Source organism: Salmo salar, chromosome 06, assembly GCF_965601325.2.
Source record: "Salmo salar chromosome 06, fSalSal1, whole genome shotgun sequence".
In the NCBI taxonomy this organism is placed as follows: domain Eukaryota; kingdom Metazoa; phylum Chordata; class Actinopteri; order Salmoniformes; family Salmonidae; genus Salmo; species Salmo salar.
Genome location: NC_138296.1, coordinates 43,741,608 through 43,797,887, shown reverse-complemented (window position 1 = coordinate 43,797,887; position 56,280 = coordinate 43,741,608). Strand labels below are relative to the sequence as shown.

Sequence of the window (56,280 nt, the reverse complement as noted above, 5' to 3'; positions counted from 1 at the left end):
CAGACCATAGAACCAGCGGCTGCTACTGCAGCAACCAGCAGCTCTGTGGATGCGTTCCCTTCCCTCAGGCTCAGTAGAGAAGAAGCCTTACCGTACATTTACTGTACACAGTATTACTATGAGCATCCCTGGTAATAGTAGTATGACCTATGTAGGTCTAGTCAGTTCTCTCACACAGCACAGTAAGCCAGTAAACTACAGCGCAATATGTCAACCCGACGACAGTAAGTCTTGTGTTCCAGTCTTGTGAAGCAGTGTACTGCACTGGCACCAACAAATACACTAGATGTTTGTCCATCATCGTTCTTGAAACTGTTCACTGAACTGTTGATACCTTTACTGATAGTTACTTATTAATACCTAGGTTAATGCCTCTGCATCCCTCTCACACACAGAGCATTTGTGTTTCACTGCCCTGATTTCAAGTACCATTACGCAGTGATACTGTAGTAGATCATTCACTCAATATCACTCTGCTCCCCCTCACTTTCCATCCCTGCTCCAGCCCTCCCGAATTCCACATCATTAACCACACAGAACGACTGCCGTGTTCAAGGTCTGTGATGAGACGGGCTGTTTGTGTTTCTGTAGAATCTGGGATAAGAATTATCAAAGCAAATACATTAGAGAGAGCTAAACATTGCGAGGAGGTGTTGTTTAGCTACCATGTTGTGATATAAGTACATTCTTGCTAGATTACACTTTGACAACCTAAGACGAATTGGAATTACACCGCTTGCAATGCATGTCATATTGCAACAACCCGCTGGTTCAGTAACTGAAATAAAGCAGAGACTATAGACTAGATGTAACATAGTAAATGAAAATCCGGGACACTAAAATTAGTATGATTTGTTACGCTTGGTGTGGCTAAATAAGACAGAAGGTTACTTAAGGAAAAAACGAAAGAAGGGTGGTTGGTAGGGGTGGATGGATTGGCATATAACGCTAACGTCTAGTAACCCAACGATTGCGTGTTTGAATCTCATCACGGACATTAGTATTTTAGCTAATTAGCAACTTTGCAACTACTAACTAGTTTATAGCTACTTTGCAACTACTTAGCATGTTAGCTAACCCTTCCCCTAACCCTAACTTTTAACCTAACTCCTAACCTTAACCCTAAACCCTAGCCTAGCTACCATTAGCGTAAGCCACCTACCCACCTAGCTAACGTTAGCCACAACAAATTGGAATTCGTAACATATACCTATTGCAAATTCTAAACATATTGTATGAATTGCAATTCATAGCATATCATACAAATTGCAATTCGCAACATATCACACAAATTGTAATTCGTAACATATAATATGATTTGTATTTCATAACATACCATACGAAATGGATGATGGACATCCACAAATGAATACGTACCATACCAAATGTAACATATCATATTAATTTGAGTGTCCCGGATTTTCATTTACTATGTTACGTCTACACCTGAGTCCAGATTGCGGGCAGATTCCAGAATGTGTCTCAACCAGGTAATAGGGGCTCTTTGATAAAGCCATAAGATAACCTCATGCCTAAACCTATTACCTCGTCCAACAACAACACAGCTACAACACACTCAGTATGAGGCCACACACACACACACACACACACACACACACACACACCACACACACACACACACACACACACACACACACAGAGAGTAGACCGTGCACACATCCACACGTCTAATTTGGCATCCGAAAAAGACGCTAGAGCGAGAAGTGCTCCATTTTGCTAATACACAGGACCATTCATATAGGCCCTATTATGCAGGACAGAATCCAAACAAAAAAAAACTATTTGTACTCCCTAACAAAATTTGGCTTCCAAACAAAAGCCTGCACAGGAGTTTGAATCAGAGCAGTGTTGACAGACAGACAGCATACAGTACAGAGTTGGATAAACATTTGGCAAGTCATGCTGGAAGCAGCTCGTTATGAGGAAAGAGGATGATAATTCTTCATTCATCAGCGGGAGCCTCTAACGACAGACAGGACAGAGAGGCTCCTGGGTAATTCACGGGAGGAGCCACATCCATACAGACAGTATAACCTTTACAGCACCAATGACACCAATTGACTTAATGACTTTTAAATGGTTTACATTTGTTGTGTCAGTCCTTAGTGAGGCCTACTCTCTCTCACCCACCTGGCACACGGGGTCTTAACGTTCCCTCTATCTAAATGTAGGGTTCCAGTGATACGTCAAAATGGCCTTTATATCTCCCCTGGGGTGGCTGAGTGTGACTCCTCTGTCTAAACATCACCTAGATGTGGCTAGAGATAAACACGCAGCTGGGGCTGCTTTCAGTCACTTTGAAAGGAACGTCTCTAAAGAGAGATGCCAGATATGCAGCTGAGGTTAAGAATCTGGTCAGAGCCTTCATGTCATTTTCACATTTTTTGGAAATGTGTACCTGATATACGTTGTCGCCAAAATGAGCTAACTAAATAGGTACAGAGAGAGAGAACTGAGAACTGAAAATGAGAGAAACAGAATAATACTAAAGATCTGAAACCTTCCTGCATTCTGAGATACAGAATGTAATAATGAAAGCTGAGAAAGGACCGATGAATAGGCGGATGCCCGACACAATGCTGCTGTTGCTTGGACTTCACCTTTGATTAGTGAACAACACATCAATATAAGTTTCCTCTGTGGAAATAACATCTGGTGAGGATAAGGAAGTGGTTTCAGAAGCCAACAGCCTGGCGTGATCATCATTGACAACATTAAGATCATGTTACAAACATGATATTGACAGATCTGACATCAGGAGTTTGAAGCGTAACATTTTAAAGAGCTTTGAGGACTACTACTACAGTATATTATTACTTCACATCAACAGTAATAAACTACTATACTAAAGGGTAGATTCATTAGACCATAAAATGTATATCTTCTTTATAACAAGACAGAGACAAATTAAAGTCATTATCAAGTCAATGAGGAAGTGAAGCGACTGAACCAGACAATAAGGGCTGATACACTGGCACCACCTTTTGGTAAACCATCTGAAGAGGCGGTCTCAGTCAAACAACAATAATCCTTTAGGAACCAGTCAAAGGCACTAGGGGGCCCTCTCTCTTTCCCCATGACATCCAGAGAAACAGACACAGGCCAGCCTTACCTAGTTTAACATTTCCAAACAATGATAGATTTGTTTGGAGAAAAAGGTGGTGAGATTCCCAGGCAGGACCATTGTCCTACTATCCAATTAGCTGAGAAAATATTGAGCCCAAACTGTTGTATTTGCCATAATAGCGCTTATCTGGTCTCAGCATACAGTAAACAGAAGAGAGGAAAAGGAAACTGCTGAAGCTAAAGCATCTGGTCTACAGGATGACAGGGGCCATCAGGCCAAGTATGCTTAGTCTGAGTAAACAGTGTCACTGCTAATTTGTGATATCGCCAAATGCACAGACACATGCAAGCACAACAGCTTTAACAACAGAGCTCCCTGTTTCACTGTGGTTTATTTTATTACCGTCATCTTTTTAATGGGAGCCAGGCGGAGGGCTAATGTACTCTGCGTCTGTGCGTGTGTCTCAGGCATGTCTGGTTAACATCAGACTGAGACTGTTCATAAAGAATGGGTCAGACCAGCACTGATCCCTTCCTCAACTGGGCCTGATATCAGGGTCCTCAACCCTATCAGGACCTGGACCAGTCAGGGACTTAATCAGCAGACTATAGTGTAACCCAACCAGCTGGAGAAGGCCAAGGGGATGAGTAGTTCTGGCTCTCCTCCTAGGCTCCATGACTTGGCCTTGTAGGACCCTTAGATTTATTCATAGACCCCATCAACCCCAGATCCCTCCCTACCTATCCCTCCTCCTCCTCACTTTTGCACGGTGCAGTTTTAAAACAAACCAGTGACACTCGTTTGACTCATTCTGCTATTTTTTCAGAGATGATGGGTTTATTTCTGCTGAGCAGGGAGAGACTGCATATCCTCTCCTCCATTCCCCCCTCATGGGCCTCAGGGGCGGGATAATATAAGTTAGGCCCTGGGCAACAGATCAGCTAGGGGGCCAGTCCTGTTTGTACACATAGCATGGGGGGATGTTGCACTCATAACTACAGCCGCTCTGGTCGAAGTCTGGGACTGGGATCAGGAGGGGTGGGGGAGTAGAGACTGTGGTCAGAGGAAGTGGGGGGTGGGATCTTTGTGGTTAAAGTAATTGATCGTATCAGTTTTGTTATGATTGCTATTGGTGTTATTCCTCTTTTCTACAGTGTACTGCTCTTCCTGTCAGTGGGGGTTGCCGCCGGGGTCTTCTCTTTTTAGCCTCCCTGATTGGACGAGGCACGCCGCTTCCTGGCGATGGGCTCCAGTGGTTGGCTATATGGGGGCGTAGGGTGGACCTACAGGGAGCGTCCAGGTCTCCAGTCTCCATCATGTTGCGACAGCCGCTCCAGGACCAGGAGTAGGTGGTGAAGGTTTTGGGGAAGTCCTTCCGGCTGTGGAGGACACAGTAACACTGAAGGGAGCCCCAGGAGTTCCACATGTCCCTGCGCTTCAGCTGGGTCAGGTCCTTCAGGTACTCCTTCAGACTTGATTTAGACTGGACAGACAGAGACAGAGAGAACTTCAATGTGGGACTGACTGCATCAATATTGTCATACATTCAGTTCAAATCCCGTCTTACCTTCTGTTTTATCTGGTTGATCTCATTGTAAGTGAGGTGGTCCCTCTCCTTCATGGACATGTTCACCTTCATCTTCACAGGCGTGATCATCTCCATTTTCTCCATCCCAGGGTGCTTGATTGACAGCTGGTACAAATACAAGAAGATTAGCAACATATTTTCGCTGCCTTTCTATATTTCTCACATAATTCAATATGTGAAAATGTTTTTATATTACTTGTCTGATGCGATCCTCGATCTCAACGGTCTTCCAGGCCGTGACAGACTTCATGCGGCCCATTTTGGCCCTCTGTGCAGGGTTCAGGGACATGCGCCGGGGGTCCCAGGAGGTGTAGGCCACGTTCAGGCTGGGACGCCTCAAGTACGGGCTATCCTTCTCCTTCTGGCTCTGGGCAATTGTCTCTGCACATCAAAACAACAACAGTCCCTCATCACTCCTCTGCCAATCAATATAAATTTGACTAGGAGAGTATGAAAGCTGAAGCAGTTCAATATGAATATAGGGAGAAAGGAGTACTGTATGTGCTGGTGTTATATTGTGTTAGCTCACCCGCTGGCTGGAGCTGCTTGCTCTTCAGGCCTATGAGATGAGCTCCCTTGGTGTAGTAGGCGAGAACATGGTCCCCGTCCTCCTTGTCTGGTCGCACGGCCCGCCGGATCAGCCTCGGAGTCTTTTTATGGTAGTACCTGGTCAGAGGTAGAGGACAGTCAAATACGGCTGACACAGCTGACCACCAGAATGTATTATTTCTGTGTAAACAGATAAAGTTTATTGAAAATTCAGAAGATACTGCAATGAAAAGTTGTTTCTTTGTTTTATCCCTGAAAATGTCTTGTTAACCTTACATAATCTTTGATGACATCCAGTTAGTACACACTCATGTATAGCGTCGCATGACGTCGGTCGGCTATTCATATACAAAAAGAAAGTAGCATGACTTAGAATGGCTTACTGTACTATCTCTCTTGTAGTACCACTGGACAGGATACCGGCAGCCAGCATCTTGGTCAGGGTCTTGTAAAACACTGTCTCACACACCTCAACAGACTGGGATGGGTCCGCTCCTTTAGCTCAGAAAGGAGTGAGAGAGAGAGGAAAAAGCGATGTAGTGAGAGAGAGGAAAGTAAGCACCATCTTAATACAGTCTCGCAAACACTATGGCAGCTCTATGAGTCGTATGTTCATATTTCCATGTGACTCCAGATATGTTTAGTGAAGGCAACATCTTAGTCGGGGATCTTCACCTTTCACACACTTGGAGAAGCGCTGGCTGTCCGCCATCACATGCAGGAAATCTTGAAACCCCACCTCTCCATCCTCTGAAGCCAAGAAACAAAAACAGCCAGTCAGCCAGCCTGCCAACTCACATCAACTAAGGGAATGTGTATGGCTGCACCCCAAACGGCAATCTATAGTGCACTACTTTTGACCAGAGCCCTATATGGGTACAAATGTCACGCACTATATAGGGAACAGGGGGCCATTTGGGACACAAACTATTTTTATGTATTCCGTTCCGACGTGTTTATAATGGAAAAGCGCGTTATTATATTTTTGGGGTAATTCCAGATACTGAGGCAGAAACATACTGTCGTAGTCAGCCTTCTGCAGGGCTTTCTTCACCTCCTCTGGGCTGATACTGATCCCCACTCTGTCCAGCGTGGACGCCAGGCCCTCCTCATTGATAGAGCCATCGCTGTTCTTTGCAAACTGCTCAAAGACTTCTTTGAAGGCTACATGGGTAGAAAAGCCAATAGATATGATTGTTTCCCATAACATAGGGACATCACTTCAAAATACATGTACAATAGAAGATCATCATTAATTAATTAATAAAAAAAATAGATTTTGTAGTGGTAGGTAATATTAGTTGACAATATAAGACAGGCTAACAGTACGCATGCTTCTTACCATCAGACTGGGTATTGATCAGGGGATCGTCAGGCACCATAGTTGTCAGGTCTTCAATACGAGTAACGCCCCTACAGGCAAACAGGCACAAGCAGATAGTTGTGTTAGGGAATAACAGTGACAGTTGTGGGGAATAGAATAGGTATGAATGGTATGGAGCAGAGGGTAGGTACTGACAGTGAGTTTAGGAACTCCTCCGGGTCATCTGTGTTGATGGTGCTGTCTGGCATCTTCTGGTTCAGCTTCTGGTACTCCTCATATGAGATGGAGCCCCTCCACCGTGGAATCGCCGGGAGTTTAACCAGGGCAGCTTTATCTGGCTTTGGCATTGGCTGATTGGGCCTTTGCTGCAGCTCATCACATGGAATGATGCCCCTCCTCTTGGTGATATCCCTGGGTTTGAATCGCTCCAACTCTGGCATCTGTCGGTTGGGCCTTTGCTGGAGATTTTCACAGCGGATGGTTCCGCTTCTCTTGGAGACCTCTCTAGCTTTGAGTCTGTCTGAATCTGTCATGGCTTGGTTGAGTCTGAGCTGGATGTCGTAGGAGAGAGGCGCCTTCCTACTGCTATAGTCCCTGCCTCTGCCTTGTTCTGCTCCATGGAAGGACCCTTTTCTCCGGGGTTCTTTGGCTATTGGCGGGATGTTATCTTCTTTCTGTTTACCTAGTTTGGTCTTGCACAAGTCTTTGACTTTGCCCTGGACTTTGTCATCTTCTTCACTTGGACTGGGCCGTGACCAGCTGAACTTGGGTATGGCCGGTAAGGTCTTCTGCATGACCTTAGCTCCAACACCAATCTCCTCTGGGATACCGGCCACCCTCACATTCTTATGTACCTTTTCTGCCTTGGCAGAAAGCTCCACACTGGGCCGGTCATTCTGAGTAAGAAAGGGGTTGGTGGTGGTCCCAGCCACGGCTGTCTTGGTGAAGAGGAGTGGGAACTTGATCTTCTTCCTGTCGCTGTCAATGTTATCTGGGGACGTAGATCCCTCTGCCCCTCTGCAACTCTTATTAGTGCCAGTGGGTGGGGAGTGCTGCGGTGAGTTATTATGGATAGTTCCTTGCGAGCTGTGGAGAGCTTTGCCCTCTACCGAAGACTGCATGACTGCCCCCTGGCGGACTTCAGCGTTAGCTCGCTCTGACTCCGAACTGGACCTGTCATCAGAGCTCCGAGAAGTACTCTTCAGCCTCAGCTTCACTAGGAACCTTGACACCTTCTTCTGGGCCTCCTGAGAGAAGAAAACCCTCCAATAAATGTCGCTAGCAAAGTAAACCTCAGTGGTGTAAAGTACTGAAGTAAAAATACTTGAACATACTATGGTGTTTTTTGAGGTAGATGTACTTTATACTTTTGACAACTTTTACTTCACTACATTCCTAAAGACAATAATGTGCTTTTTACTCCATACATTTTCCCTAACACCCAAAAGTACTCGTTACATTTTGAATGCTTAGCAGGACAGGAAAATTGTCTAATTCACACACGTATCAAGAGAACATCCCTGGTCATCCCTAATGCTTCTGATCTGATGGACTCATTAAACACATGCTTTGTTTGTAAATGATGTCTGAGTGTTGGAGAGTGCGCCTTGCTATCCGTACATTAAAAAAATACAAACAGAAATGGTGCCGTCTGGTTTGCTTACTATAAGGAATTTAAACAATTTATATTTTTTATTTTGAAACGTAAGTATATTTGAGCAATTACATTTACTTTTGATACTTAAGTATATTTAAAACCAAATACTTTTAGACTTTTACTCAAGTAGTATTTTACTGGGTGAATTTCACTTTTACTTGAGTCATTTTCTATTAAATTTATCTTTAGTTTTACTCAAGTATGACAATTTAGTACTTCTTCCACCATGTACCCAAACACAACACTCATTGATATATCAATATAGCCGAGGGTGATGGGTGATAGAGGTAAATGTAAAAACCATACCAGAATAAGGTATTGAAATATTACGTAGAAAACATAATATGACTGTAACCTTATTATATAGCTTTGTGATTTATAATGCCCTACAGGTGTATGTGACTTGACTTGCCTCTTTCCAGCTCCAATCTTCCTCCATTGTTTGATGATATGACTGCTTGGCAGAAAAAAAGTCAAGCTGCACCTGCCTCTGAGGGCTGGACTAAAAAGTGATAGGCCTATACTAAACTGGAAGGCTTCAGGTGGTGCCCTCAGAGAATAGGTATGAAGCAAGAAGGCATCAAGAAGTGAGTTGGTAACCCAGACAGTGATGGTGGATCCAGCCAGATGGATGTAAAAAAGAGGAGGGAAGATCTAATTTAAAATCTCACATAACCCAATATCACTACCAAACAAATTCCTGAATTTACCTAAATAATACTTCGAAGACATGTTTGGAATTGGTAAACGAATATGTTATTGTGGAACAAGGGGGATTATTGTTATACAATAAATAGCTTTAACCAACCTCTTAAAAGAGCATGATCACCAATAGGCCATAGGCCAGAGATGGAAAAAGAGCCAAGCCTCAGGCACCAGAGGTGGCAGGGCCTCTGATCCCGAATTCCACCATGTACCAAATGGACAAAGGATGGAATTTCCAAGTGAAAATGTAACCAATAGTACTGATCCATGTGTGGGGGAATATGACGCACAACAACTGTGACCCAAGTAGCAACAATGACGCACCCACCCTCTTACGGCTACTTTCTGCCGTTTTGCGTCCGATTTACTGCCTGGTGAAACTGTTTAAAAGCTCTTTGCATCGCTCAGTAGGCTACATGGCTGGTGTAGGATCAACAACTTCCCCTTCCCCAATCCTAACATTAACCATTAGTAGGGGAAATGCGAAACTGGCCCAATAGCAACGTCTAGGGGCAACTTTACCCGGCCTAAACGGTTTGTTTCGATAGGACGTCATGGACTGTTGACAAAAACAAGTCCGTCATAAATAACAGTCCGAGATCAAACGAGAGAGATGGGAACCCTGAATACCTATCCTAGCTCCCGTTTGCTTCTATTTCTATTCAATTCAATTAGATCGACGTCTCGAGACTCAGAGCTCTCTCTGACATGTAACAGTGTTACAGTATCCCAACAACTGTGTAAACTCATGAAACTACACCCATCATATCCAGTTTGTTTTACAGTTCATTGTAGTGATGATGTCAACCGAATCATTTCAAGGATAGGACTAGCTGATGCGGTCCACTTGCGTTATCCAAATCGTGTTGCTGATAACTTATTGTAAGTTATTGTAACTTATTGTAAGTCGCTCTGGATAAGAGCGTCTGCTAAATGACAAATGTAAATGTAAATGTACATTTTGCTTCTCTCTCTCTCTCCGACAAGTAATATAGACATTTGGAGCTATAGAAATGCTGTTAATTGAGCTGCCTATTCAAGAATTCCAGGTGTTTGTACAGGTCAGGTGAGTCTCGTAGTTTTGGTGTTAGATCTATACTGCTATGCATATTGGTCAAAACGCTCAATGAAGTCCAAAATGTTCCCGTGTACCTACCCTAACTGATAGAGTACAGAAAAAAATGTAGGTATAGGCAAAGTTGTACAAGTAATACAAATATCGAGAAGTGACTATAAAATGAGAAATATTGAACGTGGACTTCAGAATTCCTGTATACTTTTCAGTTTGGAAGAAAATATTTCTGTAGAATGGTTAAGTTCTTCTTTATCCTCCTAAACACTCTATTCTGGGTAAGTCATACATTCACCTCTTACATGCACAATGTCCTCAAATATACACCACTACCTGTCCTGATCACTCCAGGGGCACTTTCGTAGAACACATTTGGGCAGGTGCTCTGGTATTTAAACCACTGACCCATATGTGCCTGACTGACTCCAATTGCTCTAGAGTGAACCATTAAAAAGGTTTAAAGGTTATATTGAGAAAACTACAGTTGTTTGACTAACCTGTGATTTATATGGCCTGTGTTAATGTTCTACCAGGTGTCTGGCTTGGCCTTGGTCTTGGTTGGGGCGATGTCTCGGCCCACCTACACAGAAATGGAGTCTTTCACCCACACATCCCAGGGCCTGTCTCACACCTCCATCCTCCTCATAGTGGTGGGCATCATCGTCTCTCCATATCGCACAGTGTGCGATATGGTAACTTGGGGCTTTATGTTTTGGAGAACAGTTAATATGCCGTGTTCCATCTTCACATACTAAATCATAACCTGTCCGAGCTCTGCCACGTTTGCATTTTGCTTTTGGAGAGTAACATCTTGGTTGTTTGTACTCTGTAGTTCACACACTTCCTAATGCTGATCCTCAGCCTGCAGATAGTGTCTGGGATTCTCTTCTGTCTTCAGAAACAAGGTAAACATGACTCTGCCCAGCTGTCTCAATCTACTGCAGTCTTGGATGATCACTGTATGTTTTCCAGGGAATTCAACGGGTATTGCTTGATTGACAAGGGTGAGAATGCTTTTTGTGTCCTCTGCACCCTCTGCAGGTGGAGAGAAGGGATAAGGTTGCCATCGATGACCTACAGCATGCAGTGAGTAGCGTGCTATTCACTCCTTACCATGGGAATGGTCTCTGTGAGATACACTGTCAAAGTTTGTTTATGTGCGTTTCAGTTCCGTCATTGTGGTGCAGAGAACTACACCGACTGGCTCCTGCAGGGCTCTCATGGGAATATTAGTTTTGTGCCACACTCCTGTTGCCATGTGGATTCTGTGGCCTGTGTGAAAGTCGTCACCACAGACAACATCTACCAGAGAGTCAATGTTAACCAGCACAGGGAAGGGCGAGGGGTTTACAAAGGCCTCAGATGAGGTTAACAAAAAGGTGATCATGATTCCCTACATGGGAATTGCTGTGACAATGATGAGAGGTTTTAAGGGCCCTAAAGAGTAATGAGGCTTTATCTCAAATGCCCTGAGTCTTTTCACTAAAACCTATAATAACAAGCTTTTAGTCATGCTTAGCTCAGATCCTGGAGGTCTGCAATTCAGCAAGTAAGACAAGCAGGGACTTGGAGGGATAAAGTTAAACACGGTCAATATATATCAGCTGGTTCTTTGAGTGACTGACTGCAGACACTGTGGCCCCTGGAGGACAGACAGTTAATTAACAGCTCATTTAGTCACAGGAAGAGAGGTTTCACAACACTCTGTGCTAGTGTGTGTGTGAGTGTGCGTGCGTGCGTGTGCGTGTCGTCCCTCCAGGGCTTTGTGCAGGTGATCAAAGAGTCCCTGAAGAGGACCTGATGTGGCTGGGTGCCGCCTGCATCGTACTGGGTCTCATAGAGGTTAAACAACATATCAGGTGTCCTACTTAGGTCACATCTCGCATCATTGTACTTACTGTGTTATTATCATTTTTATCAGTTAGTGGGATGCATCATGGGAATTAAGCTCTTTCGGGATGTCAAGAAGAGAGAGGTGTATGAGAATTTGGGTTAAGGAGGGAGGGAACGGCTTCGGTCAAGACAATGCCCATACCATTCTATCGTAAATCGGGGGAGAATGCTGTGACTCACATCATAATGCAGTTTAGATCCTGTGTATTGTCTTTCCAAATATTGAATTGTTATCAGTGATTGGTTGTTTTGCTGTTGGTTTTTTTTCTGGAATGTTCTGATTTTTTATGGTGGTGGAGGCAAGGGTGTAGGAATAACAGTGCAGCTTGAATTCACACATTGTTGAGTTGATCTGTTTTTGTTGTGGTTTTGAATATCTGCATTCTGTGTCTGCCATGTTTCACCAGGCCATTTGGTCCAGGAGGTGAGGCGGTCACCTGTCACAGTCATTGTCCCATGTTATTTAGGCTGTTGTTCCTGGGTGGTTCACTAGGAACATTTGCTCCCGTCACCTCCAAGCGACAAGGGTGTGGTGGTGCTAATGAGAGTTTCTTCAGACAGCTGGGATCAGCTAAGGCTGCAGCTCCACCACCTCCATCGCTCTCCATCCAAGCACATCCTCCCCCATCTGAACAACAAGCCTTAATGATAAACTCACGTTTTATGCCCGGTGTTTTACGATCCCTCTTACTGCACCCCACCCGGCCTGTTAGTGGATCCAAGTGTATCCGAGGCGCCGGGAAAAATGGAACACGTCAGCCGGACGCTGGACCCATGGCGGCGGGCTGGGCTGAAGGCTGGTCTCCCTGGCCTACAGTGAAACAGGCTCACTGGGCCTCTGGCTGGCTTCGATGGAGACAGGAGACTGCTGCCTGTCTGCTGTGGGGCCTGCCTGCTGCTCTACCTGGCCCGGCCCCTGTAATGTCAGTAACTAGGTCAGTAGTAGTACTCAACATCCCCAGGAAATTGGATGGACTCCCAGCAAGTCTTCTGTTATTGAGGATTGTGTTGTCAATCCCTAATTCAGCCAACACCCAGGCCAGCAACCCTAATTTGTAGGATTTCAGGACCCTTATTAGTTATTAGACATATTGACCCAGCAGAAGAAAACAAATATTTAGCACGCGCAGACATTTGTAACTGTACTAAAATCATGACGGAGTTGCTGCCCCCTGTGTCACCCAGGATAACAGGATATGTAGAAGTGTGCTAACCCAGTGTGAGTGACTGGGGATGGAAGAGCAGCAGAGGATGTTGCTCACTAGAGATAGAAGAACTCTTAGGTAAAGTCATGCACCTCCTCTCCTCTTCTCCTCAGAATGTTTAATACTGTAATGCCAAGGGAGCATGGTGTAATTTAGGATACTTTTTCTGGTGATTCAGAGGAAATGTTCAAACCAGCAGCACTGGCAGGCAGCAGACACCACTAAATCCAAGCCTTCGGGCCTCTATTCACTGTCTGTATGTAGCCTGCAGTCGCTTCAGGAATGTTCTCTCTCTCTCTCTGTCTCTGTCTGATAAGATCACACGGCATCTCTCCTTTCACCTTTTATTTTTCTCTTTTTACTTTCATCTTCTCATTCAGCCTCTCGTCTGAAGGATGGTAAAGGACGACATAGAACTGATAAGACCTCATTCGGCATTAGGATTGGCCTACTTTAGTTGTCCCTGTGGTCAGCGGTTGTCACGTCCTGGCCAGTATATAAGGTTAATTGTTTTGTAGTTTGGTCAGGGCGTGGCAGGGGGTATTTGTTTTATGTGGTTCGGGGTGGTGTGTTTGTGTAAAGGGTGTTTGATTTAGTAATTCCGGGTTTTGGTTTATGTTTAGTTAATTCTATGGTTAGTCTAGGTTGTGTGTTTCTATGTTTGGTTGATTGGGGTTGGGACTCTCAGTTGAAGGCAGGTGTTGTCTATCTGCCTTTGATTGAGAGTCCCATATATTAGGGTGTGTTTGTATGTGTGATTTGTGGGTGATTATGCTGTGTATAGCCTTGTGCCTTACCAGACTGTTTATTTGTCGAGTGTTCGTTTTTTGTGTTTTGTTATTTTGTATGTTCATTTTTGAGATTAATTAAAAATCAAGATGAGCATTCACGTACCTGCTGCGTTTTGGTCCACATTTTCTGATGACGATTTCGCATTATCGTCAGAAGACGAAGACAACAATTGTGACAGCGGTACAGCTGAGATCTATCTGAGCGGTCCGCTTGGCAGAGGGTTTGCTGTGCAGAAGGGCCTGTTTATTTTCTTTTATTATTATTAGTTACGCTGCACGTTGACCATGAACGTCTGGTCTGGAGAGCCTGTCTGTCTCTCCCCAAGGCCTTCCAACATACAGCTCAACATGTGCAGCAGCACAGATGGAACCACCCCCAACAAAAAGAGGAAGAAAAACCTCAGGATTGAAGGAAGGAAATTAGAAAATGCGGTCTTATGCCCTTACCATAACCACACAATGCTAAGAGTTGCTCAATCAATTTCTATTGATAGTGTGGGCTAAAGTTTTCAATGAGATGAAATGTATTTTTCTAGTTCTGATATGACTGGTTTAGAGGGTTAGTAGTAGCAAATGTAATAATGTCCCAGAAGGATTTGATGAGTGGTGCGAGACAGGACATGACTGTTAGGGTGTTCTTGCTTGTCTGAAAGCTTTGTAGAAAGTGACTCTTCTACTCTTAGTAACTCTTATGCTGAGTGTTTTTGGAATGAGAATATGTAGACTGGATGTGTATATTAGTGGGTGTTGTGTGTCTGCTAGAATATGGGTTATTTATGAGTGTGTGCATATGATATGGGTGTGTGTGTTTAACTCGCACCTCCTTGACGAGGCCCCTCCACCATTTCTCTCTCTCTCTCTCTCTCTCTCTCTTTGGGCAGGGCTCAGATGGAAGTGATTACGCTGCACAGGGAGAGAGAAATTACAGGGAGAACCTACAGAGCTCCAGCCCTTCTCCTTTATCCACTCACTCATTCACTCACTTACACATACAGGCACGCAATCACATGCACAGGAACACATGCCCTGCCACCAGTCCCACCACATTGCTTCTGGTGGTACATTTCCACTCTTGGCTGTGTCAGGACAATGCGCCAGTGTGCTCCCCTCCTTCTCCTGCCTCCCCTCTCGTGGGCCGAGTGATTGAGCGAGCGGTGAGGGCCAGGGCTGTAAATTCCTCTGAAAGAGCAGTTAAGAAGGCTCACATTAAAACGGGGATCGACGCTCGCCATAAAGGAGCCGAAGAAATGAGTCATCACCTGGAGCCTGAAGGGTTCCAGAGCCTGCAGAACCACAGAGGAGAGGAACTGTAGAAATAGAACGGATAGAATATACTGTATCTTTCATTTCAGATGTACACAACTTACTCCAACTAAGTTGAGATGCCAAGGAAGCATTGTGATTAGATGACATGAGCATTATAATTGTGACATTTAACTACAATGTCACATTTCAATGTTTTCTAATTAAATTATTTGGATATATTCTAAAAAAATATGTCTTCTCTTTGCTCCATTTCATATGTTTTGGAACCCTATGGCTAGTGCGCTAGTTTCCTATGTTGTAGAACTGTAAGCCTAAACCTACCCTCTAACTAACCACAAAATCTTAACATCAGTCGTGGAGGTCTATTCTAGCCCGTGAACCCCACCCTCTCTCTGTTTCAGGTCTGCAGGTCAGTTGAGTTGCCATAGCAGCTCTCTGTGCTGTACCACACAGCTACTATACAGACAGGCTGATTCAGAAGGCCAGGCAGCGGGCTCTAACCAGTAAACACAGCTACTATACAGACGGGCTGATTCAGAAGACCATGCAGCGAGCTCTAACCAGTAAACACAGCTACTATACAGACGGGCTGATTCAGAAGGCCAGGCAGCGAGCTCTAACCAGTAAACACAGCTACTATACAGACAGGCTGATTCAGAAGGCCATGCAGCGAGCTCTAACCAGTAAACACAGCTACTATACAGACAGGCTGATTCAGAAGGCCAGGCAGCGAGCTCTAACCAGTAAACACAGCTACTATACAGACGGGCTGATTCACAAGACCATGCAGCGAGCTCTAACCAGTAAACACAGCTACTATACAGACGGGCTGATTCAGAAGACCATGCAGCGAGCTCTAACCAGTAAACACAGCTACTATACAGACGGGCTGATTCAGAAGACCATGCAGCGAGCTCTAACCAGTAAACACAGCTACTACACAGACGGGCTGATTCAGAAGACCAGGCAGCGAGCTCTAACCAGTAAACACAGCTACTACACAGACGGGCTGATTCAGAAAGCCAGGCAACGAGCCTGGCTACTACACACACCAAGACTTTCTCTCTCTCTCTCGCTCTCGCTCTCTCTCTCGCTCTCTCTACCACACACACCAAGACTTCCTCTCTCTCTCTCTCTCTCTCTCTCTCTCTCTCTACCAGTAAACACAGCTACTATACAGACGGGCTGATTCAGAAGGCCAGGCAGCGAGCTCAGTTACGTCAGACAGGGGGCTTCCTGTACATTGAGGTGGGACAGTAAGTGCTTTCACCCCAATCCTTCAACCCAACTGACCACCGGTGTTTGTGTTTGTCTTAGCAAGGGCTCTGTGCCACGGGAGTCAGGACAACAATAGCTGGAAACCAAGTCAAACAGAACTGGCTGGGTCGTATACAGGTTGGATTAGAGTTGTTTCATGTACTGCCTGGAGCACAACAGTTGCTGGAGTTTCTTATTATAGATCATTCACAGTCATTTGCACTAACACAATAGAAGATGATGACATTGACTAGAAGAATTCCCCCCCATTGCTCTGTTTGTATTCTCATCACCAGATTGTTAACCTATACTTGTGCCATGGCCCGAGGAGTGGTATGGTTGTGTACATAGTGTGGTGTCTGGCTATGTATCAACCCCCCTCTCTCCTCCAAATCAAGCCCATTATTATCCCAGGCGAACTCCAGGCTCCCAAAATATCCGTAATGCAGCTGTCAGCACCACTCTGGGCAACAGCTGGAGCAGCTCAGGGGCACTCCCTCTCTCTTGACCCTCTCTACCACACACCCAGACTCCCTCTCTCTCTCGACCCTCTCTACCACACACCCAGACACTCTCTCTCTCTCTCTCTCTCTCTCGACCCTCTCTACCACACACCCAGACTCCCTCTCTCTCTCTCTCTCTCTCGACCCTCTCTACCACACACCCCCAGACTCCCTCTCTCTCTACCACACACCCCCAGACTCCCTCTCTCTCTGCCACACATCACCAGACTCCCTCTCTTTCTTTACCACACACCCCAAGACTCCCTCTCTCTCTCTACCACACACCCTCATACTGCCTCTCTCTCTCTCTCTCTCTCTCTCTCTACCACACACCCCCAGACTCTCTTTACCACACACACCCAGACCCCTTCTCGCTCTCCCTCTCTCTACCACACACACCCAGACGCCCTCTCGCTCTCCCTCTCTCTCGCTCTCTCTCTACCACAAACACCCAGACTCCCTCTCTCTTTACCACACACCCATAGGTTTTCTACGACAGGGCCTGGGACCTGAGCGGCTTACTCCAAGCACACACAGAGAAATAGTTAGCCCCTTTAAAATACTCTGTATACACACTGTGTGTGTGTGTGTGTGTGTGTCTGTGTGTGTGTCTGTGTGTGTGTGTGCCTGTGCCTGCCTAGCCTCGGCCCCACCCTTCTATCTCACTGAAGCCACCTCTGAATGGCCTGTGGGTCATAAAACCCCAGACAAATGGTGTGTGTGGGGCGTGAGAGTGAGCCAAGGAGGGGGTGGAGGAAGTGAGGCTGGCTGTAACAGAGGCTCTGCCACCACAGTTATTGTCTGCTTCTGTTCCGTTCCCTACTGCTGTAGTTAACTTACAAATCCTCTGAGCCGCAGAACAGACCATGGTCTATCTTGACTGAGTGGCTAGTTGGTAAGATCATCCAAAGTCGAGGAGTTGAGAGTAGGCTTTCCAAATATCAATTCCCTTCACTTTCTGTGGATCTTTTCCCCTGATAGTGTCCAGCCAAGGAATCTGTGAACTTTTCAACTGCTGCCTAATAAATCTAGAACTATGTCCACAAGACTCTCACAGCATACTGATAAAACCAGGACAGGACATTAAAAACAGTCATTATGTTGAAATGCATTTCATGGCCATTTGCAATGGCTCTGCCCAAAGAGAAGCACTGTGACCGAGCAGGATATCACCATATTAAAGTGGAGGACCTCTGTAACATAGAAACTGAAAATTCCCATTTTAACCTCCTTTCTTCTGCCAACTCTCTGATTTCCCCCTCCCCCAAATCTATACGGTGGCCTCAGGAAGCAATCCATGCAGGGAATAGGAGGAGAGGGAACATATTGGACTTCCTGTTTTGATTTCAAGGGGGAAACGAGATCCAGAGATATGGAGGGAGCACTGGAAAATCAAAACTGCCCTCATTTAGCAGGGCTAATGTCTGACTATAACTAACTGAGCATAAGCTCTCAGAGCATTATACTCTCTGGGATCAGAGAAAGACTTGATTAGTAACAGACCGAAGTCTAGGTCTTTTTTTTTTGGAACCTTTTCTCCATCTTTTTTTCATGCTAACTTTCACAGAGAGCAACTTTTTTTCACTCCCCTTATTTGTCTCTTTTTTTTTTCAGACCAACAACATGATCCATCTTTGTTAACAGCCTCTTGAGGGCTTCTTTCAATCAGAGGGGTATGAGATCACATTATTAACATTCTCTGGAAGAGCATTCTTTCTCTCTTTCTGCCCAATCCTCTGCTTGTCCCTTCTTGCCCTCGAGGAGAGACTATGGCAGATCTCAGACCAACAAAGAGAGAGAGCTAATCCACAGCATAGACAAGCTTAGCTGAGACCACCTAGAAGAGACTTGGTCAATAGCGCGCAGAAAACAGACAATATCTGGTCTACATAGATAACAACTTTTCCCCCACTGTAATACATTTAGCTTGATAGATGTGTCTCTATGTAATAAATGTGAGCCCTGTGTACAGGGTGATAGTCATCATACCTCTACATATAGTACAAAAGGACAAATGTGCAATAGCTATCAGGTATAAACCATGTAAAGGTCTACAGTCTCCCTGCTGGGTCATGCTATCAGACTTCAGGTTTCCTGACTGAGAATATCAAGTGAACAGAGCTTTGCTGGCGAAACTCAAACATTCTGAAAAGTGAATCTGGGCATCTGTTTCTGTTTAGTTTTCAGGTTCCGAAAAGACACTTTTTTTTTTCTTCCACAGATTTACAATATGGCAGCAACATCTTTCCCTATCCTGATACTCCTTTTATTCCCTTCTTTTTTTTACCTCCAGAGAAAGAAGAAAAACACCCCTATTAAAGTGAATTTTTCAAAATACCTTCCAATCCCCCTCCCCGCCCACCCCTTGTAACAATCTTAGACGCTACCTACCACCCCCCCACCTCCCCCCTTCTCTTTTCTCTCTCTCCTCATTCGTCTCTCTCTGCTTCAGCGAAAAGCCAAACAAGCCAGCCATTAAGTTGAGTTAAGCGCAGGAAGCGGTGCCTTCAGGCCAGGCAGCCCTGTTTACAAGGAGCTAGTCGGGTTTCAGCGGCCCTTTGAAGTGAGGCAGCTCACAGGAGACTGTCACTGGGCCAAAGCCCGGCGCTGCTCCACTGACTCACTGCATTCCCCCCATTCATCTGAGTGAAGGGGGGCAGGGAGGAGAAAGACAGGGGGAACTAGGGCTGAGGCACAAAGAGGCGTGGAGGAGCAGAACATAAGTGGGACAGGTAGATTTATGTATTTTTCCCCCAACAAGGCGTGGGCTCTTTTGCTGTCCTAAATCACACATACTGTACCTGTCAGTTGTTACAACCCTGGTACTTATACTGTACCATGCCATACACTGCCCCCTCTTTCTGTACAAGACAGACAAACGATAGATTTTATCTGACAAGGGGAAATATTCAGTGGTCTTCAGCGAGTACAAACTGTTCAAGCCCTGCATATCGCCCTGCATTTGTTGTTGTAGATTAGGTGAGAAAATGGTAATCCAATTCTACCTCTTTCTTACATGCAGGAGCTGTTCAGAAAGTATTCACACCACGTGACTTTTTCCACATTTTGTTGTTACAAAGTGGGATTCAAATGTCTTTTTTTGTCAACTATCTTAACAAAATACTCGATAATGTCAAAGTGGAATAAAAAATATAAAATTAATTAATGGAAAATAAAACACTATGTATTGATTTAGATAAGTTTTCATTTATTTAACTAGGCAAGACAGTTAAGAACAAATTCTTATTTTCAATGACAGCCTAGGACCAGTGGGTTAACTGCCTTGTTCAGGGGCAGAACGACAGATTTGTACCTTGTCAGCTCGGGGATTCGGACTTGCAACCTTTCGGTTATTAGTCCAACGCTCTAACCACTAGGCTACGCTGCCTCCCTCTGAGTCAATACATGTTATAATCACCTTTGGCAGCGATTACAGCTGTGAGTCTTTCTGGGTAAGTCTCTAAGGGCTTTGCACACCTGGATTGTACAATATTTGCCCATTATTCTTTAAGAAATTCTTCAAGCTCTGTCAAGTTGGTTGTTGATCATTGCTAGACAGCCATTTTCACATATTGCCATAGATTTTCAAGATGATTTAAGTCAAAATTGTAACAAGGCCACTCAGGAACATTCAATGTCGTCTTGGTAAGCAACTCCAGTATATATTTTGCCTTGTGTTTTAGGTAATTCTCCTGCTGAATGTGAATTTGTCTCCCAGTGTCTGTTGGAAAGCAGACTGAACCAAGTTGCCCTCTAGGATTTTGCCTGTGCTTAGCTCTATTACATTTATTTTTATCCTAAAAAAAACTCCCCAGTCCTTTTCGATGACAAGCATACCCATAACATGATGCAGCCACCACCATTCTTGAAAATATGAAGAGTGGTACTCAGTGATGTGTTCGATTTTCCCCAAACATAAAGCTTTGTTTTCAGAACAAAAAGTTAATTTCTTTGCCACACATTTACATTTTACATTTACGTCATTTAGCAGACGCTCTTATCCAGAGCGACTTACAAATTGGTGCATTCACCATCCAAAGTGTAATTAATAATTTCACCATGCACAAAGGGCTTTCAATGTATGCTTCTTTTTGCACCCGCTGCCCTTCTTTGTGAACCATTGAAAAACCTCCCTGGTCTTTGTGGTTGAATCCGTGCTTGAAATTCACTGCTCTACTGAGGGACCTTACAGATCATTGTTTGTGTGGGGTACAGAGATGGGGTAGTCATTTAAAAATCATGTCAAACACTATTATTGCACAGAGTGAGTCCGTGCTAAGTTATTATGTGACTTGTTAAGCGCATTTTTACTCCTGAACTTATTTAGCCTTGCCATAAGAAAAGGGTTGAATACTTATTGACTGAAGACATTTCAGCTTTACATTTTTATATAATTTGTAAACATTTCTAAAAACACAATTTCACTTTGACATTATGGGGTATTGTGTGTAACCCAAAATTGTGTGACCCAAAATTTCAATTACATTTTTTTTAAATTAAGGCTGTAACACAATACAATGTGGAAAAAGTCAAGGGCTGGGAATACTTTCTGAAGGCACTGTATGCTTACAGTATGTTTTGGAAGTATTCCTCATAGCCTCAGTGCTGGAGGTGTTGGGGATCCGGGGAGTATCCACTTTCTCCAGCCAGCACTACATGTATTTCATTACATCACCACAGACGAGGTTCAGTTTCAGCCATGCATCACGGGGGATTCCAGCTCAATATTAAGTGTTTACTTTAAAAAGGTTCTTGAAAGATAAAGTACTCTGTGAAGCCAAGCACCATTATTTTCCTTTGTTTCACTCGCATGTAGAGATGAATGCCATGTTCACAAAGAAATACACACAAAGTAGCATACTCAAATTCTTATTGGCATAGAAGCTAATATTCCATCTAAGGGTATGTCATTCCAGGTATCCAATGTTACCTTACCCCTGTACCTTGGCGAGCCGCGTCAGGGTAATGCATCCCCGTGGCAGTCGCCACTCAGTCTGAAAGCTAACAGATGTTGAGGTATGACTCAACTGTCAACACATTGGCGAGGGCAGCATGATGAAGACTTCTCTTGAGTAGGCCTAGTTTAGCCACACATCATGAGAGAGCAAGAGAGAGATAGCTGAGAGAGAGATGCGGACAGACAGGCAAGTCTACCGACAGACAAGGCTCACATACATATGGCCACGCGTTGTGCACACAAGGGCACGTTAAAGTAGGGCTTCTTACAGCACCACACATCATCGTAACTGAACGACTTTGGAGTGAAGGAGGCCATTGTATTGGGTCCAGCCCGTAAAACTGCGTGGCCTCAGAACATACATTAGAGCCCAAATATGATCCCCCTCTTCAACAGAGGCACAGTGATGTTTATAATGCCCAGCATTTGGATTGTTTCCAAAGTGGGCATTGTTAGTTTGACCCTGGAACATCCACCTTGCTACAGCTAAGCCCCCTCCAACCAAAGCCAGGCCATAAGACATACAGGTTTCAACCCTATTACATTTTTGTTGAACCATAACTTTATAACATGATGTAGAAATCCTTTTTATGGTCCTTTTAATTAGGGAACTGGGAATTTATGATGAACCTGGTGAAGTTGGGCAGAGACCACCATTTTGTAACTACACTTACATCTTTGTGCATTAACATGTTACCACTCAGTTATAAGAAATAACGGTAGCTCTTGAAATGACATCACACAGTTTGTGCTGTAGTATAGAACAATATAGCAACAGAGACCCCCTTTTCCAACCCTCATCGACAAACCCTTACTTTCAGACAGTGACCATATTTGTACTGTTAACATTTCCATACTATAACTATGTTATTAGCCCATTCTGAGCTGTAATGTAGTGGTAACTAAATCACATTTCAATTCAAAGCCAAACGAAATAGACAAGATCAAGAAAATAATCCTGCTAGTCAAGATAACACAGGACACACACACACACACAGCAATACAAAAAATGTATAAAATCATGTGGCTTTTATTTTGTCGTCACCTTCCCATCCCCTTCCCTCCCAGCAAGTCACGTGAGATACATTTGTGGTTGCCAGATTCACACCACTTTTCACGTCACAACATTAAAATACCACATTCTTCTTTGATTCCATTTTTTCAAAATACTTTTTTGTTTTCCTAGATAATTATTTGAACAGTTTGAGCAACAGTCTCCAGAGGAGTGACTTTTTGGTAATGGAGTGTAGTGCTGACAAGGACTAGCTCCTCCCCCCCCCCTCCCCCCCTGGAGGCATGACCAGTGTCCTTGCAGTCTTGTCTTCACCCCTACCACCCAGCTTCTCTTGCGGCTCAGCTCAGCTCCAAGGGATTTAATTGGTGTGGGGAGACGAGAGGAAGGAGAAGGGCTAAGCTAGGGAAAGTGCACAGCCAAAGACTGCCTTTACTACAACCCAGCTTCCCTGATCTGATACATCAGAAGGAAAATGATTACAGATCTGGGTTTGACAGGAGAAACTTCAAATGTGTATGTGTCATACTGCCAGTGAAAACAGCACTTAGAGACAGTGTGTCTATGGCTCCTTTCAGAAGAGACAGTGTGTCTATGGCTCCTTTCAGAAGAGGTGCTAGAGTTAACCAGGCACTACGGCTGTCGGAAGACAAAACAAAACATGTCCTTTCTTTAAATACAAATATATAATTTTATATTTTACAATTCCTATTTACAGTTGCATTTAATTACATCTCACACGTTCACAGAGTGAAAATAAAGTCTTAAAATGGCCGCCTGTCCTTTCAGGCCTCCCTCCTTCCCCCGTTCACTGTATATTCCCAGCTGGATTCTCACTCACACTGGAGAGTTTTTATGGCTGGTAACTTAAAAAAAGGAGTAGGAACAGAGTGGGGGAGGAGAGAGAGCACTTCAGCACATGGCATCCACTGAACACCTTTGTTGTTTGTTCATTCTGAGGTATTGGCCATTCTTCTGGTCAGCAACAGTTTGTCCTTTGGTCAAGACCCCCACCCCCTTAAATTTGACTTCTTAAAAATTGTGTCGATGTTCCATAAAAATACTAAAAATACTGACAGTATCTGATGATCAATGTATAAAAAGTACCACTGAGTCTCTGACAGTGAGTAAGCAAATAGGAGGGAGAAAAACACACTATAAAACATCCAAATGAATGTCCAAAAACAAGTTCCATGTTTTGACCTCCCTCCCTAGACAGTGGTCTCTCCATGCCTACCGTTTGAGAGTCTGGTATAGAACTTGCGCCAGGAGTGGAGTGTCTTGCCAGACCAGATCCAGAACCCGGAGGTGATGCCCACTATGAGGGTCATCAGGTACTTGATCATGTAGACGGTGAAGTCGGGGGTCATGCGGGGGGTGTACTGCATGGGGCAGGGGATGGCTAAGCCTTTACAGTTACGGCTGACCCAGCTTCTCTCCCAGTGGTGGCGGAAGGCCTGCTCGTAGAAGAAGCAGGCGATGACGATGGTGGCGGGGACAGTGTAGAGCACGCTGAACACCCCGATGCGCACCATCAGGCGCTCCAGCTTCTCCGTCTTGGTGCCGTCGTGCTTCATGATGGTGCGGATGCGGAACAGGGACACGAAGCCGGCCAGGAGGAAGGAGGTACCGATGAAGAGGTAGATGAAGAGGGGGGCCAGGACAAAGCCCCGTATGGGGTTCAGGCTGTTGAGGCCCACAAAGCACACCCCACTGAGCACGTCCCCCTCGATCTGCCCCATGGCCAGGATGCTGATGGTCTTCACGGCGGGCACAGCCCAGGCTGCCAGGTGGAAGTACTGGGAGTTGGCCTCAATAGCCTCATGCCCCCACTTCATCCCAGCTGCCAGGAACCAGGTGAGGGAGAGGATGACCCACCAGATGGAGCTGGCCATGCTGAAGAAATACAGCATCATGAAGAGGATGGTGCAGCCCTCCTTCTTGGTCCCCTGGACTATGGTCTTGTATCCGTCTGGGGTGAAGCTGTCATTGCACACCACCTTGTCCCCCAGGAAGTAGCCAGCGATATAGGCTATGGAGACCATGGTGTAGCAGCCAGAAAGGAAGATGATGGGCCTCTCCGGGTACTTGAAGCGCTGCATGTCCACTAGGTAGGTGGTGACGGTGAATAGGGTGGAGGCACAGCACAGAGAAGACCAGATGAGGATCCATATGCGTGCAAAATAAATCTCTTTATCATTGAAGAACATGTAGCCTCCACTGCTCCTGGAGTGTTCACATGGTGCTCCACAATCCAGCTCCCCCAGAAACGAATAATTCAGATAAGTGGGGACTTTGAGCACAGATGGACAGCGGAAAGGCCTGTCTGAAGTGGAGTAGACATGGACGCCTGGGGTTCCAGGGACTGGCATGTGGACGGGCGGGGCAGTGGCAGTAGATTCATTCTGACCCACGCAAATGTGCCCGTCTCCAAGCACGGGGAAATTCTCGCACCGGAGGCGTTCTGGCCACTGGAACCCGAATTTATTCATGAGTGCCTCGCAGCCGTGCTTTGCCCTCTCGCAAATTGAGCGACAGGGTGGAATGGCCTTTTCCAAAACTGTACAAACAGGCGCATACATTGAACATAGGAAGAATTTAAGTTCCGGCGAGCACTGTACCTTTACCAAGGGGTAAAACTGGTGCACCTCCAGTCCAGCGTCCTCTTGGTTGTAATGTCCCACCAGATTGGGCATGATAGTTTGATTGTAGGCGATGTCCGTGCATAGTGGGATTGAAATAGGCTGGCAAAATCCGTGGTCCGGGAAAGCAATGCCATTATCCCCTTGCGCTGATACCATCATTGACGGCATGAGCAGTGCGAAAAAAGTCACACAACTCGTTTGAAAATCCATTTTCATTGTGAGCTGATCAATAAAAATCTCCTATATTTAACCTGATAAAGTCATGCAATTTACAGATACTTTTTATTTTCTGTAGCATCGGTATTTTGGCTATAAATAACGGAATAATTGATACAACTTCTGCAGTAGTCCCAGTGAGCGAATAACTGTTGCTGTTTGCTCGCCTGCAAGATGCTGCTTGACTTTTCCTTTGTGCAACTTGCATGGACCAATCAGACAGTTTCAAGTCCCCCCTGCAACTTTCTGTGGTTGGTTTGAAAGTAAAGTCGGGAGGAGGAGGGATGGGGATAAGGGGGCTCTAGAAACAGATTCCCACCCCTTCCCAGTGTTTTGCTAGCCAATGGAATTGCAGAGCAGTGTCAACTTGGGAGAGTTTTGAGTAACTTCAGTACAGTATGCATCCCCTGAATGAACCGTACTGTAGTGTAGCCTGGCTCACAACGCCAAGATGTGCAGATATCTATTTATATATTTATCCATCTATCTATATATCAATTAGGTTTCAAGTTTTATTTCTCACGAAAAATAAGAGATAAGAAAGGAAGAAGAAGGAAAACAGTGTCAGTACCAAATTTACAGTGAGCAGTGATACGCGAGGAGCTGAGGTAGTAGATATGTACATGTAGGCAGGCATAGATGAGTAAAAAGTGATTGGTAGCTGGATAAATAATAATAATATTAATAACAATAAACAATATAACAGTGTAAACTGGGCTGAAAAGTGATTGGTAGCAGGAATATTTAAATACGATGGCGATATACTAATGGTAATATCAACATGTAATCAGGAGTAATAGTGACCAGTAGCAGGATAAATTGGACGATATTAATGGGGATGCAATCAATAATCAATGAACAATGAACCGCAGCGTAATGGTAGTAATACATCAAATTAATAATTTAGCAGCAGTGTAGGTGGGTGTGAGTGTGTCGCATCAGTAATGAGTGTGTGTGTGAGGGTGTGAGTGTGAGTAAAGGTGACAGTGAAGGTGTGTGTGTCAGAGTGGGTAGAGACCTGTGGATGGGCCTAGAGTCAGTGTGGATAGTCTGTGGGAGAGGGAGAGAAGTAATAGTTAGGGGCCAGGGGATAGAAGCTGCTTAGGCCCTTAGCAAAAAAGATAGTGGTTTTGAAATTGCAGTAAGAGTGCAGTAACTGCAGTCAACTGTGGTATTTTGGACGGAGTGATTGCACTGTAACTGCAGTTACACTGCAAAATGACTGCGGTAAAAACAATTGCATTATATTGGACGCAGTATTTGCAGCATAGTGCAGTTATTCTGCATTCTAACTACAGTTATACAACAGTGTATAACTGCAATCTTTTTTCGTAAGGGGGAGTCCATTGGTCTGAGCCTTGATGCACCGGTACTGCCTGCTGGACGGAAGCATAGAGAAGAGTCCATGTCTCGGTTGGCTGCGTCTTTCTCAGACACCACCTGGCATGTACGTCCTGGATGGCTGGGAGCTCGTACCCAGTGATGTGCTGGGCCATCCTCACCACTCTATGTAGGGCAGTGGCGGTTGGTGACGTTTAAGAGGAGGGAGGGCGTTTTTTTTAATGGACATGGCCTTATTTCTATTACAGCATATTGGATAACTGTCATTCATATTTCATTCACCCAGTTTAATGTAACATCGATGGATTTAGGTTGCTACATGATACTCTAATTTTCCCTGTACCCATCATGAGGTTACTACAACCTGTGTTCTCTGGAGTGATGAATCACGGTTAACCATCTGGCAGTTCGACGTATAAATCTGGATTTGGCGGATGCCTGTAGAACGCTACCTGCCACAATGCATAGTGTCAACAGTAAAGTTTGGTGGAGGAGGAATAATGGTCTGGGGTTGTTTTTCATGGTTCGGGCAGGGGAATCTTAACGCTACAGCATACATTGACATTCTAGATGATTCTGTGCTTCCAACTTTGAGGCAACAGTTTGGGGAATGGCTTTTCCTGTTTCAGCATGACAATGCCCCTGTGGACAAAGCGAGGTCCAAACAGAAAAGGTTTGTCAAGATCGGTGTGGAAGAACTTGACTGGCCTGCACAGATCCCTGACCTCAACCCCATCGAACACCTTTGGGATGAATTGGAACGCTAACTGCGAGCCAGGCCTAATCACCCAACATCAATGCCTGACCTCACTAATGCTCTTGTGGCTGAATGGAAGCAAGTCCCCGCAGCAATGTTCCAACATCTAGTGGAAAGCCTTCCCAGAAGAGTGGAGGCTGTTATAGCAGCAAAGGAGGACCAACTCCATATTAATGCCCATGAGGATGGTGCGCTGCATCACTCGGGATCTCTGTCTGTCTGTCTGTCTGTCTGTCTGTCTGTCTGTCTGTCTGTCTGTCTGTCTGTCTGTCTGTCTGTCTGTCTGTCTGGCTGGCTGGCTGGCTGGCTGGCTGGCTGTCTATCTGGCCAACGCAAAAAAACTATAGACATAGCGACATCTTGTGGGTATTGTAGGACAATGCATTTGCAACACTTGTAACCAAAGATGTCAATTCAATTCAAGGGGCTTTATTGGCATGGGAAACATATGTTAACATTGCCAAAGCAAGTGAGGTAGATAATATACAAAAGTCAAATAAACAACAAATATGAACAGTAAACATTCCACTCACAGAAGTTCCAAAAGAATAAAGACATTACAAATGCCATATTATGTATATATACAGTGTTGTAACGATGTAGAAATGGTTAAAGTACAAAAGGGAAAATAAATATGGGTTGTATTTACAATGGTGTTTGTTCTTCACTGGTTGCCCTTTTCTTGTGGCAACAGGTCACAAATCTTGCTGCTGTGATGGCACACTGTGGTATTTCATCCAGTCTCCAACGACTTGTACAAGGGAAGTTTATTCATATTTGGTTGAATAAATTGAGGCCCTGGACTTGACTAAGCACTATTTTTGCTATGACTTAGTTATTAGTATTTAATGTAACACAGGATTGTATACTTTATTATGATGTTACCGACCACATTTACTTATTTAAAAAAAGTTCCATGAAGATGATTCAAGAAGAGCAATAAATGTTCAACAAAATCCTTCACTATGCATGAAAAAGCCTCATGTTATAGTCCCTCATTGATAGTAAAATAGGATTCCCCCATCTTTTAATTTTATGAAAATGATTGGTTGCTATGCCCTTTATGTGTACAATCCCTATTTGAACCCATTGGGTGAAAAAGCTTCTTTATGGACCAATCATCACCTTTGAGACAGTTAGTAATAAAATAAGAGAATTTTATTCGCGGGGGTTGATGTGTAGATCTTGAGTGAGATGTCCGCTGAAGCTCTTGCTCGTGACACAAGTTTACAAAAGCGAGAAGAGCAACTGGCAAGCTCGAGATCAATACTTTTGTAGCTAGCCGCAATGTACTAGTGATTTCCCCTGTCATTGTTTAAAGTCCGTTTGATTTAATTCATTTTTTTTTTTTAAGTTAGATTTTTAAATCGTGAACATTTCATCTGGGGAAATTTCCTACATAAACGTTGTTTACAAGTGAATTTATGGAGGTAAGTAGCTAGCTAGCTAGCCCAGTGGGCTAGCTAAATTTAGTTAGACATAAATCGTGTGACTGAGGGAGACAAGGGACACAAAAGCTAACTTAGGACAAAAGTGAAACGGTCTGTTATTACTGTGTCATTCAGAATACGTTGTTGATTGAACTCATAAAAGTTGGGTGTTTTGGGTTTAGCTAGCTTAGCAAGCTAGACACCTGCTGAGCATTGTTCTTTCTATCTTTGTAACTAATTTATCTAGATAACGTTCGCTACTGTGGCCAGCTAACATACACTTAATTACAATTTGACTTGGGCCGAGTTAGCCATGTGCAATACAATATGTTTTTACCCTTGTTAGCTGTATATCTAATAATAAAGATAGCTAGTCAGTGAAGCTGTATTGTTCTGTTGAATGTTTGTATGAATATCTTTGTAATGTTTAGTTTAATAATGCAGTGAAGAATAGAATAAGTGCAAGTTCAAGAGGAGTGAGAATGGCGTTTGATCGATTCCAGAGTGCATCAGCAGGTTCAGACTCATTCTTTTCCCCAAATAAGCATCAGGTGAGACATTCAAAATAAATGTTTTACTTTTCTAGATTGCAGTTCATCACAATGTAGGCTATAGATGAGAAATAATTCAAGTGGTATGTTTATTAATGGTTTATATTAAGTAGCTAGTGTTTTGTAAGTCTTAGGTATAAATTGTCTATTGTAGGCTAAACAGAATCAGAATGCTAATGTTATCTCTCATCTCTCACCAGTGACTGGCTGACGTTTTCACTAGGGTTCATGAATTTCCTTTTTTATTGTCTCACAGACCTGTGGAACTGCGGACAACGAAAGGCTCTTGCAGCCTTACATCCCATTACCCGATTTCTCACTGCCAGAAGAACCTCCCATGTCCTACACACCCTGGTCTGCACAGGATGATCCATATCAACTCATTAATTGCACCCAGAACAATGTTAAAAGCAGGTAACTAAACTAACTACTTCTAATGCAACTCTCAGAATTGTATACTGACCTGGTCCATACTGTGTTTTGTCATACCAGTATTTAACATTGACAGTCTGAAGAATGTATTGTGAAAAGGAAGACCGAGTCTTAATTTATACTGAACAAAAATATAAACGCAACATGTAAAGTGTTGGTTTCATGTTTCATGAGCTGAAATAAAAGACCCCAGAAATTTTCCATATGCACAAAAAGCTTATCTCTCTCAAATGTTGGCCTCAAATTTGTTTACATCCCTTTTAGTGAGCATTTCTCCTTTGCCAGGAGAAACACAATGCCACAGGTGTCTCAAGTTTTGAGGGAGCGTGCAATTAGCGTGCTGACTGCAGGAATGTCCAACCAAGCTGTTGCCAAAGAATGTAATGTTCATTTCTGTACCATACGCTGTCTCTGTCGTTTTAGAGAATTTGGCAGTAACTCCAACTGGCCTCACAACCGCAGACCACGTGTATGGCGTCGTGTGGGCGAGTGGTTTGCTGATGTGAATGTTGTGAACAGAGTGCCCCATGGTGGCAGTGGTGGAAAAAGTACCCAATTGTCATACTTTAGTAAAAGTAAAGATACCTTAATAGAAAATTACTCAAGTAAAAGTGAAAGTCACCCAGTAAAATACTACTTGAGTAAAAGTCTAAAAGTATTTGGTTGTAAGTATACTTAAGTATCAAAAGTAAATGTATTTAAGTATCAAAAGTAAAAGTATGAGTCTTTTCTAATTACTTATATTAAGCAAACCCGTAGGCACAATTTTCATGTTTTTTTAATTTATTTACGGATAGCCAGAAGCACACCAACACTCAGACATAATTTACAAACAAAGTATTTGTGTTTAGTGAGTCCGTCAGATCAGAGGTAGTAGGGATGACATGGATGTCCTCTTGATAAGTGTGTGAATTGGACCATGTTCTGTCCTGCTAAGCATTCAAAATGTAACAAGTACTTTTGGGTGTCAGGGAAAATGTATGGAGTAAAAAGTACAATATTTTATTTAGAAATGTATTGAAGTAAAAGTAAAAGTAGTCAAAAATATTAACATTAAAGTACAGATACCCCCAGAAAACGACTTAAGTAGTACTTTAAAGTATTTTTACTTAAGGACTTTACAACACTGGGTTATGGTATGGGCAGGCATAAGCTACAGACAACAAACACAATTGTATTTTATCAATGGCAATTTGAATGCAAAGACATACCGTGACGAGATCCATTTTCGTGCCATTCATTCACCGCCATCACCTCAGGTTTCAGCGTGATAATGCACGGCCCCATATTGCAAGGATCTGTACACAATTCCAGGAAGTTGAAAATGTCCCAGTTCTTCCATGGCCTGCATACTCACCAGACATGTCACCCATTGAGCATGTTTGAGATTCTCTGGATCGATGTGTATGACAGTGTCTTCCAGTTCCTGCAATATGCAGAAACTTCGCACAGCCATTGAAGAGGAGTGGGACAACATTCCACAGGCCACAATCAACAGCTTGATCAACTCTGTGCGAAGGAGATGTGTCGCGCTGCATGAGGCAAATGGTGGTCACACCATATACAGACTGGTTTTCTGATCCACTACCCTACTATTTTTATGGTACAGTATCTGTGACCAACAGATGCATATCTGTATTCCCAGTCTTGTGAAATCCATAGATTAGGGTCTAATGAATTTATTTAAATTGATTGATTTCCTTATATGAACTGTAGCTCAGTAAAATCTTTGAAATTGTTGCATGTTGCATTTTTGTTTATTATAATGAATTACTGAAATCATAGAGGACATTTCATAGGTGATTTGAAGACAAGGTGGTCATGAACACACTGTCCATTTGAAATTCAGTTGAACTTCTAATAACCGCTGGACTTTTTCCTATACTGTATGTCCCACTCAATTTGAAATGTAAATGGTCTTCTTTTGAATGTCTTTTGAAATGCTTATGTTTTAAATCTCCAAGGAATCTCCCAGATGGAAATGACTGTGGAAGTGAAGCTGATCTCTATGGGCTGGTGTCAAATATCTTGGAAGAGGCTGATCAAATGGACAGTTACTATACTGAAGAGTAAGTTATTCATTAGGAGGGTATTTTTTGTCTTCAGTGATATGACCTCATTTCGTTGTATTGGGAGGCAAATTAATGGGAATTGAAAATGGAAACCGCAACGTTTGCCAGTAATGACTGAGACTTTCAATTGTGTTTAAAAAACAGTATTTAACCTTTAACTTCTCAACTCTCCTTTTAGGACATTATCCCAACTGAAATCTGTCTGGTCTCCCAAGTCAATGAGCGACGATTGCCAGCAGTACTTCCAGTCAGAGTCCAAAGTGCAGTCCAACTTTCTGCCGAACCATGTTTACCCTGAGTCTTTCGGTAAAGCACAAGGGCAGCCAATGAACAGAGGTTCCGAAGAGTTCTACCAGCGTTTCAACGGCTTTGATACCAGTGACCAGCAGTGGCTCCTCTCTTCCTGCAATGGAGATATGGACACTAGATACTCTCTACAGACCCAAGAGCTGCCGAAGCCACCAGGGCTACCGCTGCCCAACGTGGGGAACGCCTACCGTTCAAACACGAGGCCGAGTAAACACGAGTACAACACAGCTGAGAAGATTGGAGGGTTCTGTGGGTCTGGGAACGCTCTTTCTGACCACATGGATGCCTTTGCACCCTCCTTCTGCCCCCAGAGCAAGATAAACAGCCAGTGCTTTGACCACTACTATGAAGAGTTCCCAGGCCAGATCAGCGCCAAGCCCAGAAGGACCAAGCAGTACACCATGCAAGAGGTCAACAAGCTGGCCAGCAACATCCAGGCTCTGATGGTAGGTGAGCAGGACAACGCATGTGGTAGGGAGCCCCAGAACCGGCAGAGTGTGCAGATGCAGTATGACAACATCATGGCCGAACAGAAGAACTTCTCCAACACCAGGATGCCTGGGCAAAGCACTCAAGCCATGCAGTTTAAGAAGGAACTGGGAGGGGAGTATGGAGCCATGCAGAGGGAGACTGATGGCGGATTGAAGAGCAAACAGCCGCTACAGAGTGACTTTGATTCCAAAGACTTATCTGGATTTGGTCCACAACACGTTGAGTATTTCCAACAACCAAAATCATTCTCAGCGTCTTTCAATCCTACAATTTCTCACCAAAACAAGATGGCTGTCCAGAAAGGAAACAACCCCCTCTCAACGGGCCTGAGTCTGAACCAGTACTCTAACCATTATAGCCAGCAGAACCAGTTGCAGAACAAACTCAAGCAGCATCAGCAGCCAAGGGGAAACTGTTTATCCTCTGGGCCGTCCAAGATGCTGTCCCACTCTGTGTCTGAGTTTGTACCTCAGCACTCCCACCAGATGCAGAGAGGACCACCACCGTGCATCCAGGACTACAGTCAGGGGGACGGGCCCAGCCTCCACAGCAGCAGGGAAGGACAGAACCAGGTCGGGATGGGCATGGGCGGGCTGAGGAGGGGAGCCAGCGACAGTGACTTTGAGATGCAGCTGGACAAGAGCAGGATGCACATGGCTGGGCTGGTGGCTGATGGCTGCTCCTCCACTCAGCGCTTGGATGGGAAGACAAGGCTCCAGACCAGCACTCACATGACAGGAGACGGGGACAAGACGCAGGGGCTCCTGCAGAACCCTTACCTCGACCTACTCGGCAGCATGTATGGCTCTCAGAGATTCGGCGGAGGAAACGGCACAGTCAACGCAGGAAAGAACCCAGCCTTTCTGCCTTGCATGTATCAGGCTGTGAATGACCCCAGACAGAACTCCTGCCACATGTCTCTGAACTCTGCCAGCTTCAACTCCAGATCCTCCTACCCCTACGGCGGTTCCATCCCCCCCATGGACCTGTGTGACCTGCTGCCAGACGGGGAATTTGCAGCTTTTAACCCTTACCTCAATGACATGATGGGCTCCAGCGGAGAGAACCCCTACCCAGGGATGATGGGAGGCCTCCGCTCCCCGAGGATAATGAGGAACCGGGGAGGACCCATGAGCCAGCTCCACTTCCACCTGGAGGAGTGCTATGAGCAGTGGAGAGTCCTGGAGAAGGAGAGGAAGAAGGTGAACAATAAAAATAAGTGGTTCATTTAGTGGGAATATTTTTGTTTCTTGTGATCATCTTGAAATCCTTATTATTTATCTGATTATGCTGCAGTACAATACTTGGTAAGAATGACTCCCAAACTAGGATTAAAATGTATAGTTCGACTGGTTGGCGTTAAGTGTTTTTTTATATGATGTGTTTTAGACAGAGGACGTCCTTACCATGAGTTATCCTGGAAAGCGGATTTCTGTGGTGACCAGCAGTGCCCTCCCCAAAATCCCACCTAACCCTTCCAGAGTGGACCGTCTCATCGTGGACCAGATCCGAGAACAAGCCAAGGTGAGAGATATTCATTCTTCGGGGGGGGGGGGATTCTAAGCTGACATATGGAATTGTTTTAAGATGGTCATGCTATCGATCATTTAGCTATTTGATTTAGAATTTTAGGACCCCTTTATTTATCAAAATATATATTTTTAAAGATTTGATAAAGTATTTAATTTGTCCTTTACTACTATAGAAACGCATTGAATAACACATTCATACAGTACATTCAGAAAGTATTCAGTTCCATTGACTTTTTTCACATATTGTTACGTCACAGCCTTATTAAAATTGACTGGGGAAAAATGTCCCTCATCAATCTATACACAATACCCCACCAATAATGAAAAAGCGGAAACAGGTTTTTAGAAATGTTTGCAAATGTATATAAAAAAAACAAAAAAAACTTGAATACCTTATTTACATAAGTATTCAGACCCTTGTGTCAAGGCACAGATCTGGGGAAGGGTACCAAAACAGAGAGATCCTTGATGAATACTTGCTCCAGAGTGCTCAGAACCTCAGACTGGGGCGAAGGTTCACCTTCCAACAGGACAACGACCCTAAGCACACAGCCAAGACAACGCAGGAGTGGCTTCGGGACAAGTCTCTGAATGTCCTTGAGTGGCACAGCCAGAGCCCGGACTTGAACCAGATCGAACATCTATGGAGAGACCTGAAAATAGCTGTGCAGCAACGCTCCCCATCCAACCTGACAGAGCTTGAGTGGATCTGCAGAGAAGAACTCCCCAAATACAGGTGTGCCAAGCTTGTAGCGTCATACCCAAGAAGACTCAAGGCTGTAATCGCTGCCAAAGGTGCTTCAACAAAGTACTGAATAAAGGGTTTGAATACTTATGTAAATGTTATATTTGAACTTTTTTTTCTTTTTTTTTTTATAAATTTGCAAACATTTCTAAAAACCATTTCATGCTTTGTCATTATGGAGTATTGTGTAGATTGATGAGGGGGGGAAAGGGGATTTAATCAATTTTAGAATAAGGCTTTAACGTAACAAAATGTGGAAAAAGTTAAGGGGTCTGAATACTGTAATTGGCGAAAAAGACAGTCAAAAAATAAATCATAAGAAACAAGATTTTGAAGTGTTTGTCCTATATCTAGGAGATATAAGAAAGCTCAGGAAATATATATATTTTTTACACATATTCAACCCCTTTTTTGGGTAGGCACAAAACTACCTTCATATTTCCATCAATTTTTTAAAACCAGTACCAGTTACCTACTGACGAGTCCCGTGACACTTGGGGCAGCATTAGTTTCTAGCCCAAACGCATGCGGAGGCGCGACATCGGCAGATGTGGTGGAAAGAGACTCACCCAATGCAGATAGGTTAAACTGACAGATTTTAATGGGGATTTTTTTTTAATTATGTTAGTTAGATTGATGCACCGGTGCGTGAATCGACTCTAGGAGGTTAAATGTCCACTTTGGAATTTTAGGATTGGGTGATGCTAATTCCATGAAAGTTGGCATGAGTGTTGATAGAAGAGTTGATTTAAGACCAATACATGAATACCAGTTGCTGTAGGCTAGATGAACACCCATCAAGTTCTGCAAGTGTTTCAAAAAATACATTTGAAGAAATATTGATGGAATTGATTTTCCTCTTATATCATAGGTGGTGAGCCTTCTGGGTAAAATGGAGCGTCTGCGTAGCGTCCCCCTCCATGCCAATATTTGTTCAGCACTGGACAGACACCTCGAGGCTATTTACATTACCCAGGCCAGACGCAAGGAGGAATTTGTCAACACTTCAAACCGTCAGAGACAGGCCAGCGCACATTTCAGAGAGGACAGAGGTAACTCAACACTAAGTCATTAATGAGCCACAGCTAGTTCTAAACAACTGAATCCCCAAGCATTTGTCTGCTTGTCTTCCAATGTTGTTTTAGATTTATTCTGGAAATATGACTGCCATTTTTTATTCTGTAGAGCCTTTTATATTTTATTTCCTTGAAAGAGCAAATAACAGAGCTTATCTTCTACATTTGCCTTTCCGTGTTAGGGATGAGCAGCATTTGTTAGCTCTGATGATGAGGCCTAAAAACCAGTGGTTGAAAAAATACCCATTTGCCATACTTGAGTAAAAGTAAAGATACCTTAATAGAAAATGACTCAAGTAAAAGTGAAAGTCACCCAGTAAAATCCTACTTGAGTAAAAGTCTAAAAGTATTTGGTTTTAAATATACTTAAGTATCAAATGTAAATGTAATTGCTGAAATATACTTAAGTATCAAAAGTATTAAAATTCCTTATATAAGGCAAACCAGACGGCACCATTTTCTTTTTTTTAATAGATAGCCAGGGGCATGCTCCAATACTCAGACACCATTTAGAAACAAAGCATGTGTTTAGTGAGTCTGCCAGATCAGAGGCAGTAGGGATGACAGGGATGTTCTCTCGATAAGTGTGAATTAGACAATTTTCCTGTCCTGCTAAGCATTAAAAATGTTAGGAGTACTTTTGGGTGTCAGGGAAAATGTATGGAGTAAAAAGTACATAATTTTTTTTTAGGAATGTAGTGAAGTAAAAGTAGAAGTTGTCAAAAATATAAATAGTAATGTACAGATACCCCCAAAAAGTTGTACTTTCAAGTATTTTTACATAATTACTTTACACAACTGCTGTCTTATTGTTTTGACTGTATTCCTGCTAGATATCCTGCTGCTTGCTACAGCACTGAGGGATCTGTGTTTGACCACAAGGAAGTCCCGCACTGCCCTGTGGTGTGCCCTACAGATGACCCTACCCAAGTCCAACACAGACACGGACAAGCTGGATGAGCAGAGCACCTCTGAGGAGACCAGCCCAGGGAGAACACTTATCCAGTTCTGATGCCACTGAGCCACCCTATGGTTCACGTGACACTCACGTTCATGCTATAGATGTTGCTGAGAGCAAGACCAGTGAGGAGCATTAGACCAGATGAAATTTTGATCACATTAGACAGAACAGAAGGAATTCTTACATGTAGCCTCATTTTGAGCAAATAGAGGAAATGTATTATTTTCTGAGATTATCAGTCTTATTTAAAATTGATCCTAAAGCAGGTTGTTCAGAACAATGTAATGGGATAACCGGGGGTGCATTTATTTTAAATGGCAGTACAATTCTATTATGCTGTTGAATTGAGAATCCCCATAATCCCTTCAGCTCCAGTAATTCCCTGTTAATGAGCTTCTATTAGGAACATGAGAGAGAGAGCAGAGCCTGATCAGATATCTTTTATCTGCGTGGTGGTGATAACTGTAGGAGAATATACAGTATTACATTCATCAGTATTGTCACCTACCTGAGAGCTAGGGTCCTTGCAATCATTGCAAGGAAAATTCGTTTAATTTACCTTAGTGGCCACAAATGTTAATACAATTTGATTGATAGTTGCTCTTGGGGTTGGGGAATTCATAATATGAAATGTGTTAAGGCATAATTTATCTTCAAAATAACCACATTTTGTGATTAGGGTCATCGAAAATAATGGGAATCTTGGAAAGGCCGAATATTATTTAAAGACACTATTTATAATTATTAAAACATGGCAGTCATTTGAATGTGTTCCTGATTGTTTTACTTATTTATTCGAATGTGATTTGACATTCAGTTCTCTAATATGCTTCTTAACAACCAATAATTGTGGATAAGTGATCATTGCCTCCTAAGTTGAGTAGATATGGCAATGGGAACCACTTTTCTGTTATATTCCATGTTAACATACCAATCAATCGTCAACTTGAAGCCTCGTGTTTCCTCGGTTTACCTGAAATGCAACATACTCTAGTCAGTGTATTGTTTTTACTTTCTCTCAGTAGGTTAGGAATTTGGACTGGTCATGCATTGATGTTAATTAAATCTTATGTTATTCTTATTTTGAATTTAGTTCTCTGAATGTTAATCACGCTGCATTACAGCTCATTTCAAAAACATCAGAATGAACTTTGATGGACCCATACTATCAATGACATAATACACACTCGTAAGACAGGTGGCAAACGTGTTCAAACCCCTGTATTTTTAATGTTCCTGCTTGAAATTGTATGTTTCATGATAATTGTTTCTGTTTTATTAATTCAAAAAACAATAAAGCTCTTTAAAATGGCATTTATTTATTCAAAAAATATGTTAAAAATGAACCCCATTGCCATTCTGCAAACACTGTATATGCTATAATCGAGGTATACGGTATCAACCGCCACGTTGTTCTGATTCTCATACAAGAGAATGCATAGACAGTACATGAAGACTGGGGTGCCAAACTGAATGTGTTTAATATGACAATGACTTGAGTGTGAGCCTTGAGTGAATCCGTCTCCAAAGAGGAAAAGCATTTGCAACACATTGGCACATACTAGCAGTGCCTCAATCTGAGTGAGTTAATTAAGATCCCATAGGGCAATTCCCCTTCCTTTTACTACAATGTCCCCTATAGTAATTGCAGAACATTTGAATGCCATTTAAAAACATTTATCTTGGCAAATTATTACTTAAACTGGGCAAACATTTTAGAGCAAAGGCTTGTGTGCTACATCTATTGAATGACTATTTCAGACAGTCTCCATATTAGTAGAGGCATATTGAAAAGGAGGCAGGGACAGCAATGATACAGAAACATCCGCCTCCTTAGTTTCAACATGGTAGGATGACAGATACAGGCAAGAGCTTGTGCAGGTTGATCATAGCTAGTAGCGATAGACTATTAATGTTGGCTTTTCATAGAGTCACTGATTTACTTTATTAATCACAGTTGAGGAGAAAGAACACATTGTAGATAGATGGACCGTTTCCCAGCTTTAGATAAAGCTTGATGACTGAAATCTATAGAAAACTAAAATGGTTAAAACAATTAATGTCCAGACAAGTTCTTGTTACAACGTCATGTTACAATCATAAGGGTGGTAATAAGGGATAGGTAAAAATAATGTTCATTTCAGTTTTTTGTCCAGTAACAAAACATTTCATGTGACAATGTCCCAAAGTGTCATTTGTTTTTCTCATCTTTTGCGTTCCCCTTTCTGTGTGCGTTTCTTCTCCTTGTCCTTCCTGTCCTGCCTGGCTAGTTTATCCTTCTCGCGCTGCATCTTGTCCGTCTCTTTCTTCTTATGCGAATCTTCCTTAGCCTGGTCCCTCTGCTGCTTCTTCCTGCTCAGAACCTCCTCCACGTTGGTGTTCTTAAACAGGGCTGAGGCGACCAGTAAAGGAGTTTCACAGCAAAACCAGCACCCCTATTCATAAAGTGTCTCATAGGAGTGCTGATCTAGGATCAGGTTTCCCCTATACATTTAATCAAGATTTAACAGGCAACACTGATCCTGGATCAGCACTCTTATTCCAAGGCGCTTTACAAATAAAGACCAATATGTACTATTACCTGGGTTAAGAAGTTGACGGGCCTTTCTAATCAACCTGGCCCGGGTATCCTGGAAGGATATTATTGACCTCATTCCGTCAGTAGAGAATGCCTGGTTATTCTTTAAAAGTGCTTTCCTCACTATCTTAATTAAGCACGCCCCATTCAAAAAACATTGAACCAGGAACAGATATAGCCCTTGGTTCACTCCAGACCTGACTGCCCTTGACCAGCACAAAAACATTCTGTGGCGTACTGCATTAGCATCGAATACCCCCTGCGATATGCAACTTTTCAGGAAAGTTAGGGACCAATATACACAGGCAATTAGAAAAGCAAAGGCTAGCTTTTTCAAACAGAAATTTGCATCCTGTAGCACAAATTCCAAAAGGTTCTGGGACACTAAAGTCCATGGAGAATAAGAGCACCTCCTCCCAGCTGCCCACTGCACTGAGGCTAGAAAGCACTGTCACCACCGATAAATCCGCGATAATTGATCATTTCAATAAGCATTTTTCTACGGCCATGCTTTCCACCTGGCTACCCCTACCCCGGTCAACAGCCCTGCGCCCCCCACAGCAACTTGCCTAAGTGGTCTTTTAAAAATATAGTACTGGTTAAATATTACTTAATGCAGTAAACAATACATTTGCATTCCATTTTAGTAATTTAGCAGACACTCTTATCCAGAGTGACACAGTTAGTGCATTCATCTTAAGATAGCTAGGTGGGACAACCACATATCACAGTAAGTACAATAAGAGGCATAGAGAGGATACATTTATCACCACTGGGGGGGAAAGCCTGCTCCTCCTCTTCAGCTTCAGTGTTGATGTCAAGGAAACTTGAAAAATAGTGTTACTCACTGCAGTCACATAAAAATGAACATTTTGGGAGACTGCTTGCATTATACATTACAGAAATAAACACTTAAGACCTTTAGAGCTGTATAGGTTTAACAAGGGGCAAAGCATAACGGTAGGAGTACACAATAATTGCAATATATTGATCCAAGGATATTCCTCATCATCGGTGATATTGGCATATTGAGCCAGGACTGCTTCTTTAGCTTCTTTCCTCTTCCTGGACTCCTGAGATACTTCCTTCTGTTTCACCACAATCTGTGCCTGCTTCTCTATCAGATTGGCAATGGCCAGTACCTCAGCTAAAGACAGAGAGAGAGAGGAAATTCCACAGATAATTCATACAACGGCTGCTCCAGCTATTAGCTCATGTCTGAAAATACAGCTAGAATAATGTTCTATCTTTTAAGTTTCAAAGCTTTTGATTTATGTTCATACCATCCTCCTTGTTTTTGGTTGCCGACCGGGCACAGCTCTCAGCCCACTGGCTAATGATCTCTTTGCAGACATCTTCAAGTTTCTCATCCTCCTGTGCATGGAAGACAGTGGAGTATGGAGATGAATTTAGTTAGTGAATTTGAACATCACTACCTTGAGACAAGTATGGTTAGATGCAGCCCAATATGGCAACTTTATTATGGACGAGTGGGTGTGTTGAAAGGAGTGGGTGTATGGAAAGTGAATCAGCTAATTGGCAGATTTGTTGCCACTCAAGACCATTTTGCGTTGCTGATTGGGCTGCGCGACGAGTCGATAAGCCGGCAACCAGTGTACAGGTGTTGTATCGACCAGCCTGCCAACCTAAAGTGCTTCCGACTGGGCAGCTGTATCACGGTCGTGTGGCCGGTGGTAGCTAACATGGCCATTCCCTCCACTGATTTTATTTCAAGTAGAATAGCAGCCTATACAAAAAATAGCATTTATTTGAAAATGTTTAGGTCCATTATAATTTATACATAATTTCTAGTTTTAGACATTCAAGAGTGGCCAGGAGTGTTTAACCCAAAGTATAAGTATGTATGTATGTATGTATGTATGTATGTATGTATGTATGTATGTATGTATGTATGTATATTTTCTTTTACTCAAACCTCCACCGGGCTAGATTGAATGGGCTCCCAGGCCGGATTAGGTCAGTGGTTCCCAAACGTTTAATAGTTCCGTACCCCTTCAAACATTCAACTTCCAGCTGCGTACCCCCTCTAGCACCAGGGTCAGCGTACTCTCAAATGTTTTTTTGCCATCATTGTAAGCCTGCCACACACACAATGATACATTTATTAAACATAAGAATGAGGGTGAGTTTGCCACAATCCGGCTAGTGGGAAGTGACAAAGAGCTCTTATAGGACCAGGGCACAAATAATAATATAATAAATTATAAATAATTTTGCCATCTTACATACACTACCGTTCAAAAGTTTGGGGTCACTTGTCTTTGAAAGAAAAGCTAACTTTTTGTCCATTAAAATAACATCAAATTGATCAGAAATAGAGTAGACATTGTTAATGTTGTAAATGAATATTGTAGCTGGAAACAGCTGATTTTTATGGAATATGATAATGTACAGAGGCCCATTATCAGCAACCATCACTCCTGTGTTCCAATTGCATATTGTGTTAGCTAATCCAAGTTTATCATTTTAAAAGGCTAATTGATCATTAGAAACCCTTTTGCAATTATATCAGCACAGCTGAAAACTGTTGTCGTGATTAAAGAAGCAATAAAACTGCCCTTCTTTAGACTAGTTGAGTATCTGGAGCATCAGCATTTGTGGGTTTGATTACAGGCTCAAAATGGCCACAAACAGAACTTTCTTCTGAAACTTGTCAGTCTATTCTTGTTCTGAGAAATTAAGGCTATTCCATGCAAGAAATTGCCAAGAAACTGAAGATCTCGTACAACGCTGTGTACTACTCCCTTCGCAGAACAGGGCAAACTGGCTCTAACCAGAATAGAAAGAGGAGTGGGAGGCCCCGGTGCACAACTGAGAAAGAGGACAAGTACATTAGTGTCTGGTTTCAGAAACAGACGCCTCACAAGTCCTCAACTGGCAGCTTCATTAAATAGTCCCCGCAAAACACCAGTCTCAACGTCAACAGTCAAGAGGTGACTCCGGGATGCTGGCCTTCTAGGCAGAGTTCCTCTGTCCAGTGTCTGTGTTCTTTTGCCCATCTTAATCTTTTATTTGTATTAGCCAGTCTGAGATATGGCTTTTTCTTTGCAACTCTGCCTATAAGGCCAGCATCCTGGAGTCGCCTCTTCACTGTTGACGTTGAGACATTTCTCAAATGTTCAACCTTCCAAATTCTCTCTCAACAAGAGGGGTGAACAGTTGTGTCATGAACAGTGCTTGTGCCCGTAAACATAGATGTGGCGCTCACGCGCATTGTTACCCAATGCTGAAAGAGGGCCACTACTTTTCTTTCGACACTCCCACACGCCATATTGAGCTGCAGCTATACCCCCTTCTCCTTTGAGAGCAAGTGGGAAGGACGTAGTGTCAGTGAATCATCAGTTAGAATAATGCTCTATGTCAGGCGTTGCCAACCTTTGGAGCAGCCTACTGAGCATGTAGGCTTTCTCCAACCCTGATCTAACAAACTTGATTCAACTGAACCTGACGAGCAGCTTGGCCACCCTGCTGTATGTCATGAACCATCTGTTTGTCTGGAGAGTTCCACCGAAGTCTCAACATGGGCTAGCCGGCTAATAATAGAAAGGGTCTGGATAACTTCAGGTTTGATTCGCCTAACCCCCATCTCCAAATATGGCTAATGGTAGATTGGCACATGTCGCTAACGTTGTTACCAGTTAGTTATATGGGAACTGACCGATTGTAGTCACTCAGTTGTTAGTTAGCGTAGTTAACCCCCACGTGTAACCATTGAGCACGTTAGCCAGCTATTGACCAACTAAGCGCGGCGCAAGCATGGCATGTCTGCCCGCTATATTTACCAAAAACGCAGATAGAATTCCTAGCAGTGCGTCCTCCTTCTCTTCGTCACTCTCCTCCTCTTGAAGTATTCCTAAAATATAAGCTCCATACACCTCCTGGTCCACTTCTAAGGACTCTAGTCGATCATTCAGCCACTTCTCAAACTCTCCGGCATCTGCCATGGACGCCGCCATCTTGGCCGTTCGGGGTCTTCCACACCCTACAACTATCCGCGTGTATTGCCTGCTAGATAAAACTTTAGCAGAATATGGTTGCTGCCTGGTACATTGTTTTAGTGATTGCCAGTAAATAATTCATAATTTACATTATTGCATTTAAGGAGGGATAATTAATCAACTACATAATCAATTTGAAATGTTATTCATTCGTTCATAGACGTGAGAATTCTTTAAACATCTTCATGTGAGATTATGTGACCAATATATCCGTGAATCAATCGGACGTAGTTAACACACCCCTATAATACAATGTTTATGAGATTTTATCATAGTATTCTATGAGATTCGAGAGCCCCCCGCCCTGACTCAGGTGACGTGGAAACATGTGATTCTCTACATTTCACCACTGGGTGGGAGTATAAGACATAGTCTGACTTAGTCAAGTATATATTTTCTCCAGTTTTACAGCCTAAAAAAGTATATATTTTCAAAAAATAATCTCTCATCTCACATGCTTGACCATCACCTGGATATGCTGAAAGATTGTTGTACATTTAAATGTATCCCTGACTCTGGACAATGTTTCCTGATCTCTAGTTTCTGCTCCCAGTTACACTAACTAGTACTGTTCTCTGTTGATACTGGGACAAGTAACGCCTCCCAGCTGTAAATACATTAAGGAGGGTTTCCAATGGGATGGTCTCACCCTGCCTTCAGAGAGGCCTCACTGTGTTTTGGGTATCAGTTAACCCCTTATCTTCCCTCCCTCCCTCCCTGCTTCTCTGTAATGGTTTCACATGTCACTGGTCTTGTAATAATGAAGTGTGAGGCTTCTGTGCTGCCATGGGGAAGCTGCCATGTACAACTGCACCCTTTATTTCCAATAAAAATGTGTGTTTGTGTGTGGAGTGGACTAGGCCCTTGCATGTTGAATTTAAACTTCGCTCACATCAATGTCAGGATCTGGGTAAATGTATATAGGCCATGAGGAGACGGATGCAGAGTGTAACAGTGTAGGTTCCGTCCCTCTCTTCGCCCCAACCCGGGCTCGAACCAGGGACCCTTGCACACATCAACAACTGACACCCACCGAAGCATCGTTACCCATCGCGCCACAAAAGCCGCGGCCCTTGCAACGCAAGGGGAACCCCTACTTCAAGTCTCAGAGCGAGTGACGTCACTGATTGAAATGCTATTAGCACGCACCACCGCTAACTAACTAGCCATTTCACATCGGTTACAAGAGCATGAAAATTGAACTGAACAAGTTCCACAGACATGTGACAAACAGAAATGGAATAATGTGCCCCTGAACAAAGTCAAAATCAAAAGTAACAGTCAGTATCTGGTGTGGCCACCAGCTGCATTAAGTACTGCAGTGCATCTCCTCCTCATGGACTGCACCAGATTTGCCAGTTCTTGCTGTGAGATGTTACCCCACTCTTCCACCAAGGCACCTGCAAGTTCCCGGAGATTTCTGGGGGGGAATGGCCCTAGCCCTCACCCTCCGATCCAACAGGTCCCAGACGTGCTCAATGGGATTGAGATCCAGGCTCTTCGCTGGCCATGGCAGAACACTGACATTCCTGTCTTGCAGGAAATCCTGCACAGAACGAGCAGTATGGCTGGTGGCATTGTCATGCTGGAGTGTCATTTCCTCCAAAGCTCCATTGTCCTGAGTCTGCACAACTCTGCCAGGACCTAGGATCAAGGGAGATACTAAAGTGTTTTAGTACTATATCTCTTGACACAATGATGAAAATAATCATGGCCTCCAAACCCTCAAGCTGCATACTGGACCCTATTCCAACTAAACTACTGAAAGAGCTGCTTCCTGTGCTTGGCCCTCCTATGTTGAACATAATAAACGGCTCTCTATCCACCGGATGTGTACCAAGCTCACTAAAAGTGGCAGTAATAAAGCCTCTCTTGAAAAAGCCGAATCTTGACCCAGAAATTATAAAAAACTATCGGTCTATATCGAATCTTCCATTCCTCTCAAAAAATTTGGAAAAAGCTGTTGCACAGCAACTCACTGCCTTCCTGAAGACAAACAATGTGTACGAAACGCTTCAGTCTGGTTTTAGACCCCATCATAGCACTGAGACTGCACTTGTGAAGGTGGTAAATGACCTTTTAATGACGTCAGACCGAGGCTCTGCATCTGTCCTCGTGCTCCTAGATCTTAGTGCCGCTTTTGATACCATCGATCACCACATTCTTTTGGAGAGATTGGAAACCCAAATTGGTCTACATGGACAAGTCCTGGCCTGGTTTAGATCTTATCTGTCGGAAAGATATCAGTTTGTCTCTGTGAATGGTTTGTCCTCTAACAAATCAATTGTAAATGTCGGTGTTCCTCAAGGTTCCGTTTTAGGACCACTATTGTTTTCACTATATATTTTACCTCTTGGGGATGTCATTCGAAAACATAATGTTAAATTTCACCGCTATGCGGACGACACACAGCTGTACATTTCAATGAAACATGGTGAAGCCTCAAAATTGCCCTCGCTAGAAGCCTGTGTTTCAGACATAAAGAAGTGGAAGGCTGCAAACTTTCTACTTTTAAACTCGGACAAAACAGAGATGCTTGTTCTAGGTCCCAAGAAACAAAGAGATCTTCTGTTGAATCTGACAATTAATCTGGATGGTTGTACAGTCGTCTCAAATAAACTGTGAAGGACCTCGGCGTTACTCTGGACCCTGATCTCTCTTTTGAAGAACATATCAAGACTGTTTCAAGGACAGCTTTTTTTCATCTACGTAAACATTGCAAAAATCAGAAACTTTCTGTCCAAAAATGACGCAGAAAAATTAATCCATGCTTTTGTTACTTCTAGGCTGGACTACTGCAATGCTCTACTTTCCGGCTACCCGCATAAAGCACTAAACAAACTTCAGTTAGTGCTAAATACGGCTGCTAGAATCCTGACTAGAACCAAAAAATGTGATCATATTACTCCAGTGCTAGCCTCCCTACACTGGCTTCCTGTTAAGGCAAGGGCTGATTTCAAGGTTTTACTGCTAACCTACAAAGCATTACATGGGCTTGCTCCTACCTATCTTTCCGATTTGGTCCTGCCGTACATACCTACACGTACGCTACGGTCACAAGACGCAGGCCTCCTAATTGTCCCTAGAATTTCTAAGCAAACGGCTGGAGGTAGGGCTTTCTCCTATAGAGCTCAATTTTTATGGAATGGTCTGCCTACCAATGTGAGAGACGCAGACTCAGTCTCAACCTTTAAGTGTTTACTGAAGACTTATCTCTTCAGTAGGTCCTATGATTAAGTATAGTCTGGCCCAGGAGTGTGAAGGTGAACGGAAAGGCTGGAGCAACGAACCGCCCTTGCTGTCTCTGCCTTGCCGGTTCCCCTCTTTCCACTGGGATTCTCTGCCTCTAACCCTATTACAGGGGCTGAGTCACTGGCTTACTGGTGTTCTTCCATGCCGTCCATGGGAGGGGTGCATCACTTGAGTGGGTTGAGTTACTGACGTGGTCTTCCTGTCTGGGTTGGTGCCCCCCCCTTGGGTTGTGCCATGGCGGAGATCGTTGTGGGCTATACTCGGCCTTGTCTTAGGAAGGTAAGTTGGTGGTTGGAGACATCCCTCTAGTGGTGTGGGGGCTGTGCTTTGGCAAAGTGGGTGGGGTTATATCCTGCCTGTTTGGCCCCGTCCGGGGGTATCATCGGATGGGGCCACAGTGTCTTCTGATCCCTCCTGTCTCAGCCTCCAGTATTTATGCTGCAGTAGTTTATGTGTCGGGGGGCTAGGGTCAGTCTGTTACATCTGGAGTATTTCTCTTGTCTTATCCGGTGTCCTGTGTGAATTTAAATATGCTCTCTCTAATTCTCTCTTTCTCTCTTTCTGTCTTTCTCTCGGAGGACCTGAGCCCTAGGACCATGCCTCAGGACTACCTGGCATGATGACTCCTTGCTGTCCCCAGTCCACCTGGCAGTGCTGCTGCTCCAGTTTCAACTGTTCTGCCTGTGGCTATGGAACCCTGACCTGTTCACCGGACGTGCTTGTTGCACCCTCGACAACTACTATGATTATTATTATTTGACCATGCTGGTCATTTATGAACATTTTAACATCTTGACCATGTTCTGTTATAATATCCACCCTGCACAGCCAGAAGAGGACTGGCCACCCCTCATAGCCTGGTTCCTCTCTAGGTTTCTTCCTAGGTTTTTGGCCATTCTAGGGAGTTTTTCCTAGGGAGTTTTTCCTAGCCACCGTGCTTCTTTCACATGCATTGCTTGCTGTTTGGGGTTTTAGGCTGGGTTTCTGTACAGCACTTTGAGATATCAGCTGATGTACGAAGGGCTATATAAATACATTTGCTTTGATTTGATGTCAGGATGAGCCTGCAGGAAGGGTACCACATGAGGGAGGAGGATGTCTTCCCTGTAACGCACAGCGTTGAGATTGCCTGCAATGACAACAGCTCAGTCCGATGATGCTGTGACACACCGCCCCAGACCATGACGGACCCTCCACCTCCAAATCGATACCTCTCCAGAGTACAGGCCTCGGTGTAACGCTCGTTTCTTCGACGATAAACGTGAATCCGACCATCACCCCTGGTGAGACAAAACCGCGACTCGTCAGTGAAGAGCACTTTTTGCCAGTCCTGTCTGGTCCAGCGACGGTGGGTTTGTGCTCATAGGCGACATTGTTGCCGGTAATGTCTGATGAGGACCTGCCTTACAACAGGTCTACAAGCCCTCAGTCCAGCCTTTCTCAGTTTATTGAGGACAGTCTGAGCACTGATGGTGGGATTGTGCGTTCCTGGTGTAACCTTTGGCAGCTGTTGTTGCCATCCTGTACCTGTCCCGCAGGTGTGATGTTCGGATGTGCCGACCCTGTGCAGGTGTTGTTACACGTGGTCTGCCACTGCGAGGACGACAAGCTGTCCGTCTTGTCTCCCTGTAGCGCTGTCTTAGGCGTCTCACAGTACGGACATTGCAATTTATTAACCTGGCCACATCTGCAGTCCTCATGCCTCCTTGCAGCATGCCTAAGGCACGTTCACGCAGATGAGCAGGGACCCTGGGCATCTTTCTTTTGGTGTTTTTCAGAGTCAGTAGAAAGGCCTCTTTAGTGTCCTAAGTTTTCATAACTGTGACCTTAATTGCCTACCGTCTAAAAACGACCGTTCCACAGGTGCATGTTCATTAATCATTTATGGTTCACTGAACAAGCATGGGAAACAGTGTTTAAACCCTTTACAATGAAGATCTGTGAAGTTATTTAGATTTTTACGAATTATCTTTGACAGGGTCCTGAAAAGGGACGTTTCTTTTTTTGTTGAGTTTACACTTGTGGTTGTTTGTGTGCTAAAGCTAAAGACAAGGGCAAGAGAGATTGAGACACTATGGAACAGTGTGTATGTTTGAGAGAGAAGGAGACATGACAACGTGGCTGGCATGACAACAGACTGGCACTGTCTCGGTCTCATCTGAGCCAGAGAGGCCCAGAGTCGGCCCATGCCGCTCTCCACAGTTCCACGTAGCTTGAGGACAGCTGTCCTATTTTCATCGAGGGGTTGTGGATTGATGCGAAGTGACGAGGGCCGCGAGCCGCTGAGTGGGTGGGTATCCACATGCTTGGCTCCACAGGCAACCTCCCTCCACAGAGACCCCACACACGTACGCACACCGACATGCATGCACATGGAGGCAAGCACACACACACATACGCACTCATGCGAGCACACACTCTCCTATCTTCACCCCCCCAATGCCACCGGCCTAAAAAAGCCCTATGTCACTATTTGCAATGTCCTCCCTGTCAACATCTTCTCTGCCCCGGTGTCAATGTGACAGCACAATCCAGACCCTACTACAGTATTTATCATTTTGGTACTATTTTCTTAAGTATGTGTTGAATTTTAAAAACTCTTAGAACAATACACCAATCTGGTAACACTTGATACGCAGCCAGTCTTACATTCAAAACCTTTCATTGTGCATTCAATTTGTTTGGAGACATCTTTCACCACACAACCTTTGATCCAAAATATAAGTTTACTGCAAAATATAATGAGTACTTTGGTTTAATCATCAAAACACAATTTAGTTATCTTAACAACCAGTTAATCCAATAGCATTTTTTTAAATACATGTTTAAAAATTGCTATTTGAATGTAGTATGCTACATTACTGTAAATTACAGTACATTACACTGTTTTCACATTAGGCAAAACACTTTTACTACCGATTAAAATTGACTGAACATCAAATTTCCATAATTTATATCCCATGTGTGATCATTAAAGACATATTTCACAATGTAACAAATTAAATAAATGACAGAAACATCATGTTTAGCAGGCACTAGTTTGCATGAAGACTGTCTTGAGCACTTGGCCATAGGTTCTCATCGAAATTCCAGTAATTATCCTCATTGTTCATGCACCTGGGGAAAAACTTTTCGTATGGCGAATCCAAGCCTGACATAGGTCTGTTATTGCATGCCTCACCGATGCCCTGAAGGAGGGTGGTACGTTTATGAGGATAGCAATCGTACATCTTCCACCTGTATTGTAATCTTGTATTGTATTTTAAGGTATTGTGTTGTACATCTGTATTGTAGTGGTCCTGTATGTTTTATTTTTTTATTTATTTTTTATTTCACCTTTATTTAACCAGGTAGGCTAGTTGAGAACAAGTTCTCATTTGCAACTGCGACCTGGCCAAGATAAAGCGTAGCAATTCGACACATACAACACAGTTACACATGGAATAAACAAAACATACAGTCAATAATACAGTAGAACAAAAGAAAACAAAAAGTCTATGTTCAGTGAGTGCAAATGAGGTAAGTTAAGACAATAAATAGGCCATGGTAGCGAAGTAATAACGATATAGTAATTAAACACTGGAACGGTAGATGTGCAGAAGATGAGTGTGCAAGTAGAGATACCGGGGTGCAAAGGAGCAAGATAAATAAATAAATACAGTATGGGGATGAGGTAGTTAGATAGATGGGCTGTTTACAGATGGGCTATGTACAGGTGCAGTGATCTGTGAGCTGCTCTGACAGCTGGTGCTTAAAGCTAGTGAGGGAGATATGAGTCTCCAGCTTCAGAGATTTTTGCAGTTCGTTCCAGTCATTGGCAGCAGAGAACTGGAAGGAAAGACAACCAAAGGAATTGGCTTTGGGGGTGACCAGTGAGATATACCTGCTGGAGCGCGTGCTACGAGTGGGTGCTGCTATGGTGACCAGTGAGCTGAGATAAGACGGGGCTTTACCTAGCAGAGACTTGTAGATAACCTGTAGCCAGTGGGTTTGGCGACGAGTATCAAGCGAGGGCCAACCAACGAGAGCGTACAGGTCGCAATGGTGGGTAGTGTATGGGGCTTTGGTGACAAAACGGATGGCACTGTGATAGACTGCATCCAGTTTGTTGAGTAGAGTGTTGGAGGCTATTTTATATATCTATCCTAGATGGTAGGATAGATATAGGTCTGTAGCAGTTTGGGTCTAGAGTGTCACCCCCTTTGAAGAGGGGGATGACTGCGGCAGCTTTCCAATCTTTGGGAATCTCAGACGATACGAAAGAGAGGTTGAACAGGCTAGTAATAGGGGTTGCAACAATTTCGGGAGATAATTTTAGAAAGAGAGGGTCCAGATTGTCTAGCCCGGCTGATTTGTATGGGTCCAGATTTTGCAGCTCTTTCAGAACATCAGCTATCTGAATTTGGGTGAAGGAGAAATGGTGGGGGCTTTGGCGGGTTGCTGTGGAGGGTGCCGGGCAGTTGACCGGGATAGGGGTAGCCAGGTGGAAAGCATGGCTAGCCGTAGAGAAATGCTTATTGAAATTCTCAATTATAGAGGATTTATCTGTGGTAACAGTGTTTCTTAGCCTCAGAGCAGTGGGCAGCTGGGAGGAGGTGTTCTTATTCTCCATGTGTCTCAGTTCATAAAAGCATGGCATTAGCGACACTAGAGTTGTAGGTTCAATTCCCACTGGGGTCACATACCAAAATATGTTGGCTGTTACCACTTTGGATTAAAGCATTTGCTATGTAAATAATAATAATTTGGGGGGTGCTTATATTTGTCCAGTTACACACAGTCTGTAATGGAAATGTGTTTTTTGCAAATCCCAACTCCCCCTGAGATACACGCAGGGAGTGGGGTCACAGCCAGGGTCACCATTGTACATCACCTCTGGAGCAATTAGGGTTAAGTGTAAGCTAGAAACACAAGCATTTTGCTGCACTTGGTGTAACATGCTAATCTGTGTACACAACCAATACTTTGATTTGAATACATCAATTCAGATTTTTTCCAAATTTACTGTGATGTAAAATCATTAGTCATCATCATAGTAGTACATTCGAGTATATATCATACTATTTATGTTTCTACTTTAGAGACATACATTTTTATTATCTATTGTAGTTCTCTAAATCTGTAGTAGACAAACCAGTATACATGTAAAATCTATAGGTTTACCAAACGTTTAAGTTATCATCAATTAAGAGCAGTCTGCAATTCTAATCATTTTGTCATTGGGTGCAGATAACATTTTACAGTTTTAAAGCAATTTTTCTTGCAATTCTATACATTTTGCCATGGCTAACATTTTGCAGTGACTCAAACATTACAACAAAATCTATAGGCTAAAAAACACATCTAAAAATCATTAGCGGACATGGGCTAGTTAATCTGGACATTTCTGACAAGTGATAAATAGCTCTCTAATGTATGTAATGACTGACATGACGAGGAAAACTGATGATGCACTACCCAGTCTATAAATTGCACCTTGTACATTCTACCATTACAACTGTCAGGAGTAAGTTGAGTTCCTTTAAAAACAGAAGGGGAAAATAGCTTTTGACTAGTTTTGTGTGTTTAATATATATATCTCATTGCTTAAATGTATGCATAAATAAGACCTTATAGATGCCCAGTTTTGGTCATGATATGGTTTCAGCTTCTTTAGGTTTTTCAGCTCTACTCTATGAAGCGCAGAGCCAGAGCTCTGACGTCATGTATAGCATGTTACTGTACAGCCACTGCTTTCCAATTTAGACGCTTATCAGTGTCCACATCTGCTATTTTGAACCTGTATACAGGTAGAGTATGAAGAGCCACATAAGAGAAAACATATTTTAACAAAAAACAAGAGAATCATATCAAAAGTAATGGGAGGCGTTGCATTGTGAAAGGCACATACTTTATATGAACATATATACCATTGTGAAAGGCACATACTTTATATGAACATATATAGCATTGTGAAACATGTACAGCTGAAGTCGGAAGCTTAAATACACCTTAGCCAAATACATTTGTGACCTGTTGACACTCGAAAAGGGCAACCGGTGAAGAACAAACACCATTGTAAATACAACCCATATTTATGTTTATTTATTTTCCCTTTTGTACATTAACCATTTGCACATCGTTACAACACTGTATATATACAGTTGAAGTCGGAAGTTTACATACACCTTAGCCAAATACATTTAAACTCAGTTTTTCCCAATTCCTGACATTTAATCCTTGTAAAGATTCCCTGTTTTAGGCCAGTTAGGATCACCAATTTATTTTAAGAATGTGAAATGTCAGAATAATAGTAGAGAGATAGTAGATTTATTTCAGCTTTTATTTCTTTCATCACATTCCCAGTGGGTCAGAAGTTTACATACACTCAATTAGTATTTGGTAGCATTGCCTTTAAATTGTTTAACTTAGGTCAAACGTTTCAGGTAGCCTTCCACAAGCTTCCCACAATAAGTTGGGTGAATGTTGGCCCATTCCTCCTGACAGAGCTGGTGTAACTGAGTCAGGTTTGTAGGCCTCCTTGCTCGCACACATTTTTCAGTTCTGCCCACAAATTTTCTATAAGACTGAGGTCAGGGCTTTGTGATGGCCACTCCAATACCTTGACTTTGTTGTCCTTAAGCCATTTTGCCACAACTTTGGAAGTATGCTTGGTGTCATTGTCCATTTGGAAGACCCATTTGCAACAAAGCTTTAACTTCCTGACTGATGTCTTGAGATGTTGCTTCACTATATCCCCATCATTTTCCATCCCTCATGATGCCATCTATTTTGTGAAGTGCATCAGTCCCTCCTGCAGCAAAGCACCCCCACAACATCATGTGCTTCACCCCGTGCTTCACGGGTTGGGATGGTGTTCTTCGTCTTGCAAGCCTCCCCCTTTTTCCTCCAAACATAACGATGGTCATTATGGCCAAACAGTTCTATTTTTGTTTCATCAGACCAGAGGACATTTCTCCAAAAAGTACGATCTTTGTCCCCATGTGCAGTTGCAAATTGTAGTCTGGCTTTTTTATGGTGGTTTTGGTGCAGTGGCTTCTTCCTTGCTGAGCGGCCTTTCAGGTTATGTTGATATAGGACTCGTTTTACTGTGGTTATAGATACTTTTGTACCTGTTTCCTCCAGCATCCTCACAAGGTCCTTTGCTGTTGTTCTGGGATTGATTTCCACTTTTCGCACCAAAGTACGTTCATCTCTAGGAGACAGAATGCGTCTCCTTTCTGAGCGGTATGACGGCTGCGTGGTCCCATGGTGTTTATACTTGCGTACTATTGTTTGTACAGATGTCTTAACAGACTTGCCAAAACTATAGTTTGTTAACAAGAAATTTGTGGAGTGGTTGGAAAACAAGTTTTAATGACTCCAACCTAAGTGTATGTAAACTTCCGACTTCAACTGTACATGAAACACAAATTCAACTGTAGATGAAACACCAATTAAGATTGGTGAAAAAGTGACTGTATGATTTGTGTGTTGTACTTAGTCAGTTGAAAATGTGCTTACAGTTTGAAACAACTGCCTTTTTGATGATCTGTTTTGAGTTTTGCACTAAGAGTTATGGAAATTTACCATATACTTGTGAAAATTTCACCAAAGCAATAAAAAAAATGGTTAAAACAACAGCAAATTTACAGCATTAGTAAATAACATACCAATGGGCTAAGTTACTCCTTTCTTTGTGGTATAGGCCTGTGGATTTAGTTTTAGATGATATACATTAGTCATGTTATTGTGACGATCTTAAAATGTGCTTTGATATGGTATAGACGAGATTTTGGCAGAATAGTGTCATTTATCTGCAGGACAGGGGTGCCATTGTGCAGGTTTGATTGGATTGGCCACAGAAAGGCAGTGCTGGTTGCTGAGTCACTCCTGTCCTGTTGCTCGGTGGCTCAGTAGCTCTTTGGTAGATCAAATGGTAGCCTAGAGCAGATACGTTCACAGAAACGTTTAGCTGTAGGACAATATGTGATGATGAGGGCAGTTGTTAATAGTTGTTGTGAGGTTGAGTCTGATGTTGTTGGCAGTCCTCCCCCATCACCCCTGGAGGGACACGTCTGCACTGTCTGTCTGTCTGTCTGTCTATGGTTTCCTCCAGCTAGCTCTTTACTCTGAATTATCGCAATTAAAACCCACCACATGAGCGAGAGCAGAGAGCAGAGAGAGAGATAGGTCATGAATATGCAACACTAACTGGACGTTGTCCGGGGAGACCTCTCTTAGAGTTCTGAGGTTTCCTTTCTCCAAGTCATTGGGACGCACAAAGACCAGTTGACAGCGTTTCCCTCCCGTTTTGTGCATGTGGCGCCCGAACGGGTTGGTGAACTTTCATGACCTCCCGGAGTGAGAGGAAACTTTTTGTCGTCGTGGCTTTGGCAGCCTGCCTCGGTGGCCGTGCCAAGTGAACTCCTGCCTACCGCACCCCTATTGGGGGTCGAGGGGGAGGAAGCTGGGTGGACATTTCTAGACCTAGATGACCAAGAGGAAGAGGGCAAATATTTAGCCCTTCCACTGGATCAGGCCATGTACCCCTGTCTCTCCCCTGGTGCTCCTCACTCTGTATTCAGAGTCACGGATCTCATTTCTGGGGGTAATATTTCAAGCGGGCCACAGATGTGGAATTAAATTGAAGACCTGGCTTGGAATGGGGCAGAGGGTAGGTGGAAAGGGCAGGCTAGGAGAGCGGAAAGGGAAAGGTTGTGCTTATATAATGGTTAGGGGTTTTGGTGAAGTGATTTCTGCAAATGTCACCCACATCGAGTGGTCCAGAAAAAGGCTAAAGGGTGACCATTTTCCACACTCATTGTTATACTATAATGGTTAGGAGGGTTTGAGCACCTGGAATAGCCAGAGATCAAAATATGGCGCAAAATGTACGGTTTTATTTATAGTGCAGCCCCTGATAGTGCCAATATTTAGGTATAAGAAGCTTTGATGAATGCATCCAAAGTTCCACATTGCACAAAAATGACAAAAGCGACAAAAAGTCAGGTTTACCAAAACTT

The 56,280-nt window shown here is 43.5% G+C and overlaps 4 protein-coding genes across 6 annotated transcripts; 1 reads left to right on the top strand and 3 right to left on the bottom strand.

The window, feature by feature from the left end:
• Window positions 1–1,631: 1,631 nt before the first annotated feature.
• On the bottom strand, window positions 1,632–7,939 carry LOC106607304 (uncharacterized). Its single transcript, XM_014204138.3, has 9 exons — window positions 6,745–7,939; window positions 6,568–6,638; window positions 6,246–6,389; window positions 5,901–5,975; window positions 5,609–5,720; window positions 5,206–5,342; window positions 4,873–5,057; window positions 4,656–4,781; window positions 1,632–4,571 (listed from the first exon to the last, which is right to left on the bottom strand). The coding sequence occupies exons 1-9, from the start codon at window positions 7,668–7,670 to the stop codon at window positions 4,224–4,226; spliced, it is 2,124 nt and encodes a 707-aa protein (XP_014059613.3). The 5' UTR covers window positions 7,671–7,939; the 3' UTR covers window positions 1,632–4,223.
• Window positions 7,940–22,865: 14,926 nt separating this feature from the next.
• LOC106607305 (frizzled-2) lies at window positions 22,866–25,950 on the bottom strand. The gene has a single exon (XM_014204140.3). It carries the CDS (start codon window positions 25,726–25,728, stop codon window positions 24,079–24,081), a length of 1,650 nt encoding a protein of 549 aa, XP_014059615.1. The 5' UTR covers window positions 25,729–25,950; the 3' UTR covers window positions 22,866–24,078.
• A 3,112-nt stretch (window positions 25,951–29,062) lies between these two features.
• Window positions 29,063–38,573, top strand: LOC106607306 (meiosis-specific coiled-coil domain-containing protein MEIOC). Of its 3 annotated transcripts, none has more exons than XM_014204143.3 (8): window positions 29,063–29,256; window positions 29,760–29,807; window positions 30,064–30,221; window positions 32,204–32,308; window positions 32,490–34,314; window positions 34,502–34,636; window positions 36,261–36,441; window positions 37,299–38,573. In XM_014204143.3, exons 1-8 carry the CDS (start codon window positions 29,251–29,253, stop codon window positions 37,475–37,477), a joined length of 2,637 nt encoding a protein of 878 aa, XP_014059618.1. In that variant the 5' UTR covers window positions 29,063–29,250; the 3' UTR covers window positions 37,478–38,573. The 3 variants fall into 3 exon arrangements, with proteins under 3 accessions (XP_014059618.1, XP_014059617.1, XP_014059616.1); XM_014204142.3 differs by having other exon boundaries at window positions 29,701–29,807; XM_014204141.3 differs by having other exon boundaries at window positions 29,688–29,807.
• Window positions 38,574–38,725: 152 nt separating this feature from the next.
• On the bottom strand, window positions 38,726–44,021 carry LOC106607307 (coiled-coil domain-containing protein 43). Its single transcript, XM_014204144.2, has 5 exons — window positions 43,808–44,021; window positions 41,288–41,378; window positions 41,007–41,151; window positions 40,766–40,812; window positions 38,726–39,818 (listed from the first exon to the last, which is right to left on the bottom strand). Exons 1-5 carry the CDS (start codon window positions 43,979–43,981, stop codon window positions 39,631–39,633), a joined length of 645 nt encoding a protein of 214 aa, XP_014059619.1. The 5' UTR covers window positions 43,982–44,021; the 3' UTR covers window positions 38,726–39,630.
• Between the last annotated feature and the right edge of the window lie 12,259 nt (window positions 44,022–56,280).

What these genes read in the sequence shown, in the direction of transcription:
- LOC106607304 (XM_014204138.3), bottom strand. Translation starts at nt 7,670, where the DNA reads ATGCAGTCTTCGGTAGAGGGCAAAGCTCTCCACAGCTCGCAAGGAACT. An exon ending in GAGGAGTTCCTAAACTCACT is followed by an intron (nt 6,639 to 6,744) that starts GTCAGTACCTAC and finishes GTTTGCCTGTAG; the next exon opens with GGGCGTTACTCGTATTGAAG. An exon ending in ACTACAAGAGAGATAGTACA is followed by an intron (nt 5,343 to 5,608) that starts GTAAGCCATTCT and finishes ACCTCTGACCAG; the next exon opens with GTACTACCATAAAAAGACTC.
- LOC106607307 (XM_014204144.2), bottom strand. Translation starts at nt 43,981, where the DNA reads ATGGCGGCGTCCATGGCAGATGCCGGAGAGTTTGAGAAGTGGCTGAAT. An exon ending in AACCAAAAACAAGGAGGATG is followed by an intron (nt 41,152 to 41,287) that starts GTATGAACATAA and finishes CTCTGTCTTTAG; the next exon opens with CTGAGGTACTGGCCATTGCC. An exon ending in AATATCACCGATGATGAGGA is followed by an intron (nt 40,813 to 41,006) that starts ATATCCTTGGAT and finishes TGACATCAACAC; the next exon opens with TGAAGCTGAAGAGGAGGAGC.
- LOC106607305 (XM_014204140.3), bottom strand. Translation starts at nt 25,728, where the DNA reads ATGAAAATGGATTTTCAAACGAGTTGTGTGACTTTTTTCGCACTGCTC.
- LOC106607306 (XM_014204141.3), top strand. An exon ending in CAGAACAATGTTAAAAGCAG is followed by an intron (nt 30,222 to 32,203) that starts GTAACTAAACTA and finishes TAAATCTCCAAG; the next exon opens with GAATCTCCCAGATGGAAATG. An exon ending in TGGAGAAGGAGAGGAAGAAG is followed by an intron (nt 34,315 to 34,501) that starts GTGAACAATAAA and finishes GATGTGTTTTAG; the next exon opens with ACAGAGGACGTCCTTACCAT.